This window comes from Physcomitrium patens, chromosome 18 (genome assembly GCF_059467195.1).
Source record: "Physcomitrium patens ecotype Gransden chromosome 18, ASM5946719v1, whole genome shotgun sequence".
Taxonomy (NCBI): domain Eukaryota; kingdom Viridiplantae; phylum Streptophyta; class Bryopsida; order Funariales; family Funariaceae; genus Physcomitrium; species Physcomitrium patens.
In genome coordinates, this window is record NC_143427.1 from 3380708 (window position 1) to 3452796 (window position 72089).

Sequence of the window (72089 nt, forward strand, 5' to 3'; positions counted from 1 at the left end):
CATTTGAAGCCTTGAAGACATCGTTTGTCTCTGCACCAGTCTTATATCGTGTTGACTTTTCCAAGGCATTTTTTATGGAAACAGATGCATCAGATTTTGCCTTGGGTGCAGTTTTATCACAAATGGGAATAGATGACAAACTCCATCCAATAGCTTTTCATTCAAGAAAATTCTCAGCAGCCGAGATCAATAATGAGATCCACGATAAAGAACTTCTTGCGATCGTGGATTCCTTTCAAGTATGGCGTCATTATCTAGAAGGCGCTTCTAGTCCAGTCACTGTGTATACAGATCACAAGAACCTCGAGTATTTCATGTCAGCACGTGTGTTGAATCGTCGTCAAGCTCATTGGAGTATGTCTTTGTCAAGATTCGAGTTCATTATCACTTATCGGCCAGGAAAACAACAAGGTTTATTCGATGCCCTATATAGACGTTCTTATTTTGCACCAAAAGAAGGAGATGCAGCTTTTGAGCAACAAAGAACGGTCCTCTTGAAACCGGAGCAATTTCATCTCCGAGCAATGAAATCAACATTGACTCTTGATTCAACTTTTCTCAAGCAAATCCAGTCCAGTATGTCCTCAGACCCTCTTGTTTATGATATCGAGAATAATTCTTCCAAGTCTCATGATCCTTCTAAGTTTGAGTTCAAGAATAATCTATTATATTTTGAAGGACGCCTATATGTTCCAGAAGGAGAAGCACGTTTACGTGTTCTTCAAGTACGTCATGACTTTCCAGCAGCAGGGCACTTTGGATATAATAAGACTTTGGAACTCATATCAAGAGATTTTTGGTGGCCACAAATGTGGAAGTCAGTCAAAGACTTTGTACAATCATGTGATATTTGTTCAAGATCAAAAATTCCTCGTCATCGACCTTACGGACTTCTTCAGCCATTACCTATACGAGAACAACCATGGTCTTCTGGTTTCTATGGATTTCATCACAGATCTTCCCAGCTCAAGATCTTATGATTCTATATTTGTGATAGTAGATCGTTTCACCAAGATGGCACATTTTGTGCCATGTACAAAATCTATCACAGGTGAAGAAACAGCTAAGCTTTTCATTGATAATATCTATCGCTATCATGGATTACCTAAAGATATCATATCAGATAGGGGAACTCAATTTGTGTCAAGATTTTGGAGGACCCTTTTCAAGATTTTAAAAGTGGACATAAAGCTATCTTCGGCTTTCCATCCTCAAACTGATGGACAAACAGAGCGCGTAAACCAAGTCATGGAGCAATATTTAAGGTGTACTATCAACTACCAACAAGATGATTGAACAACCCTTCTGCCATTGGCAGAGTTTGCTTATAATAATACGGTACATTCTTCTACGCAACAAACACCTTTCTTTGCCAATTATGGCTATAATCCACGACTTGATACTTTTGATTTTTCAAAAGTTGATAATCCTGCAGCAGAAGATATGGCAAATCGGTTGTCAGAGTTACATGCAATAATGAAGACACAATTGAAGGAAGCTCAAGAACGACAAAAGATAAACGCAGATCTATATCGTAAGGAGCAACCACAAATCAACGTGGGTGATAAGGTATGGCTACTTCGTCGCAATATCAAGACTACTCGACCTTGTGACAAGTTGGACTATCGTAGGCTTGGTCCCTTTTCTGTTTCTGAACAGATCAACCAAGTTGCATATCGGTTACATCTACTGGAGTCAATGAAGATCCATCCTGTATTCCACGTATCTCTTCTTGAACCATATAAGACAGTGGATATACAAGGAAGAAGACAAATGCCACCGCCTCCTATAGAAGTAGATAATAATGAAGAATTTGAGGTGGAAGAGATATTAGACTCAAGGCGGCGCCAAAATAAGCTAGAATATCTTGTTCATTGGCGCGGATATGATATTAGTGAATGCACATGGGAGCCATCCAGGAATCTAGCAAATGCATCAGCTAAAGTCAAAGTTTTTCATCAACGACATCCATCAAAACCAAGATGAAAATCTCTCTTATAAAAGAGACAAGATTGAGGCAAGATAACATTCAATTTCTTATCCTTGTTTGTAACTTCTTTACATTTCTGATGCTAATTAGATGGAGAGCCAACAACCAGCGGATTCAACTCAAGAACCTTCGTTTGCTGACCTGTCGGACGAGACATTACGATTGTCACAACCTTCAAGACGACGCAATCGAGATGAAGATCTTCAAGAACGACATGTTCTTCCTCGAACAGATGGTGAGATACAACGCGTTTGGTATCACGATTTGGGAAGGGACTCCCGATGTTTGGTGATTTTGCTAGAGGTAGGAACAACTCCTGATGGTGTTCCGAATATTCTATTCGAAGGAAGTTATGAAGGCCTCAATAATGATCAAATAACTGGGTGGTCTTTTCGCCTTGGTATGGGATACTACCGATGGTTGAGAGGCCCTATCAATCATCTTCGAAGAGAACAGAGATCAGAGTATGTGGCGAATAGAATTCGTCGCATCATAGATTTCCTCAACATATGATGACCGCTCCTCGTGGAACTCGTCTCTAGAAGGGGGGGTAATGTCACGGCCATAATCATGGAAGCTAATAATTACATATAAAAATAGGTAGAAGTAAGTAAAAGTAGATAAAAGTAAGTTAATTGTATAATATTTAATATAGAAGCTTCCTAGAAACTTCCTAGATGCTGCTTTGACTTCATAGGTGTCTTTAATTGACTTTTTGGATTAGAAACGTGGTCAACAAGTTGGCCATGTGCCACACATGTTGTTAGCTTGAAGATCAAGCTAACTATGTGGCCCACACGTAGAAAAACTTGCCTTGTAAGTCAAGGCATGTGTCCTACAAAGTCAACACATATTGGAGGTCCTATAGAACGTCGCCACGTAGCCCCTAGTTAGATAGTATATATAGAGACAAGAGTGAAGGCTTCTTCACTCTTGTCAACTCCTTTCTTGCTTCTAGTCCAGGTTCAAGAGTCTTTAGTTTCTTGTCTTGTGGCAACAGCCATTCCAGTTTCCTTTTAATATACCTACTTGTTTATATTTTGACTTATTATATCGAGATAGCCTTTTTGTGTATATTTTTCCTCATCGAATCTTTGTCCTTGACAGAAAGGAACTTAGTTGTTGTTGCGATTTTTCACTGTCCAGCCGCACGGTTCCTATTGTGACTGGGCATCCTCGTTTTCTTGAATAAATGCGCCCCTAGTCCTGACAATACGTCGATTTTGCTTCTCGGGGCAGTTTCTAACTTTGTGGCCTTCTTAACTGTAATACAAGCATAGACCTTCCTCCATAAGCCGCTTTTTTTCTTCTAGAGTAAGGGATTTGACACGTACTGCATCAATTTGCATGTCTTCTACCTCTGAATGTGAATTCACGCTGCTTGCTGACATAGTTGGGGCATGGCGAACCGTATGTTGTCTTGAACGTTGGTCTTGGCGACGTTGGAATAGGTGGTTATCGCACTTCACATCTTGACTAATAGCTTCATTGAGCGTTTGTGGATCAGGAAGATTTAACAACTAATCCTTCACATTTTCCCTTAAATCCCAATAGAATTGACTCATCAACGCTTCTTCATCCCAATTGATGTCGCATGCTAATTGCCTGAAGTCTGATGCATAGACTGATGTAGAGCGCATCCCTTGTCGTAGTGATCGGATCTTTGTTGTAGCCCATCGAACCTTGTCGTGTTCACCAAATGCTTTCGCAAACCCCTCCAAAAAGGTTTCAAAGTTGTTTAGTATGGACGATCGTTTATCAAACAAAGGAGCAAACCATGATAGAGCTTGTCTTGTAAGTAAGGTTCCAATAAGTCCAACACGTGACTCCTCCGTTAGATAGCGTTCAGGCTGTAAAACTATTATCAACCTGATTTGGTTGACAAATCCTTGAAACTTGGAACGCGTACCATTGAACTTGTTCGGAAGGCTAACTCGGGGCTCCTTATATTGTAGAACCAATAGTGCTTGTCGAACTTGAGACAAAGTTGCTTCTCCAAGTGTAGAAGTTTGAAGCTGGTGTAACCTAGATTGTGCCATCCCAGATGCTCCATCATTATGAAGCCTTGCCACAATTCCTTCAATCTTTTCAATTCTTTGCGATAACATAGCGAGGGCATTCATGATAGCATCCAACTTGGACTCCAAACTTTCCATCATACTAATGTCTTGGCCCCCGGCCATTCTAAGAGAAGGATAGAAATGACTCTACAAAAAGATAATATTGGTTTAGAGGAGGGTACTCCACAACCTCTAAAATGCCTTAAGAGCTTCAAAAAAAGGGGTAATCCACTCTCTCCAAGAAGAATAAGACTCCAATATTATAACAAAAGAAGTATCAGTTTAGAGGAGGGTAATCCGCAACCTCTAAAATGCTAGTGCACTTCCAAGAAAAGGGGTAATCCACACTCTAACAAAGAAGAAACTAGCTCTGATATCTGAGGTGAGTGCAGTCTCGACAAACTGTCATGGACATAGAAATACAGACTCGAAATCTAACAAGAAGTTTAAGAAGAACTGGCAAGAACTAGATTAATCAGATGAGAACAACACCAGAGAGGTGAGCTAGAGCTCCAAGAGATGTGTTGTCGAGACTGAAGAGCTCTTCAGCCTTGATTCCAATATATACTTCTATTTAGGAAGCTTCTCAAGTAACTTCTATCAACTAGGAAGCTTTTAGAAGGTTCCGAAGACTAGCTTCTAGAAGGTTCTAGAAACTTATCTCTAGAAGGTTCTAAGAACTATGTCTCTATTATCTTCTATGAATTAAGAAGATTCTAGAAGGTTCCAGAGACTTGCTTCTAGAAGGTTCTAGATACTTGTCTCTAGAAGGTTCTAAGGATTATATCCCTAACAATTATATCCAAAATGTCCTGCTGCTGGGAAGTAGTGATGAGGTTAAAGATCACGTAAACGTGCTTCTCCTTCTAGAACATATAGGCATCTTTCAAAATAGAGTATGTTGTTCTTGAATTCAAATTTAGAAGCATCATGAGATTTAGAAGAATTATTCTTGATATCATGAACAAGAAGGTCTGAAGACATACTTAACTGGACTTGCTTAAGAAAAGTTAAATCAAAAGTCAATGTTGATTTTATTGCTCGAAGATGAAATTGTTTTGGCTTCAAGAGAACTGTTCTTTGTTGCTCAAAAGCTGCATCTCCTTCTTTTGGTGCAAGATAAGAATGTCTAGACAAGGCATTGAACAAACCTTCTTGTTTTCTTGACCGATAAGTGATGATGAACTCGAATCTTGATAAAGACATGCTCCAATGAGCTTGACAACGATTTAATACGCTTGTTGACATAAAATATTTGAGGTTCTTGTGATCCATATATACGATGATTGGACTGGAAGCGCCTTCTAGATAACGATGCCATGCTTGAAAAGAATCCACAATTGCAAAAAGTTCTTTGTCGTGGATCTCATAATTGATTTCTGTTGCTGAGAATTTTCTTGAATGAAAGGCTACTGGATGAAGTTTGTCATCTGTTCCCATTTGTGATAAAAGTTTGATGCATCTGTTTCTATAAAGAATGCTTTGGAAAAATCAACACGATACAAGATTGGTGTAGAAACAAATGTTGTCTTCAAAGATTCAAAAGCAACTTCCGCTTCTTGATTCCATTGGAGTTTTTTTTTACGAGTCAAACGTGTAAGTGGAGTTGCAACTCGAGAAAAGTCTATGATGAAGATCCGATAGTAGTTGGCAAATCCCAAAAAACATTGGACATCTCTTACCGTTTTTGGGATCTTCCAATCTATAATAGTTTGAACTTTCTTAGGATCCATCATAAGTCCATCATTTAAAATGATGTAACCTAAGAAATTGACTTGAGTAGTGTGAAATACTAACTTTTCTATCTTGGCATAGAATCCTGCATCTCTTAATTTTTGTAACACACGAAAAACATGAAGTTCATATTCTTCTAGATTTTTAGAATAGATCAAGATGTCGTCTAGATAATAGACCACAAAATCATCCAAAAACTCTCAAAAAACATCATTCATTAGATGTTGAAAAGCTGCTGGTGCATTTGTAAGTCCAAAAGGCATGACGTATTCAAAATGTCCATATCTAATTCGAAATGCAGTCTTTCATTCATCTCCTTCTTTGATGCATACTACATTGTATGCTCCCTGAAGATCTATTTTTGTATAGATCTTAGCTTGATTCAACTGATCAAGAAGTCCAGATATTAAAGGTAGTGGATACCTATTTTTTATAGTAATCTTGTTGAGTCCTCGATAATCAATACACATCCGCAATGATCCATCTTTTTTCTTCACAAATAGAATTGGAGCTCTTGCCGGAGATTTAGAATGGCATATGAAATTCTTGGCTAGATTTTCTTCAATATACTCCTTGAGTTCAGTCAACTCAGTTTGTGATAAATTGAAGATTGGTCCAAATAAAGGTTATGCTCCTTCTTGAAGGTCAATTGAAGATCTTAATTGACCTTCAATAATTATTTAGATGTTTAGTATAGAGCTTTAAAAGAAGGTGGAAGCCTAAGGATGAAAATATAAACTACTAAAATGCTTATGGAGAGAGATGAAATCAATGCATGGTTGGATGAAGGCAAAAGATAAAGATCTTCATTCCTATTGGTCGAAGGCCATATCTAATGGACATTTAGTAGGTTGTCTATGATCATAAGAAGGATTTTGGTAACTTCAAAAGTAGTATTTGAGAAACAAAAGTAAGGATTGTAAGGGTTAGAGTTTGAGCTATAATTTTTATACAAATTTTAGAGGATTAAGAGTTAGGATAATGAAGTTATAGCCGTTTGAAGTTAAGGTGTCTTTTAAAGGCATACTTTTGCTATTTTGAGAATACAAGGAATTTTATAATATATTTTGAAGATTGAAAGGTGCGATTGCAAGAATGATTTTAAGATCTATATCTTTTGTGAAATAATTTTTACATTTGAAGTTTGTATGAAGAAGTTATAGAGCATTGAAGATAATATATGTAATTCAAAGGCAATAAGTGAATTGTTTTGTTGATAGTAATGGTTGGAGCCATATCTTGAATTTTTGAATGAATTTTCGGCTAAAAATTTTTAAAAATATGTATTATTGAATTAAAAAACTATATATTAAATTTTTATGGTATTTGAGTACTTTGTTTGTGAGATATGAAGAAATTTGTACATGAATATATATTAAGCAAGGGTTTGAAGCTACTATTAGAATTTTAGCAATTTCTCAAGATCTATAATAAATTTATACATTATATTTTATTTTTTTAGTTGTTAAAAATACATCAATACTTCATGTAAAATTTGGATTTGTTTAGACGGTCCAATTCTGAGATTTAAATTGTTGAAGTTTGAAAAGAATTTATCTTAAAGATATACAAGTTTTTAATAATATTTTTATTATATTTTTGGTGATCTTTGATACTTAAGGCTTATGTATTGATGTAATTGACTCTATAGGGATAATTTTATATATAAACTTTGCGTTTTTTTTATCTAGAGGCTTGACTGAGCATTTAGGGACATTCAGAAGCCTAATGCTTTTTTAAAGCAAATTTTTTCTACGACAATAATGTGACAGTTGCTTCTATTGTAAGCAATTGAAATGTAAACTTTTGAAGTCAAAGGTCATGTTTTTGAGGTATGTAATATCCTCCAAAGGCATGTTTAGGAAGTAGGACAAGATGAAAGTAGTAGAGGATTGGCCAACTTCCAAGGATGCTTCTGAAGTCTTCTCATTCTTAGGCCTTGCTAGATATTATTGTAGTCTTGTTTGGCAATTTGCACACATTGCTACTTGATTGAAAAGTTTGTTGGAGAAGGATGCCCCATTTGAATGGAAAGTAGAATAAAAAATGGCCTTTAAGAAGTTCAAAGAGGTACTAATTACTACTCCAATATTACAATTGTTTGAACTTGATCTTCCATGTATACTTGAAATTGATGCTTCTGACTTTGTTATTGGCACGCTTCTTCAACAGGATTTTAGTAGGGGCCTTTAATTTATAATGTATAAATTACGTAAATTCAGAAGAATAGAGTACAGTTATTCTATATGTAGTGGAGAAGAACTAACAATTGTACATGCTACAAAAATGTAGCAATACTATTTGTTAGAGAAGCTAATGATTGTTTGGACATGACTATGATTTGTATCTGAAAAATATGAAATGATGACATCATCATTGGAAAGAGGAGTTATAGCTTTTTGACATTCAATTTGAATAGAAGCAAAGGCAACAACATATTGCATCGAATATCTTATCATGTAGATCTAACTTAAAATCCAAATCAGATAACAAGGCAAAAGTTACTAGTATTAATAGTGTCATTTCAAACTTAATAAGAAGGACAAAATTGAAGGAAGTTATGTATCTTGATACTTATTTTAAGATAGTTATTGATTGATTAAAAGTAGATAATATCCAATATTAAGATTATTGTATCTAAAATGATTTATTCTATTTTAAGAAGCGAATTTATTTACATGACAATGCTATACTTTAAACACACATACTTCAAGAATGATACAACATTTCAATATTTAGATACCTAGGGTACAAGAAGACTCTAAAATAGATCTCAAGGATATGGTTTTGGATAAGTTTGGATTGAGATGTTTGAAATTTTGTGCATTCTTGTGAATTATGCTAATGTAATAGAGCATGTAATGTAGCATCTTCTGTGCTATTCCAGCCAATTCCACTACTTATGGCACGTTGGGAGTAAGTTACTATGGATCTTATTATGTGTTTGCCATTGACACCTCACAATCACACTATTGTTGCTGTCATTGAGAAAAGACTCTTAAAGCAACTTCACTTGGCTGCAATATGCTCTGATATTGATGCCCCAGCTTTTACACAAGTCTTCTTCGATACTATCTTTTGTCACCATGGATTACTTCATGTCATCATTTTCGATTGAAATTTATACTTTACAAGGAGTTTTTGACAAGTCTTGTTCAAACTACTAGACATACAACTTACTATATTTATGGTCTTTCATCTTCAGACAAATATACAAATAGAGGATGCATATTGGATCCTAAAAGATATGCTATAGACATTCGTAGCAGTTTATTATAATAATTGGGATGAATATTTGATACCCTTAGAATTTACCTTCAATAATAGTATTGAAGTAAGTATTGGTTATTCACTATTCTTGCTTAATACTAGTTACCATCCGATTATGCAAGCAATCTTTTATTGTCTCATTAAGATCAATAATCTGTCAATAGAAGAATTTATAAAATGGCTTATAAGGGCCTTGCAAGAGGCACGACACCATCTTCTTATTATACAAAATTGGCAGAAGGAATATGCAGATAACTACTAAGAATATAAGATCTTCTAAGAAGGTGACCACGTATTATTTTCCAATGCCAATCTTCCACTTATTACATCAATTCAAGTCTGTAAGCTAGCACCTTGATAGCTTGGACCTTTTCTTATTTTTGCGATAATTTTTGATATTATATATTGGTTTGAGCTTTCGTCCCATATTTAAATCCATCTAATCTTTTAAATTTTGTAGCTCAAGGAATTTCATATTAAATCATAGCATTTTCTAAACTGACACCAACTACCACGACGACCACTGGTTGTGATTAATGACTAACAAGAATATGAAGTAGATAGTATTTGGGAGCATTGCTATCTTTGCTGTGGCAATAGACGTCTGTAATTTCAGTACAGAGTTGTTTAGAAAGATTATTTTATCCATGATGTAATATAAAAACTTACACAAAACCTTACTTATTATCAAGAAACTATTTGAAAATATCATTGAGAGCGAATAGAAGACGTTTTGTATTAGCAGAGGAATATTAGTTGTAAGAAAGCATAGATAGGATATTCGTATTATTTGCACATAGAGTTATGTAATTGGAGTTGTTTTTGAAAAGTTTCTAAAATAGAGGTTAGAGTGGTGATTCATATGGGATCTACAATAGAACCTTTTAAAAAGGCTTAAGATGGTTATTATAGTGGAATCCACCATAAAATCTTTTTAAAAGGCTTAAGATAGTTATCATAGTAAAACCTATCATAGAACCTTCTAAAAGGGTGATTATCTTGGTGGAACCTACTATTAAAAAAATTCTAAAAAGTTATAAGATAATTGAATAAAGTATAAATAGAATTGACTAAAGTTTTAATAAAATTTATTAAAGTATAAATAGAATTGATATAAATATTATTATGAAATATTTAGTCAAATATGGCTTTAGAATCTTTTTTTTTATTTTATTCTTTTAGATCTATTTGATTTTATTTGATTCTATTTTTTTATACTTAGTCATGTCTTTCATGTTCTATTTTTTTTAGTTACTTTCAATTTATTTTTTTTTATGTACTTGGTCTTGTATTATATCGAGATCTTTATTGTTATGGATTTAATAAGGTTTTAGACCTTAGAGAATTTGATCCTGTTTCAGCAATGATCCTATTTTAGACATGTATTGGCTCATAATATTCACACTAAATATAAGATTCACTTTTCTAGCAACCATTGCATACATAAGTGAGCCTACTATTGCTTTATATGGAATATTTTGTATCTCACCTTTAATTTGTGCATATTCTTTATTCATAAGCTTCATAAACTTCAAGTTTGCTTCCAAAGGTGTTTCAATGGACTTACATTCTTCCATGTAGAATCCTTTCAATACTTCTTTAATGTACTTGCTTTGACTCATTATAATGGTCTTGTTATCATGATCTTTTATAAATTCTACTTCTAAGTAATATTGGAGTTTTATCAAATCACTCATTTCATATTTTTTTTTTAATACAGTCTTCATCTAATCCATTTTTTTCATATTATTAGCTAATATAATCAAATCATCGGCATAGAGGATTATAACCAGCAAGAATTCTTTAGATTTCATCACATATAGTGAATGATTAGTCTCATTCCTTACAAACCTTTTATTGATAAAAAAAATGTGTTACTATGTTGACACCATGCTCTTGGTGATTGTTTCAATCAATATAATAATTTCTTCAACTTGCACACAAGATGTTCTTTGCTTTGTTATAAAAATCCTTGAAGTTGATCCATATAGATGTCTTCTTATAATTCTTCATTCAAAAAGGCTATTTTTACATCCATTTGATACATTTCTAAGTCAATTGCTACTACAATGGTCTTAATAGTGGTAAATTTGGCAATGAATGCATAAATTTCATTAAAGTCAATACCAATAACTTGTGAATATTCTTTGGTAACTAATCTTGTCTTATGCCTCATTACCACATCTATTTCATCTCTTTTAGTCCTAAACACCTACTTACAACCAATATTAGATCAATTTACTGAAAGACGTATTAATTCCCATATACCATTGTCTATAAGAAATTAATACTTTTCTTCTATAGTCTACTTCCATTCGATTTCATCTTGAGACTTTATAGTATTAGTATAAGACAATGGATCTATAAAAAGAGTAATATTTGCATGTTCTTTACTTGCTTAAAAAAAGATATGATTCTTTGATCATTTTCAATGTGATTTTCTTCTTTACAAAAGATACCTCCTTTCATTTGAAGAAGATTCATCTTGTTGTAATTCATGCTCTTTTCTAAGCTTTTTTTTTCTATTGAAACATATCTTTTTTCACTCTAAAATTTGTACTCTTCATCATCATCATCATCATAATCTTCAACATCTTCATTATTGGTCCTAAGAATTTGTAAGACCTTTTTTTTCATCTTCTTTGTTCTTTATCTTCATTTATAACTTCACCATCTTTATTTTTGTCATCTTTTTTTGTTGGAATTGAAAATTTATCCACAAATACACCATTATTTCTACTTGGATATATCTTCAAGTTTTCACAAGTACTTTTATGCTCCAAAAATTCAACATGACAATGATCCAAAAACTTTTGATGATTTTTTTGGTGTCCAAATACATTCGCCTATATGCCTTGGTATCTTTACAATATCTCAAGAAAATACAATTTGTACCTTTTGCATCAAGTTTGAACCTCATATAATTTGGTGTCTTTGCATATCCAATACATTCAAAGGTCCTCATATATGAAATGCAAGGTTATCTCTCACTCCAAGCTTCTTGTGACATCATTGATGTAAGAGCACTTATTGGACACCTATTCCTTGTGTATATTGCATTCACCACAATTTTTGCATAAAATTCATAATTAAAATTTTGAATATAAAGCATGCTCCTTATCATCTCTACAATGGTTTGATTTATTTTTTTAGCAATACCATTTATTATGGAATATATAGAATTATTGTTTATCTAACAATTCTTACATTCTTCAAATAAACATCAAATTACTTAAATATATATTTGCTTCTATTGTTCATATCCACTACCTTCATCTTGTACTTGCTTTATTTTTTAAAAAGAACTTTAAATTCTTTGAACTTCCAAAAATACTCATTGTTAGCTTTAAGAATATAAATTCAAATATTTTTTGAAAAATCATTGATGAAAGTAAGGAAATATCTTATTCCTCCAATACTTGTGGTCTTAATAGGTCCACATACATTAAAATGGATGATTTCTAATAACTTTGTAGTATATATTCCTATACAACTTATAAATGAGGTCCTTTGTTGTTTGCTTTATATGCATCTTTCACATGTAAGTTATATTAAATTTTGGCTTTTTTTGCTAAGATTGAGGCTACTTACTATAGACTTCAGCTTTGCCATCTTCTTCACATTTAAATGGCGAAGTCTACAATGCCATATATTCAACTTTTCTTGGTTTGATGTAAACTCAATAAATGCAGCTACTTCTACTATGTTGACCTTCTTACACTTGAAATAGTACAAATTCTCTTCTCTAGAGCCTTTAGCAACTATGTTTCCACACAATGTTCTTATAAAAAATCCATTCATATTGAATTGAATCATAAAAACTTTTATTACAAGTTTATTCATTGAAAGTAGATTTTTCTTCATTTTAGGCACATCGAAGATGTTTTTGAATTTAATCTTATTAGTTTGCTTATTCACAACTACCTCTACTATAATAGAATCAATTCCAATGCCTTCATATGTGCTACTATCTGCCAAAATTACATTTGATGCTGGAATAGCCTCATAAGTATCAAATGAATACTTATAAAATATCACATGCTTAAAATAACTTGAGTCCACAATCCATCTTGACATGGCAACCATACAGGTGCTATTTTTTGCCATGAATATATAATCTTCTTCTCCAAATTCATTTTGTATACTACTTGCATTCTTACTTTTCATCTTTTTGATTTTATTGTAATTTTGAGCAAAATGTCTTACTTTAGTACAAATGAAGCAAGTTTTGACATTACTTCATTGATTTGAATAATTATTCTTACCTTGCCATGTATAGAATGCTGAATCTTCACTTTGAGGCTCTTTTTCTTTCTTCTTAATCACTTCATAGCTAAGTCTTGTTGTCACGTAGTTCATTCTGAGTTCTTTCATCTTTATAGATTCCAAAGCCATAATCAGGTAGTTGTAGGATTTGGGAAAGCTTATGAGTAGAGTCATGACAACATTTGCATCTTTTAAAGGCTTGTCTACAATTATAAGCTAGTTTGCAAGTACTTTCACCTTGTTGAAGTTTGCTATAAGGTCTTCACCTTCTTCAATCTTCCAAGTTTAGAACTTCTTCTTTGTGTAGATGACATTGAATAAGTTCTTGCTTTCATTGATGTTGTAGAGAGTCTTCCATACTTTGGTTGGACCATTGCAAGAAATAATATAAGACAAGTAGGCTTCATCAACATTGCATGCAATTAATTCAAAAGCCTTCTTTTCACAAAGTTTTATTTTTTTATTTTTTTATTTATTTATTTTTTGTTTTTTTTCTATATCAGCATGTATTCTTGGAGGCTCTTTATTGTCATCTAAAATATCCCAAAGATCCAAAAAGCCAATAAAAGCTCCATTTTTATCTTTCATTGGTAGAAATTCTCGCCTCTACACTTTTCAAATTGTTCTTAAACCTTCATCTTCATTTGAAGCCATGTCTAAAAGAGAGATGTATTTAAAAAAGATCAAGGAAAATAGTCTTAAAGCTCTCAAAATCAGCAAGGTATTGCTGCCTTATAATCTTAAAATATCCTTTTTGTGAATAAATTAGTGTTTTCACTCTCAAAATACTTAAATTTTATGACTTTTTACAAGTCCAATGAACTATATAAACATCTTAAATCTAAATTTCCATTCAAATATCATTTTTATGCTCACAAATCATTTCCAAGTATCATGAGAGGTCCTTTAAGTACCTTGAGCTTCTTCAACACATGAAACTACAAAGTTAGTCTACTAAAGATCTAACTTAGCAAAAAAAAACATAATGTAAGTATTCTATAACATCACCTTAAGGTGTAAAATATATCCTAAACCTAAAATACACTTAACAACAAATAAGAACAAACCAAGTTCAAGATTTAGATTTAGATCTGAATCTGAAAGTTAGAACATTCTAAAACCTAATATTAGCAAAGACAACATTATCTATTCCATATAAAAATAAAGACTTCAAATAACTTCAAAACTTATAAGAAAATGTGAGTGGGTCCATAATTTATTGAAGAAAAAGAAGTTAGAAGCCACAATGTTTAGTATTAGCAAGGTTACATATAAAAAGAATTATGGAGTAATATGACTCTCACTTCTAAAACTCTTTACTTATACCTAAAGTTTACATCTATTATAGATGAATTTCATTTATAATTATTTTCATCCTTCTTTGTTACATCTAATAAAATATAATTAAAAAAGACCATATGGATGGCAAAACTATATGATTATATACAATTAGGCAAGGCAAGGCTACTTAGCTAGCATTGCAAAAATGCATAACTTAAATTTTAGGGCCTTGGCAAGGATGATAATTGAGCTTCATCAATATTTGACTATGTTTGTTAAGCTATAATTGTAATTTATATGTGTTTCTATCAGAGTTATTAAAACCTATTGTTGTAAATTTTATTTATCTTCCACAACCAAGTACCCAGGGCATTTTTAAGTAAGACTTCACGTCATACAACAATATTCTTATCTTATACAAAAAAAAGATAGCTCTTGTTTAAAAATAGATAAAATAAAAATAAAAATAAAAATATTCTTTTGAAGCTAGAATAATTTTATCTTCAATGCTGATTATTGATTCAATTTTTTTAAGAAAATTCAATTAAATGTATCTTGAGATTTTTTTATTTATGATATTAAGAATAATTCTTTTAAATTTTAGGATTTTTTTAAATTTAAATTTAAAAAGATATTTATATATTCTATAAGATGAAAGAAAATTAATTGTCATGGATATACATATTTATTCTAATAATTATCTATATGATTAAATATAAATAAATAAGAGTAGATTTATTTTATAATATCTTATAAAAAAGCTTTTTAGAAGCTTCATAGATGCTGCTTTGATTTTACATGTGTTTGTAGTTAATTGGTAGGTTAAAAATTTGATCAAAAAATTAACCACAAGTTATACATATTAATAGCTTATGGAACAACTAATTATTTGGTGAACAAAGAGAAAACTTGCTTTATAAGTTAAGACATGTGTTTAATAAAGTTAACACATGTTGGAGGTTCTATAGAATATTATCACATAGCTACTAGTTAGATAGTATATATAGAAATAAGATAGAAGCCTTCTTCACTCTTATCAACACTTTTTTAGTCCTTAAACTTATTTCAAGACTTTCTAGTTTTTATTTCTTTGGCAATTGACTAAGATAGTATAATTTATACTAAATATAAAATAGTCACAAATAATTAACTATTTAATTTTTTTCATTAATATTTATTATTTTTATAGATTATTAAAGAATATTATATCATATAAATGAATTCAATATATATTAAGGTTTTAAAATAAAAATTTAAGATAGTAAAGATTATCATTGATTTTTTATTTTTAAACTAATAGATAATCAAAATAGATGAATTTAGATTTTAAAAAATATTTGAAATATATCATATACTATTATTAAGATGATTAGATACTTCTTTTGCCAAATTTTTTTTCAATAATATGACATATTCTTCTATTCAACAAACATCTTTTTATACTAATTATGGTTATTATCTACAACTTGATACTTTGACTTTACAAAGGTTGATAATCTTGTAGCAAAAAATTTGGAAAATATTTTATGAAAGCTATATGCAACAATAAAGACACAATTAAAAAAAGCTTAAGAACAATAAAAGATCAATGCAAATATCTATTGCAAGGAAAAATCATAGTTTTAGGTTGGTAATAGGATATAATTATTTTTTCATAATATGAAGATTAATCATACTTATAATAAATTATAATACCATAGATATATGCCATTTTTTATTTATTAATAGATGAATCTAATTTCTTATCAATTATATCTATTGGAATTTATGAAAATCTATTTTATATTTTATATGTCTCTTTTTAATTTATATAACATAGTGAATAAACAAAAAAGAAGACAAATACCACTTCTTTTTAAAAAAATAAAGAATAATCAAGAGTTTAATGTAAAAAAAGACTTAAATTCAAGATAGTGTTAAAATAGATTGAAATATCTTATACATTGGCATAGATGTGATATTAGTGAAGGCACATGGAAACTATTTAAGAATCTTGAAAATGCAACAAAGAATGTTGATACTTTTTATTGACAACATCCATTAAAACTAAGATAAAAAATCATGGAATTCTTTGCTATAAATCAAAATCAAGTTTTAATAAAGATTACATTCTATCTTTTAGCCTTGTTTGTAATTTTATTAGTATTTATAGTCCTATGAAGATAAAAAATCAAGAATTAATAGATTCAATTCAAGAGCCATTATTTTTTGAATTACTAAATAAGATATTAAATTTTTCATAGCCTTCAAAATAATGTAATAGATATAAAGATTTTTAAAAACATGTTATCACTCAAATAGATGGCAAGATACAATATATTTAATATCACAACCTTAGAAGAGATTTATCATGTGTACTAATATTATTAAAGGTAAGAACAATCTTTGATGGCGTTTTAAATTTTTATTTAAAAAAAATTATAAAAACCTCAATAATGATAAAATATCAAGTTGATCTTTTTATCCTAGTAAATAATTCTAAAAATAGATAAAAGAATATGTAAGGATAAAATTCACATTTCAATCCAAATTTCAAGATAGTCTCAATTAAGAGTTGTTTGTAATTTTTGATATATAGTTAAAAAAATAAATAATAAGAATAAAAGAAGAAAAAATATAAAATAAATGAAAAAGATGTAATTAATCAATTATCTACTTTAAAAATTATTTACAAATTTTTTCTTGGATTTTAATCTAATAAAGAATAAAATTAAAAAATAAATATTTTATTTTCATATTTTTAATTTTATTACCTTATTAATGACATAAAAATAAATATAAATTTAATTTACTATAAATAATTTATAAAGGTGTAAAGATAATAAATAAATAATTAAATAAATTAAATAAAAATATTTTATCTTAAGAATAACTTGCTTATTGATCAAGGATTTGAGTCTTACCAAAGCTCACACGTAATGTAAAAAGATGGCTGAGAGAGGCCTTGAGGTCTTAGTCTTATCTTCCTACCTACATCCAAAGTATTACGACCTATATGGGACTTGTGCATCTTCCTTCTACAAGAACTATATAAACTGATGGTTTTTTTATTTTCCACTAATAGTTCAATTTTTACATTTTTGACCTGATCATAGTGTTTAAAAACATCTAATTAGTCTAAAATCTTATATAGCCTTCAAATCTTGCTCTATTTCTTCATAATAGCTCCCAAGGTGGTAAAATTTAATTTTATCAAGTCTTCAAATGTTTTCTAAAAATTTCTAAAAAAAATATAATTTTTTTAAAAAAAATCTAAAAATACTTAATATGTTTTTGTAATTATAGTATATATTTATAATTAATATAAAATATATTAATTTATAATTATGAATATTAATTTAAATCAATTAAAAATATTATTTTTTATATAAATAAATACAAAAACATGAGATTCTTTCCATACTCCTTCTAACTACTAATAAATATTTATATGCTCTTTTTCAAGTAATACATACAAATAAAAGGCCAATGTAGACATTGGTCTCAGTAATTAAATATTAATATTTAATTATAAGAAAAATTACTTGACTAATTAAGATAATTACTTCTAAGACTTATTAAGACTTTATTCTTATAATTTTTCTTCTAATAATACTTTTATAATATATAATTTTTTTAAAATTTTACTAAATACTTAAATAATAAAAAATAAAAAATAAAATTATAATATAATCACTTTAAATTATATTTTTAACCAACTTGTCAATTAAAATTTATTAATAAGACTCATATGATCTATCAATTACTTTCAAAGAAAATAAAGATTTAGATATATAGTAAATATAGTTTTTTGCATCTTTGAGTTTTTCAACATGTAATCATCACTCCTTATGGAACTCATCCTTAGAAGAGAAGATAATGCCATGAATATACATCTTTATCTAAATTTAAAGGCATTGGGTAGAAGTAGATGTATGTAAATTCGATAATATCTTATAGAAAAACTTCTTAGAACCTTCATAAGTATGGATTTGACTTTGTATATGTCTATAGGTGATTGGTAGGCTGAAAATCAGGCCAATAAGTTGGCCACATGTTGCATATATTGGACACTTGTAGTAGAAGTTTACCATAAGGTGTACATATAAAACTTTTCTTGCAAATTAGCTATATATTTTCTAAATTGGACACATGTTAGAGGTCTTAAATAACTTTGATACTTACATATTACAAACATATATATTTACTTTAATAGTTATCTAAAATAAAATAAAGAAGTAGAAGTAAAAATAAATTAATTTGATAATAACTTCTAGAAAAACTTCCTAGAAGCTTCAAAAATGCAATTTCATCTTTATATGTGTCCATAGATGATTGATAGGTTGAAGATTTGGCCAACAAGTTAGCCATGTGTTGCATGTATTAGTAACTAACTATGTAATAGACATATAGGAAACTTGCTTTATAAGTTAACACATGAGTCTTGCAAATTTGACACATATTCGGAGTCCTATAGAATGTTGCCAAGTAGTTCTTAGTCAGATAGTATATATAGAGGCAAAAGTGAAGCCTTCTTCATTCTTGTCAATTCCTTTATTTCTTCTAGTTTAGTTTCAAGAAATTCTAGTTTTATTCTCTTTAAGCAATTGCAGTTCTAGTTTCTTTTGAATATACATAATTTTATATTTTCATTTTATCATCTTTTTTAAAAAAAGTCTCACTTGCTTATTTTCCTTCATTGAATTCTTATCCTTGACACTAGCTTTTAGTTAGATGGTATATATATAGAAGCAAAAATGAAGCCTTTTTCATTCTTTAAATGTCTTTCTTCTTCTTAGTCTTCTTTCAAAAATCTCTAGTTTTTTTTGTTTTTGGTATTAGCCATACTAGTTTTGGTATTATACTATCGTTAAGTGATTGTTTATTCTTTTCTAGTAATATAAGAATATTTTAACATTTTAATTCTTTATAATTTATACCTTTGACAAGTTGTCTAAAACTTGGCTTATTATACATATCAAAATTTGCATGAATATTTAGTGATGTTATTGTGATTATAATGTGTACCACAAGAATATTTTTAAATTATAATAAATAAAATATTTAAATATAAAATTCCAATTTGATATCTAAAAGATAAAAAAATAATTTATAGAATATAAATTAAAATAAAAGATATTTTTTATAAAAATAATTATATAAAAATCAAATAAATAAAAAATAGCACTTATTTACTTTATTTTCATATATATAGACAAAAATTATTTATAAATCTTTTAATTTAAATGGATTTTTTTTATTTATTTGATCAAAAAATTATATATTTTATTTTAAATATTTTAAATATTAAATTAATAATTTCAATCGTATTCAAATCAAGAAAAATCAAATGAAAGAAGGTTCTTTTTTATTTTTAAAAAATTTGACCTTTAAATCATATTAGTTTTAAAATAATTTTTTAATGTTTATAAGGCACTTGAAATGTATAAAAATTCTAATTAAGTTACTATGAAAAGCCTATAGATGTCAAAAAATAATATAATTTCTACTTTAAGATTAAATTAATAGATGTTTTAAATTTTTTTTTGTTAATGATTTTATTTTTAAAATTTTTGTTATTGAAAATTAATCAAAACAACTTATGCATGCATAAACAAAATAGTACTTAAATATATATATATATATATATATATATATATATATATGTCTTTAAACTACTATAAATCATTAATGAATTAAAAAAATTAATTGAAATATTATAGAATTAATCTACAAAATATAAAATAAAATATACAAAAAATACACATTAATAAAAAAATTTCATTATTTTTTTATTTTTTAAATGCATATATATATATATATATATATATATAGAGTAATATACTTATAAGATTTTTAATTCTTTTTTAATTTGTAGACAAGATCTACATTTTTTATTTTAAAATGTCATAGTTGCATTGATATTTTTTAAAATAGTATCAATTAAAATTTAAATCACTTTAGACATAAATTATTTATTAAGTCTTTGATTTTTTACATGCATATGTAGTATACATACATGCATATATAGCATACAATAAATATAATAAATATATATATATATATATATATATAGATATATATATTTGTTTATAGATGAACTATTTTTTGTGTGTCTATTATATTTCAATGTCTTAAATGAGAATGGCCTCTTGTGTAATATAGATATTCTTTCAAAATTAAAATTTTAAAAATACAAGAAACTTTCATTTGCTTCAAAAGTTTATTTGGATTGTTATTGATATTTTATTTTTAAATAACTAAAAAATCAATTGAAAGAATATTTTTCATATAAATTGTTCAAAGGATTATTTTTATTTTAAAACCTTTCCAAAAATAGAAATATGAAGAAATTAAAAGTGGATATTTTAGATTAAAGTACAAACTACAAACATTCTAGAACATTGGTTTGATACTTGGTATATACACAAATTAATCAAACATTCTAAAACTGACATGCTACAACTAACATTCTATATATTTTGATTTATCTTACATATCTCTTTGTACCACATTATTTAATTGTGTGCTAACTTCCAACAACTTTGGCTTTTGATACAATAATACAAACCATGATTCCAAATAATCCTTTAAATTTTAATAAAATCCTAGCACAACCAACAAAGAACTAGAGAGCAACCACAATCTACGGTGGAAACACAACAAAGAAACCACAAAGATTACGACACCGTACAATTCTCGACGAAGCCACAAGTGGAATCCCCCAGGCTAGGTATAGGATCTGAAACTGAAGCAACGCCACTCTTATTTATGGTCCACTGAGAAACACATCGCTCACATGAAGAAGAGCTAGATTGATTTCTGGTATGTGAAGTTTAAAGTTTTGCTGAAGATTTGCAGGTGGATTGTGGCTCAACGCCGCTGCAGCTGTGCAATGAAGAGAACATGGTGAAGAGTTACAAGGAGCTGAGCGATTTGGAGTCAGTTTACAAGCCTTTTGAAGCCAATGAGTGATGGAACCATGGCTCGCAGGACTAGAGAAGACTGCTTTTCCACAGTTGGTTCTCTTTGGATCTGATCGACCTGGTTTCCAGGTTGCGCAACAACCCACTCAGATGCTCACCTCGTGAGTCAATCACAAAACAATTTCATTAATCACTGCATGTACAAAGAGATACACTGCCACTCATCGGCTATGGGCACTTGGGGTGCACTGAGACCAGCCTTGGTTAGAGAGAGGTCATGGAGATGTGGAGCTTGCTTAGCGACGTCGATCGAATGTTGATTCTCTGAGAGAGAGGAGGACGTATCCCTATTCTGCTTGTTGCAATTCTTTCGTCAGCGTGAAGTGGCCACTGGGCGTTAGTTTACAGTGGCGTTCCAAAAGTTGAACAAATTTCTGTGTCAACGTTTTTGTTCGACAAAGCGGAGAATTCTTTCGGTCTACATGTTTGGGTTGATGTGGTTCGAGTAGTCGTAAGTGCCAGCGCCCTCCCAACCCATCCACTCTTCCCACTCGTCCCAGTTGCTATCTTCCACTCCCTTGAAGTCCTCCAGATTGTCCGACGCGTCATTCTCAAAGTTTCCGAAATGTGAAGTTGACTCTTGAATCAATGCCTGCCGAAGTCGCGGAAAAATCTTGTCAGTGAGGTCTTGGATGGGAAGAAATCGGAGTTGGAGGAGTAATATATTGCAGACCAGTTATATATATATATATATATATAGATATATATATACATATGCAACACTTGAAAGAGATTCGAGGGAAGGGAAGAGCTAACCTCATAAGCTCTCTTGACTTTCTGAAACCGCGTGGAGCAGTGCTCGCTCTTGCACACATCGGGGTGTAGCTCCCGTGCAAGACGACGGTAACTGGTTTTAATCTCTTGCTTTGTAGCAAACCGGGAGACTCCCAGGACGGCGTGATGATCTTCGGTAGCGTGGCTGTGGGGAAGATAAGCTCTAGTCATCAACCTCGAGCCTTCGTTTTTACGTATTAGATAACTAGTCACCCCTCGGCTCCAGATTCTTGACACCACCGTCTCTCGGCTTGAAATACCTGGAGGATTGTATATACTGTGTAGTGCTGACAGATCCATGCTCAACACCTTTCACCGTGTGCTGGAGACAAAGCTTCAATTTACTTCGCTGCAATGTGGGAAGGGGGTTGAATCAGCGAACAGTGGTGATGAAGAGCTATGCCTATTGCGCATGGACAAAAATCTCGTCAAGAACTCAGACTCCTATACCCCAGATCTTATACAGAACCAAAAACAAAATTTGCAACCCCTCTTTGATGCAGCTGGTTACTAATCACTAGCTCTAAAGGAGGCAAAAGTACTCAAACTGCTAATTTCACAGCGAATAATAGTTCTCTCAATTCAACTGAGAAACTGAATTTTCAACTTGGAAATCATTCTTGGCTGGGAAATCGATACAGATAGCTCGAAAACTTGTGAAAATTATCTCGCGGATCAGTGTACGTGAGAAAGCAGATAGACAGAGAAGCGTCCCAACGGACTAGACTACACGTCTTTGTAACGGTGCACTGCGAAATTCTGGCTTCCGGGTGAGAGTCCCACAATCACGGAACCAACCAAGTGGTCCTAGATGTATCCGGCATCGTTATGTGGTTCGCAGATGGCATGATCTCGCAACTTGCAACATCAGACTGGGAGGGATTCCTTCCCCTCAGTTCACACACAAGCATGAAGGAACCAACCGCCCCCTCCGAATTTACTTCTTATTCCGTCAGCAAGTGGAGGAGGCAAAACCTCAAGCTCACAAATGCAGGCAAAATTAAACAATTCACTCCCTCCCGCCCTCAGTTACTTGGAAGATTCCACTGAAGAGCCGTCAGCTACGCTTTGACCTGCCGAACGAGCTGTGCACACCAACTGAAACGAATCAAGGGCACGTTCTAGTTCTGGAAGTCGGCCTATGTGTTCATCGCGATACCTTTTTCGTTAAGCTATTTGCATGCACGAGATTATACTGTCTGCACGTTAACACAACACCATCACGATAAAAAATTTATGAGTAGGCAAGTGATGTCATGAGTTAACAACTCGGCCATCTGAATTTACCCGGAAACATGTCGATCTTATCCTGGGCGTGTCTGCAGTCTAAAACCACTCACTCACTCCGACCCAACGTCCAACTTTGGTTCAAACAAGGCGACGCATGACTGCTTCAAGCCAGGATTTTTGTTTTCTGTAAATTACAGCCTCGCCAAAATGGCAGGTGAGTGACTCAGAATGATAATTTCATCCAGTCATTTCAACTTACCAGATCAATATTCACCTGTTTTTCATTGAAAAGGGAAGTGGATAGCGAGTAAAGCTCTGTAGTTCGGTGGATATCTTGCCAGTTTCCGTGTATTCATGCGCTTGCCAGCCAAAACCGCCAAAGCAAGATCCCACGTTGCGAAGAATGGCATTTCTGGGACCACTTCCACGGAAATGGAAGGCAAGGAAAAGCTGGAGAGGTCCTCAGAGACAAGCCTCCAAATCCTGTTCCTTATCTTGTGATCCTGGCTTTATCCCACGCGTCGCCTCTTCTCCCGTGGGGACCACTCTCTCCCCTTCCTTTCCCTTCCCTGTTGCCTACTATTTACTTCTCTACTTGTTTGTTGGGTAGATCCCCACCTCCTTTCACATTGTTTTCTTCCCTTCCCTTCCAGATTGACTCCCTTAATTCCCCCTTTTCTTGTTTATTTTTTCTGCCACCGTGACACATCCAGATTCCCTCCCTACTCTACCTGGCATCTTCCCCTCCCATACTGGTCACAAACTGGTTGTTTTGGAAGCTTCAAAGATTCATTGTGTTTGCATTATATGGTCAAGGATTTTAGGGGTTTGACAGCAAACCTCTTCCTACCACCTTGTCATCTCTTGATATGGTTTAAGATCATTACAGATTGAAAATGGTGTTTTTGATCTTGTGAATTCATTAGATTTACTCTAATTGGATAAATTAGTGTGATTACAAGATCTTTGTAGATCTTTGTAGTCCTTAATCAATCATTGCATTAATTGGTTAGATGTGAAGAAGTATGGCATGGAGGCATTTGTCATGAAGCACTTGACGCATGTACATAAATTCTATATGCATGTTGACATTGCAGTATTTTATAAATATAGACAATAAATTGAAATGGGAGTCAAGTAAGATGAAAGCATAAACATTGATTGCCCTCAATGTTAAGTCCTTACAATTGATACAAATATGCAAATATATGTTAACAAAAGAAATGTAGGATGTTTTGGCTAGGGTCTATAAGCTATTAGGGATCATTCTTAAGATCTTTTTAATGAACAAACTCTACAATCTTTGATTTGTTAATAGAGAACTTAGAGAGAGTTTTCTTTGCAAAATCTCTTTCCTTAAGGATCAATAAATTAAGTCTAGTGGTAAAAAAGGCAAACAAAGTATGACTTTTTTTATACTTACTATGTTGTTAGAATCATAGGCTCTACTTCAATTGATTGCATTATAGAAAAAAGAAGAAATTACAAAAGAAGACGTGCAATTTGTATTTTTTGTGGATGAGATGTAAAGAAAGGAGAAAAACATCTCTCTATTTTATGCCTTAGCAATGCATCCAAGAGAGAAACAACCTTTGAAGAAGTATTATTTACAACACAAGCAAAAGCCTAAGATTGGTAAGTTTAGAAGCAATTGTAGGGCTTGTGGACATAAGGGACATTAGCAAAATGATGCAAAATGTATCAAAACAAATAGAGATGTTGTATTATATAAAGTCTTACCTAAAAATATATTAAGTAGTTGGTTGTAAAAGATAAATTTGAAACTATAAAAACAAAGTCTTGAAAATTTTAATAGAATTGTAAATAAATTTTAATTAAATATTAATAATTTTAATAGAATCTTAATAAAATCTTAAAGAAATAAAAAAATAAATATAAAAAAATCTTAAAAAATTTATAAAGAAATTCATCAAAATATTATAAAAAAAACTCCTTAAAAAACTATATATAAATATTTAAAAAATATTGAAAATAAAAAATTCAAAGAAATAATAAAAAAATCCTAAAGAAATATTAAAAACAAAATATTAAGTAAATTCTAAATAAATCTTTAGTAATTTCTAATTAAGTCTTAATCAAATCCTAATCAAATCCTAAATAAATCTTAGCCAAAAATTAAATAAATCTTAAAAAAAACCTAAAGAATTTTTAAAAAATCTTATATAAATCCTAATCAAATTCTAAAAAAATCCTAAAAAAAACCTATAAAAACTTAAATAAATCCTAATAAAATTCCTATGTTAATTTTAAAATTCTATTAATTATTAATAAAACTATAAATTTTTATTTTTAAAAAATTTACATTTCAAACTTCAAGTATATAATATCCATATAATATTTTAAAAAAATTCAAATTTATCGATTGGAAGAAAGAACTTCTAATACTCTCAAGTATTGATTGTTATCTTTGTTTAACTTAATTATTGATTTTTTAATGGCAACTATTTTCTATTAAAAGTTCAATTTTTGCTAATCTATACTCTCACAAACTTTACTTCAATTGAACTAACAAATTTCTCAAGAATATAGAAAATTTTATTGATCCTAAAATTAAAAAATCTGAGATCCTTAAATCAATGCTAAACAACATTTCTAAAGTCCGCTCTCTAACATTTCTCTCTAATTAGAATTTTTTTTTTAAAGATATCATAGATGCATAGTTTTATACCTTGAAGTTTGATTTCAATCTAAGTTCACAATAAGTCTTCTTCGAATATTAATTCTTGATTTTATAAAGTAATGTTTGCTACAAACTACTCTTAAATCTCTCTTAAAGATGTGTATATTATTAATTTTTCTTAATCTACTTTATTTTGCCTTATTTATAGCCATATAAAGTAAGTAGAAGCTTTTTTTATAAAAAAATTAGTATTATTACTAAAATATTTTACTACCTCTATCTTTTATTTTATTTTTTTTGCCTCTATATTTTTTAATTAAGCTTATTTATAATAGAACTTATATTTCATTTTTTATTATATAATTGTATTACAACACAATTGTAATAGTAAAATTGTCAAGGAAAAGAATTCAATAAATACAAATAAATAAATTAATTTTTTTTTCAAAAAAAAAATGAAAAAATGGAAATAATCAAGATAATATATTAGTAAAGAAATTAGAATGAATATTGTTAAAAGATAAGAAAATTTGAGACAATTGAAATTAGACTGAAAAAAAAAAAATGATATTATATAAATAGTGATATTCTATAGGACCTCTGATACATCTAATTTGCAAGAGATATGTCTTAACTTAGAAGGCAAATTTCTTATATATGCACCATATTGTTAACTTATATAACAAGCTACCAATACATAGGATATATGACTAATTTATTGGCCAAATTTTTAACCTACCAATTGCCTATAGACATATATAAAGAAAAAAAAATTATTTATGAAGTTTTTAAGATGTTTTTCAAGAAATTATTATAAAATTAATTTACTTCTATATATTTCTACATATTTATATTATCTAGATAACTATTAAAATAAATATATATATTTAAGATATTACTTCTTTTTTAAAAAATAAGTTCTATGAAAGGCAATAATTTCATATTGATAAAGTCTAAGATGTAATAAATTATAATTTTTACATACTCTAAACATTGTTTCCATTAAAGATAGTTGATAGGTCTTCTTAGCCATCAAAAATATCTTATTCTAAGGCAAAAATACCACTTTATTATTTGATCATTTTTGACACCTTTATAACTTTTTTCAAACAAAATATTTATTACACCATCAAGAGTCATTCCTATTTTCAATAATATCACCAAACATTGAACGTTTTTTCCAAAAATGTCATACCAAATGTATTATACCTTGTCACCTATTCAAAAAAGAATATGTGCCAAAGACACAAACTGAAAGAGGATACATAAACTCATAGAATCTGTGTCAAAAAAAAAATGACAAAATAGAAAAAAGTATGTATATTCAAGGAAGAACTAGAATGGCTATTGCCAAAGACTAGAAAACATAAGACTCTTGAAACTAGATTAAAAGCAAAAAAAGAGTTGATAAGAGTGAAGAAGGCCTCACTCTTGCCTTTATATATTCTATTTAACTAAGAACTATGTGGCGACATGCTATAGGACCTCTAATATGCGTCCAACTTGCAAGACACATATCTAATTTATAACGCAAGTTTCCTAGGTGTGCACCAAATGTCCAACTTGTACTACAAGTAGTCAACATGTTGACACGTGGCCTCCTTGTTGGCCAAGTTTTCAACCTACCAATCACCTATAGACATATATAAAGACAAAGCAGCATCTATAAAGCTTCTAAGAAGCTTTCTACAAGATATTATTATATTTATCTACTTTGATTTATTTCTAACTATTCTTATTATCTAGATAATTATTAGGATAAATATATATGTTTGTGACATTACTCCCCTTTCTATGAACAATTTCCACAAGGAGCGGTGATTACATGTTGATGAAGTCCAATATGCGTTGAACTATATTTGTCATGTACTTTGATCTTTATTCCCTTTGAAGGTAAATGATAGGTTTCTTCAATCATTGATAATGTTTCATACCAGTGCGAGAAGACCATCCTGATATTTGATCATTATTGAGGACTTTATAACTTCTTTCAAACAAAACATTAGTAATACTATCAAGAGTGGTTCTTACTTCCAAAAGTATCACTGAACACCAAGAATTCCTTCCAAGGTCGTGGTACCAAACGTACTATATCTTACCATCTATTCAAGGAAGAAAATATCATTTTTGAGGATTTTTATCTCGATTTTGCCATCTCAAAGGTTGAAATAGTTGCAATGTCTCGTTTGATAGCTCAGCAAATGATAATTCTTGAATTGAATTTGCTAGTTTTTGATTATCTATCTTTTAAGTACTAAAAAATCCAAAGAAATAATGATACAAGATAGAATGAAATCTCTATTGGACTTGCTTTGCTTTATAGCAAAGATTTTTTTGACTCTTCATCTTAGTTTCGATGGATATTATTGATGAAAAGCTTTAATTTTGGCTAATGCATTTGCAAGATTCTTGGATGGCTCCCATGTGTATTCATCAATGTCATATCTACACCAATATACTAGATATTCTAAACTATTTTAGTGTCGCCTTGAATCTAAGACTTCTTCCACCTCAAATTTTTCATTATTGTCCACTTCTACAAGAGGTGGTGGAATTTGTTTTCTTCCTAGTATATCCATTGTCTTATATGGCTTAAGTAAAGACACATAGAATACAAAATGGATTTTTATAGACTTTGGTAGGTGTAATCGATAAGCAATTGGATTGATTTTTTCACAAATAAAAAATGGTTCAAGCCTATGATAATCCACATTGTCATAAAGACGAATAATTTTAATATTATGACAAAATAACCATATCTTATCTTCTACATAGAATTCAGGTTGTTTCTTGTAATATACATCTATGTTGGTTTCTTGCCGTTCTTGAGCTTCTTTTAATTGTGCCTTCATTGTTGCAAGTAGCTCTGACAATCCATTTGCAACAGCTTTGGTTGCAGGATTATCAACTTTTGAACAATCAAAAGTGTCAAATCATGAATGATAACCGTAATTGGCAAGGAAAGGTGTTTATTGAATAGAAGAATGTATTGAATTATTATAAGCAAACTCTGCCAATGGAAAAAGAGTTGTCCAATCATCTTATTGATAGTTGATGGTATACCTCAAATACTGCTCTAAAACTTGATTTACTTATTTTCTTTGTTTATGAATTTGAAGGTGGAAAGTGAAAGATACTTTTATATCCACCTTCAATATCTTGAAAAGAATTCTCTAAAATCTCAATAAAAATTATGTTCTTTTATCTGATATAATATCCTTTGATAATCTATGATAGCAATAGATATTGTCAAAAAAGAGTTTAGTTGTTCCTTCACTTGTAATAGATTTTGTACATGATACAAAATGTGCCATCTTACTGTAAGGAAATTGTGATAAGCTTCAAGAGTATGTAATTGTGCTTCTCCTTTTAGAACATGTAAGCGTCCTTCAAAATAAAGTAGGTTCTTCTTAAAGTCAAACTTAGAAGTATCTTGAGACTTAGAAGAATTTTTTTTAATATCATAAACAAGAAGGTTTGAGGACATACTTGCTTGGATCTACTTGAGAAATATCAAATCAACAGTTAATGTTGATTTCATTGCTCGGAGATGAAATTATTTTGGCTTCAATATAATTATCTTTTGTTAGTCAAAAGTTGCTTTTCCTTCTTTGAATATAAGATAAGAACATCTAGAAAGAGCATTAGATAAATCTTGTTGTTTTTTTGGCTAATAAGTCATTAAACTTGAATTTTGACAAAAACATGTTCTAACAAGCCTCATGATAATTTAAAATACGTGCTAATATGAAATACTCGAGGTTCTTATGATCCATATATACAATGACTGGACTTGTAGTGCCTTCTAAATAATGATGCCATTCTTGAAAAGAATCCATGATTACAAGAAATTCCTTGTCATAGATTTTATAATTAATCTTAACTACTGAAAATCTTCTTGAATGAAAAGCTACTAGATGAAGTGTGTTATCTCCTCCTATTTGTGATAAGATTGTATCTAAGGCAAAATTAGATTCATCTATCTCTATAAAAAATACTTTGAAAAAGTCAACGTAATGTAAGATTGATATAGAAGTAAAAGCTTTCTTCAAAGCTTCAAATGATGTTTCTGCTTCTTTACTCAACTTGAGCTTATCTTTATATGTTAAGCATGTAAATAGTCCTCTAACTTGAGAAAAGTTCTTGATGAAGATCCAACATTAATTAACAAACTCCAAAAAGCATTGTACATCTCTTATTGTTTTTGAAATCTTCTAGTTCATCATTATGTAAACTTTTTTAGGATCCATCATTAGACCATTCTTTGAAATGATGTATCCTAAGAAGTCAACTTGAATAGTATAGAATACATACTTTTTTATATTGGTGTACAATGCCACATCTCTAAGTTTTTTTAATACATGATAAATATGAACTTTATATTCTTTTGCATTCTTAGAAGAGATTAAAATATCATCTAAGTAACACACAATAAAATAATTTAGAAACTCACAAAAAACATCATTCCTAAGATGTTGAAAAGTAACTCGTATATTTGTGAGTCCAAAAGGTATGACATTATATTCAAAGTATCTATACCTTATTTGAAACCTAGTCTTCTATTCATCTCCTTCTTCAATGCAAACCAAATTGTATGCTCTTCATAGATCTATTTTGTATAGATCTTAGCTTAATTTAATTAATCAAGAAGTCCAGATATCAAAGGTAGAGGATATCTATTATTCATGGTAATCTTATTGAATCTTTGATAATCCATATACATTTGCAATGATCTATCACTTTTCTTCACAAATAAGATAGGAGCTCTTGCAAGCCATTTCAAATGGCGTATGAAATTCTTGGCCAAGTTTTCATCAATGTATTTCTTGAATTTAACCAACTCATTTTGTGATAAACTATAAATTGGACCAAATGACAGTTGAGTTCTTTCTTTAAGATCAATTGAGCAATCATATGAATGATGTCTCAAGAAAATATTTATATTCTTCTTTTTAATAACATCTTAAAAATCTTGATATTAACTTAGAATTTTACTTGAAATTTTTTTTTACCATTTAAAATGGCTGTGGCATAAATAATAAAAGACAATCTTTCTTATGCAACATGCAAAAAAGCTTTTGCACTTACAAGTATAAGTTTGGCTACACTAGAATCGCTATCTATTGGATTAGAAAAATTCTTAATGATATTTGAAAAAAAATTAAGTTCATAAGAAATCCAATCTTTCACAAGATTATACTTTTCGAGCCATGATAAATCTAAAATGATTGGATTAAAGGGAGATCTAATTATATCAAAAATTACTCGACTATTATGACCATTTATTACTTCATCTATAGGAAGTGTTTCATGAGTAATATCTTCAGAAGATAATGGATAACCGTCTATGACTTCTATGTGAATGGGTTTAATTTTTTATACTAACTATATATTATGACTTTTTAACAACTTCTTCATCTAAAAAATAAGCTGAGGCTACTGAATCTATTAATGCAGAGGCTTTGTGATTATTAGATTCTAAATGCACATCTATTATAAAATAAGAAGAGGATTTTGAAGAAAATATAAGACTTTTATTAGGAATTGTACAAGATTCCAGCTGCATAGTCCCTATTATAGTTGGACAAATTCATTTTTCAACATATTTTCATCTTTGATAGCAATTATGAGTATAAAGTTTCACTCCTCAATCCAAGTTACAAGATGGTCTCAATTATGAGTTTCTTGTAATTGGTGGTGTGAAGTGAAGTAAGCAAATAATAAGAACAAAAGAAGAACAATCACAAAGCAATTGAAATAAATGACATGAAGCAATTACAACATCCAAAACTAAGTCGTAGTCTATTTGCTATGTTTTTATCTAATAAAAGTAAAAGTAAAAAAATATAAAGTATATTTTTAGATATTTTCTTTTCTTTTCTTTTCAATGATGAAAAAAACATGTAAATCCGAATTAATATGAGTAAGTTATGAAGTTTTAAAGATATGAAGTAAATAATTGAAAAGTGAAGAGAAAATATTTTACCTCAAAGGTAACTTGCTTATAGATCAAGGATTCGAGCCTCACTAAGGCTCACATGTAGTATATAAGGGTTTTTTAGAGAGGCTTTAAAGCCTTAGTCTTATCCTCGTAACTACCTTGAAGGTGCTATAGCTCATATGAGACTTGTGCATTCCCCTTCCTATAAGGACTACACTAGCTGCTGGTCCTCCTATTTTTTACTAGAAGGACCAATATTTTTGCAATTTTGACCTCACCATGGTATTAAAAAATATCCAATTAGCCCAAAAACCTTGCATAGCCTTCAAATCTTGCTCCATTTCTTCATATAGGCTCCCAAAGAGGTAAAACTCATTTTTACCAAGATCTTAAAAATTGTCCTAAAAATTCCTAAAAAATTCTAAATAAATTCTGAAAATTTCTATAATATTCTATAATACTAATATCTATATAAGGCTATATTTTTCTACCTTAATAATTTTTTATAATAATAAAAATCAATTTAAATACACTATAATTTTTTTTTATACCAATAACTAAAATGACATGAGGTTCTTTCTCATGCTTCTTCTAACTATTAACATTTCTAGTTTTTATAAGTAGTACATATAGATGGAAGACTAGTATAAATATTGGTCTTAATAAATAATTTTTATTATTCAACAATGAATAAAAATACTAAATTAACATAGATAATTACCTCCAAGCCTTACTAAGACTCCATTTCTACCACTAACATTCTAATTTTCTATTTTTCTAAGGATTTCTACACTACTTACTATATATTATAATTTAAAGCATTCTAAATGCATATTTTTATCCTAAAATAATAAGTAAGTTAATTTGATGACTTACAGCAAAACTCATCATTTTATAATTGCGTCGTTTCTTTGCACAATATTGAGTAGTATGCTTAGCTTCTCCATAATATAAACATAGTTCTCCTTGGCAATGACGAGTCTTTTCTTATTTGGTAAGAAGTTTAAAACATACTGTATCAATTTATATGTCTTCTACTTCTAAATCTTTAGATTGAAAAATTGTTGGTATCGTCATTGAATTGAAATAATGTTGAGGTTTCCTTGTACAATTCTCAGATCAAAATTTAAAAGCCAATTATCACATTTCATAGCAAAGTCAATTGCTTGACTCAATGTTTGAGGATCAGATAAATTGAGCATTAATTTCTTTATTTCATATTGTAATCCATAGAGAAATTGGCTAATGAGTGTTATATCATCCCACTTGATATTTATTCCTAACTATCAAAATTGTGAAACATATAATGTCACTAATTGATTGTCTTCTCATAAGATATAAATCTTGTTGGTTGCAACACAGATTGCATCATGTTCTTCATACAAAGATCAAAACTCAACTAAGAATGCTTTCAAATTATATTCTGTTGGATCACATCATTCAAGAAATGATGAAAATAATGATAAAGTAGAACCAAAAAATAGTGTTTCAATAAACCTAACTTATAATCCTTAAGTTGGATAACTTTGAGGTTGTAGTTCAATCATCAATTGTATGAGATTGATGAATCTTCAAAACTTAGATCTTATACCATCAAACTTCTCAAGCAATCCAATTTTTGGTTCTTTGAAACTTGAACAATGTTCCATTATAGGAGTAGTAATATAGCTTGGTATAGATATTGAAGTAACTGCAATCATCTCTATATCTTCATTGCTTGATAATCTTGTTGCTTCTTATGGTAGTAAACCGAGTTGATGCATTGCAAGCATTAACTCTCTTATTTGCTCCTACATTTGAGCCATTGCACTCTTCACTTCAGCAAGCTCTGCCATGCTATTAAAATATATATATATATATATATATATATATATATATATATATATATATATATATATATATATATATATTCACAGAATATAATATTCAAGAATCAAAAAAAAAAAAAAAAAAAAAAAAAAAAAAAATCTAGAAACAATATCAGTTTAAAAGAGGATAATCCGTAACTTGTAATATACTTATATCATATCTAGAAAAAAGAGTAATCCACTCTTAATCAAAAAAGGACAAAGCTTTGATATTATATGTACACTACTGTCAATTTGTTAAGGACACAAACTGAAAGAAGATATATAAATTCACGGAATCTGTGTCAAAAAAAAAAAATGATAAAATAGAAGAAAGTATGTATATTCTAGGAAGAATTATCATGGCTATTACCAAAGGCTAAAAAATATAAGACTTTTGAAACTAGATTAAAAGCGAGAAAGGAGTTGACAAGAGTGAAGAAGGCCTCACTCTTGCCTTTATATATATTACTTAACTAAGAACTATGTGGCGACATGCTATAGGACCTCTAATATGCGTCCAACTTATAGCACACATATCTAATTTGTAAGGCAAGTTTCTTAGGTGTGCACCATATGTCCAATTTATACTACAAGTGGTCAACATATCAACAAGTGGCCTCCTTGTTGGCCAAGTTTTCAACCTACCAACCACCTATAGATATATATAAAAGCAAAGTAGTATCTATGAAGCTTCTAGGAAACTTTTCACAAGATATTATTATATTTATCTACTTTGACTTACTTCTACCTAATCTTATTTTTTAGATAATTATTAAGATGAATATGTATGTCTGTGATAATATGTCGATTTCATCTTCATTATGTTGTTTTAAAGGCTGTGATAATTATATTTTCTTATCTAATAAATTAACAAATGATGGCTCTTGAATTGAATTTACTAATTTTAGATTTTTATTTTATCAACATCACAAAATACAAAAAATTCACAATAAAAAATAGAAGATAAAATACAATCTTTACTAAACATATTTTCTTTTATAGCAAAGCTTTACTTAACTGATTATCTTGATTTTGATGGATGTTTGTCACGGATACAAAATACAGACAAGAAAACTAGACAAGAAGTTCAAGAAGAACTGGATTAATCAAATGAGTACAAGAACAACACCAGAAAGGTGAGCTAGAACTCCAAGAGATGTGTTGTCGAGACTGAAGAACCCTTCAGCCTCGACTCCTATATATACTACTGAATAGGAAGCTTCTCGAGCTACTTCCGCTAACTAGGACGCTTCTCCAACAACTTCTACTAATTAGGAAACTTCTCGAGCAACTTCCTAGAATCTATCAGAATATTCAAGAACCTTCTAAGAATATTCTAGAACCTTCTAAGAATATTCTAGAACCTTCTAAGAGAATCTTTAGGGAATATTCTAAGAATCTTCTAGAAACTTCTAAAGGAATCTTTAGAGAATCTTTAGAGAATATTCTAGAAGAATATTCGAAGAATCTTCCAATGTATGTCCATGACATCACCTCCTCTTCTAGCTTCGAGGTCTCCGAGAAGTAATGTTGTTATCAGTCAATACCAACGCAAGAAAATGAAAATCTGTCGCATCACATCCGCTATGAATTCCAATTGTTGTTCGTGAGGCAAATGATTCATCGGCCCTTGGAGCCAACGGTAGTGACCAACACCTTCAACCTCTGACCAAGCGTGGACTTCTGTGTCTTCATTGTGAAACTGTCCTCCAAACACACCTTCTGGCTGACCGTCGTAGGCAGGCTCGACCTCAAATACAATTACTAGCGATCTGTTGCTCGGTATCCTCCGACGTCGTCGTGGTGCACGCGGTTCTTCATCTCGCGGTCGTCTTCGTGAGCTAGTCGCTTGAGATGACATAACAAGTGTAGTATCTTGACTATCCATGTCTAAAGGCTAAAATGATGAGAGCAAACTATAGTTGCTAACAAAGTTCTACACTATCGAACTATGGGTTTTGGAGGTGCCCCTCCTCCCTTTTTATGCTACTTGATGAGCAAGCTTCAGCAAGAAGCTATTGTTGAATCGGCTTAGGTTTATGAGGATATCGTTGATGAAATTCTTGTACCTTTTTTGGCGCATTGGCAAGATTTTCGGCACGCTCCCACGTTTGTTCATTGATGTCGTATCCACTCCAATGCACTAAATACTCCAATTTTCTTCTATTACGCCGTGAATCTAGTACCTTTTCCACCTCGTATTCCTCATGGTTTTCAATTTCGATACTTGGTGGCGGACTTTGTATTCTTTGGGGAAAAGCTGACTCTCGATAAGGTTCCAACAAAGACACGTGAAAGACTGGATGTACCTTCATAGTAGCTGGTAACTCCAGACAATATGCCACCGGATTGATCTGCTTCCCGATAACAAATGGCCCTAATCTCCGATAGTCCAATTTGTCACATGGCCACTTGGTCTTGATATTCCGTCGAAGAAGCCATACTTTACTTCCAACTTTAAAAGTAGGCGCCTCATTTTGATATTTATCTGCAGATGCCTTGTAACTCTCTTGGGCAGATTGCAATTGAAGCTTCAACGTCGCTTGAAGCTCCGATAGTTGCTTCACAAATCGTTCAGCTGCTGGGTTATTATTTGTTGAAGAACTCAATAAATCGAGCTTGGGGTGGTATCCGTAGTTGGAGAAGAATGGTGTTTGTTGAGTTGACGCATGAAGAGTGTTGTTGTATGCGAACTCAGCAAGCGGTAGATATGCAATCCAATCATCTTGTTGATAGTTGATGGTGCATCGTAAATATTGCTCCAAAACTTGATTCACCCGTTCCGTTTGACCGTCAGTTTGAGGATGAAAAGCCGAAGAGAGCTTAATATCCACCTTCAATATCTCAAAGAGGGACCTCCAAAACTTGGATACAAACTGAGTACCTCGATCCGACACGATATCATCTGGTAGGCCATGATAACGATATATGTTATCAAGAAAGAGTCTTGCGGTGTCTTCACTTGACGATGTTTTCTTGCAAGGCACGAAATGCACCATCTTTGTAAATCGATCCACCACAACAAAGATGCTGTCAAATGAATTCGATGGCGGTAGGTCCGTAATGAAGTCCATAGAAACTGAAGACCATGGTCGGTGCGGAATAGGCAATGGCTGGAGAAGTCCATATGGACGATGTCGAGGGATCTTGGATCTTGAACAAATATCACAAGAAAGGACAAATTCCTTCACATCCTTCCACATTTGGGGCCACCAAAAATCTCGTGAAATGAGCTCCAAAGTCTTGTTGAATCCAAAATGTCCCGCAGCTGGAAAGTCGTGGCAAGATTGAAGTACTCGGAGTCGAGTTGATCCTTTTGGGATATACAACCGCTCCTCAAAATACAGAAGATCTCCCTCTACCTTAAACTTGTCATTATCGACACGTTGTTTGATGTCAAGAGCTATAGAATCCTCAATGGTCGCAGTACGTACTTCGCTGAGGAAGCCGTCATCGATAGTTGCAACAGTAGCAAAAATCCTGAATTTTTCTGGTTTCAACAATGTTGTACATTGTTGATCAAATGCTGCTTCTCCAGCCTTTGGCGCAAGATGCGATCTCCTCGATAATGCGTCAGATAATCCTTGCTGTTTTCCAAGACGGTAGGTGATAATAAAGTCAAATCGTGATAGAGACATATTCCATCAAGCTTGACGATGATTCAAAATTCGAGCTGCTATGAAGTACTCCAAATTCTTGTGGTCCGTATAAACAGTCACTGGATGTGCAGCTCCTTCGAGGAAGTGACGCCACTCTTGGAAGGCATCCACTATAGCAAGCAGCTCTTTGTCGTGGATCTCGTAGTTGATCTCAGCAGCAGAGAACTTTCGAGAATAGAACGCAACTGGGTGAAGCTTCTTGTCTATGCCCATCTGTGAAAGCACAGCTCCCAAAGCAAAATCTGAAGCATCGGTCTCTAAATAGAAAGCCTTTGCAAAGTCAGGGTGTACCAAGATTGGAGCCATAGTGAATGCCGTCTTGAGATCTTGAAATGCTTTTGCTGCTTGTGATCCCCATTCGAGCTTGTCTTTGCTTGTTAGACGCGTGAGTGGTGCAGCAACTTGAGAATAATTCTTGATGAAGATCCGATAGAAGTTAGCAAATCCAAGAAAACACTGAACATCTCTAACCGTCTTCGGAACTTTCCAAGATATAATTGCTTCTACCTTTTTTGGATCCATCTTCAAGCCCTCTGTAGTCGCAATGAAGCCCAAAAATTCCATTTCATTCTGGTGAAATTGACACTTCTCCAACTTGGCGTAGAGTCCTCGTTCGCGTAGTTTTTCAAGAACCAAATAAACGTGCTTCTCATGTTCTTCTTCATTGTTGGAAAATATCAAAATATCATTCAGATAGATGACAACAAAGTCATCGAGGTACTCCCGAAAGATGTCGTTCATCATATGCTGAAAGATCGCTGGAGCATTGGTAAGACCAAAAGGCATGACATTGTACTCAAAATGGCCATACCTTGTACGAAAGGCTGTCTTCCATTCATCTCCTTCTTTGATTCGCACAAGGTTGTAGGCTCTTCTTAAATCAATCTTTGTAAAAATTCTTGCACGTCCAAGTTGATCTAAGAGGCCGGAGATCAAAGGTAAGGGATAGCGATTTTTCTTGGTCACCTTGTTGAGTCCTCGGTAGTCCACGCACATCCGCAGTGAGCCATCCTTTTTCTTCACGAATAGGATTGGTGCTCCAGCTGGCGACTTTGAATGTCGAATAAAATTCTTGGCTAGATTCTCATCGATGTACTTCCGTAATTCTGCCAACTCTGTCTGTGATAGGTTGTATATTGGACCAAAAGGTGGTTGCGCTCCTTCCTCTAAGTCTATGGCGCAATCATATGGTCGATGTTCCGACAGTATATCGGCGTTCTTCTTCTGAAACACGTCTTCAAAATCCCTATATTGCTCTAGTATATTCGATGTTGAGATATTCTCGCCGCTAGTTGGAGCTGCATAAATGACAAATGGTGTGCCTTCCTTGGACGATCTTAGGAACGCTCTCGCTCCAATAAACATGGATTTCTTCATGTAGGTTCTACCAACAGGTTTATTATTATTTTTTTCAGGAAATGTTATCCTTCGTAGCCTCCAATCAATGGACGGATTATGATCTTCTAACCAAGAAAGACCAAGGATAACAGGGCTTGATGGAGTTCTAATAATATTAAAAATAACGTGACTACTATGGTCCTTAAACACCACTTCTATAGGTTCTGATTCATGGGTAACGTTGCCTGACAATAAGGGTCGTCCATCTATCACCTCTACGTGAACAGGTTTGGACTTCTGTACTAAACGGATCTTGTGGCGTTTAGCAAACTCTTCATCTAAAAAATAAGTAGATGCCCCCGAATCCAATAAAGCTAAAGTTTTTTGTTTTTGAGGGCCTAAAAACAAAGGAATTGTAAAACAACGGGCAAGTTGGACAGAGAAGGAGGAACCTGATTGTTGTCGTGATATTAGATTGTCCAGCCGCACGGTTCCTACTGTGGCTGGGTGTCGTCGTTTTCCGGAATCATCGCACTTCTAGTCTTGACAGGGTGCCAATTTTGCTTCTTTGGGCAATTTCCAACCTTGTGACCTTCTTCTCTACAGTACAAACATAACCCTTCCTCCATACGCCGTTTCTTCTCTGTTGGAGTAAGAGATCGGACACGCGCCGTGTCGATTTGCATGTCTGTTGCCTCCGAATGTGAGTTTAAGCTATTTGCAGACATAGTCACGTCGTAACGAGTCATTTGGTGTCTTGGACGTTGGTCTTGGCGACGCTGGAATAGGCGGTTGTCACACTTTACAGCTTGGCTAATAGCTTCGTTGAGCGTTTGAGGATCAGGAAGAGATAACAGCAAGTCCTTCACATCATCCTTCAAGCCCCAATAAAACTGACTCACCAACGCCTCTTCACCCCAATTAATGTCACTTGCCAATTGTCTGAAATCCGAGGCATAGACTGATGCAGAGCGTGTTCCTTGTCTTAGCGATCGGATCTTTGTTGTAGCCCATCGAACTTTATCATGCTCGCCAAATACTTCTGCAAACGCCTCCAAGAACGTTTCAAAGTTGCTCAGGATTGGCGATCGCTTCTCAAACAAGGGAGTAAACCAAGACAGAGCTTGTGCTGTAAGCAAGGTTCTAACAAGCCCAACACGCGCTTCCTCCGTCGGATAACGTTCGGGCTGTAAAATTGTTATCAACCTGATTTGGTTGACAAAACCTCGAAACTTTGAACGAGTTCCATCAAACTTATCCGGAAGACTAACTCGAGGCTCCTTTCGTTGTAGGACTACTCGATCTTGTTGAAATGGAGGTAGAACTGCTTCTTTTGGCGCAGAAGTTTGAGGCTGATATGCTTTAGATGGCGCTATCCAAGATGCTCCATTGTTATAGAGTCCTACCATGACTCCTTCGATCTCTGTTGTCCTATGTGACAACGAGGCAAGAGCATTTATGATGGCGTCTAGTTTGGATTCCAAACTTTCAGCCATTTTAACGTCTTAACCTTCGGCTAACCTTCAGAAAGAAGAAAAAAGAGTTTTGACAAGAGGACAATATTGGTTCACAGGAGAGTACTCCGCAACCTCTAAAACGCCTTAAGACTCCAAGATGAGGGGTAATCCACTCTCTCCAAGAAGAATAAGGCTCTAATATTGAGAAAGAAGAGATATCAGTTTAGAGGAGGGTAATCCGCAACCTCTAAAAACACTAGCATACCTTCAAGAAGAGGGGTAATCCACTCTCTAACAAGAAGGAACTAGCTCTGATACCAGTGAATACAAAATACAGACAAGAAAACTAGACAAGAAGTTCAAGAAGAACTGGATTAATCAGATGAGTACAAGAACAACACTAGAAAGGTGAGCTAGAACTCCAAGAGATGTGTTGTCGAGACTGAAGAACCCTTCAGCCTCGACTCCTATATATACTACTGAATAGGAAGCTTCTCGAGCTACTTCCGCTAACTAAGACGCTTCTCCAACAACTTCTACTAATTAGAAAACTTCTCGAGCAACTTCCTAGAATCTATCAGAATATTCTAGAACCTTCTAAGAATATTATAGAACCTTCTAAGAGAATCTTTAGGGAATATTCTAAGAATCTTCTAGAACCTTCTAAAGGAATCTTTAGAGAATCTTTAGAGAATATTCTAGAAGAATATTCGAAGAATCTTCTAATGTATGTCCATGACAATGTTATTAATAAAAAGCTTTTACATTCTTTGTTGTATTTGTAAGATTCTTTGTTGGCTCTAATATGTATTTATTATTATTATATCTACACAAAAAATAGAGCTATGATAAGAGAGATCCAAAAAATTTGTAGGAAAGAAGTCACTAAAATTTTTAGGCAATAAGTTTCAAGATTGATATAGAATTTTTTATATTTTTTATTATATTTTTTTTTTTGTATTAAAATTTAGAAGAAAATAATATCTTATTGTTAAATTTTCAACAAGCCTAAGCATATAAGAAATAAAGCTATGATATAGGAGATCTAAATTAATTTAAAGAGAAGGATATTAAAGGTTGTAGCTATAGCAAGCTGCCAACTTTTTCATTTGTTTGGCTCTCAATTTCTTTAAAATTTATTTATTGACTTTGATATTTTAAAATTTATAGCTTAAAATAAGCTTAATGAATTAAGCTTTATTTAGATTGAATTAATAATAATTAATTTATAGATATTTTAATGAAAAGAGGTTTAGATTTGAAATTAGAACTAGATTTTAGATACATTTTGGCATAAGAAATATATTAATTTAAAATTTATACTCAATTTTTGGGCTACCTTTTTTATTTGAATTCATTTGGATAATATTGTACTTCTTACAATCCCAATACTATCAAGGACCTTGTATTCTCCTAAGAAAGCTTGTCTTCTTGATAGAATTGCTTGAAATCTAAGACTTTATCTATCTTAAATTCTTAATTATCACCCACTTTTATAGGATGTGATGACATTTGTCTTCTTAAAATATCCACTGTATTATATGGTTCAAGAAGAAATATATAAAATATAGAATGGATCTTTATAAACTTTGATAGATGTAATTAATAAGCAATTAGATTGACTTGTTTACATATAAAAAATGGTTCAAATCTATAATAATCCAACTTATCTCAAAGACAAATAACCTTTATGTTATGATAAAATAATCATATTATATTACGAATGTTGAATTGAGATTTTTCCTTATAATAGATATTTGTATTGATCTTTTTTTATTTTTTAACTTTTTTAAATGCACCTTCATTGTTACATATAGCACTAACAAATAATTTACCAAATCTTTTGTCATAGGATTATCAACTTTTAAAAAGTCAAAAGTATTAAATTATAGATAATAATCATAATTAGTAAAAAAATATATTTGATGAATAGAAGAATATATCATATTATTATAAAAAAAACTATACCAATGGCAAAAGAATTTTCCAATCATCTTGTTGAAAATTGATAATATATCTCAAATATTTCTCTAAAATTTAATTTACATGCTTTGTTTTTCTATCAATTTAAAGATATAAAGCCAAGATAGTTTTATATCTACTTTAAAAATCTTGAAAAGAATCTTTTAAAATCTTGATACAAATTGAATCCTTCTATTTGATATAATATTCTTAGGCAATTCATAGTAACAATAGATGTTGGCAAAGCAAAGATTAGTTGTATCTTTACCTGTAATAGATTTTATACATAATACAAAATATGTCATTTTGAACAAATATCACATGACTATACAAAAACTTTGACTGCCTTTTATATTTGAGACCACTAAAAATCTTCAGATATTAGCTCCAAAATCTTGTTGTATCTAAAATTTTCTATTATTGAGAATAATAAAAATTTTGAAAAATACATAATCGTGCTTTATCTTCTATAATAAATAAGTGATCCTTAAAATAAAATAGATTATTTTTGAATTCAAACTTAGAAGTATCATGAAATTTTGAAGATTTTTTTTTAATATCATAAACAAAAATATTAGAAGATATACTTGATTGAATTTGCTTTAAAAAAATTCATTAAAAATTAATGTTAATTTCATTGCTTAAAGTTGAAATTGATGTAATTTTAAGAAAATTATCCATTGTTGATGAAAAGCCACATCTCCTTCTTTTTATGTAAGATAAGAATATCTAGAAGGAGCATCTAACAAATCTTATTGTTTTTTTAGCCAATAATAATCTTGAATTTGAATCTTTAAAAAGACATGCTTCAATAAGCTTAGCAAAAATTCAAAATACATGGTGACATCAGATACTAAAGGTTTTTGTGATCCATATACATAGTAACTAGATTAGAAGTGTCTTTTGATAATAGTGTCATTCTTGAATTGAATCTGCAATTACAAGAAGTTCTTTGTTATGGATCTTATAGTTGATCTTAGGTCCTAAAGTATTTCTTAAATGAAAAACTATTAGGTGAATTTTATCATCTATTTTTATTTGTGATGATATGGCACCTAAAACAAAATCCAATATCTTTGTTTGTATAAAAAATGGCTTAGAAAAAGTGACACAATACAAAATTGGTGCAAAAACAAAGGTTATCTTTAAAACTTTAAATACTAATTTTACTTGATTCTACTAATTTCTATCATTACAAGTCAAACTTATAAATAGAGCTATAACTTGAGAAAATTTCTTAATGAAGATTTGATAGTAGTTGATAAATTATAAAAAATATTAGATATTTCTTATCATTTTTGAGATTTTCTAATCTATAATGGTTTGAATTTTTTTAGAATTTATCATAAGTCCATTAGTTGAAATGATGTATCATAAGAAGATAACTTAGGTAGTGTAAAATACATACTTTCTTATCTTGGCATAAGGTCATAAATCTCTTAGTTTTGTAATACACAAGAAACATAAAATTTAAAATATTCTAATAGAAGATTCTAAAAATACTTCTAAAATATTCTTGAAGATCAATTGAGTAATCATAGAGATAATATTTTTAAAAAATATCTTTAAAATCTTGATATTGACTTAAAATGATATTTGAAGTCTTTTTACCATTAGAAATAGGTGTAGCATAAATAATATATGATAATTAACTTACATCTATAAATAAGAATTTTATTTCTTTAGGATTATGACTTTTTATTTAATTAACAATACTCTTAGTTTTATTTTCAAAAAAATCAAAACTACAAGAAATATAATTAATTTATAGATTATATTTTTTAGCCATAATAAACTTAAAGTGACTAGATTAGAAGAAGATCTAATTATATTAAATATTATAAAGCTGCTATAATTATTAATAGTTATTTCTATAAGAAGGATATTATGAATAATATTTCTAAAAGATAATAAATAATATAATTTTATAGATTGATTGCCTTATTAAAAAATACAAATCTTATTTATTGCAATACAAATTACATCATGTTTTCTATATATAGATCAAAGTTCTACTAAAAAGGCCTCTAAATTATCTAATATTGGATTATATTGCTTAAAAAAAGATAAAAACTATGATAATGCAAAACTTTAAGGTAGTATTATAATAACCATGACTTGTGATCTTGAAGTTGAATGGCTTTGAGATTAAAGTTCAATTGTCAATTGTACTCGATTAATAAATCCTTGAAACTTCAAATTCATGTCATTAAACTTCTCAAGCAAAGTAATTCTTGGTTTTCTAGTGTTTGAATAGCGTTCAATAATAGGAGGGATAATATAATTTAGTGTAGATATTGAAGCAGCTCCAATCATCTCAATATCTTCACTTTTTGCCAATCTTATTGCTCTTTCTAGTAGTAAATTGACTTGATGCATTGCAAGCATTAACTCCTTCAATTTTTCTTACATTTGGGCCATTACATTCTTTATTTAAATAAGCTTTGCTATGATTATATAGTAGAAAAGAAAATATCTAATATTTCTTAAAATAAATAGAAAAGAGGATTAGGTAACAAAAAAAATCTAAAAATAATATCAATTTAAAAGAAGATAATTTTTAACTTCTAATACTCTTATGTCTTATCAAGAAAAAAAAAATAACTCTTAATCAAAAAAAAATAAAGCTTTGATATTATAAGTATATTCTTATTAATTTTTCAAGAATAAGAACTCAATGAATGTAAATAAACAAGTGAGAATTTTTTCAAATGAAAATGATAAAATAAAAAATTAAAAATATATATATATATATCTTAAAAAAAATTAAATGGCTATTGCCAAAAGAAAAAAAAACTTGAAAATTTTGAAATTAGAAAAGAAACAATAAAGAAAGAGGCAAGAGTGAAGAAGGCTTTACTCTTGTTTCTATATATACTATCTACTTAGAAGCTACATGGCAATGTTCTATAAGATCTTTGATACATTTTTGTTTTAAATAAAGTCTACTTCAAAATGCATTAAACACTTGGCTGTTGAAAGAAAAACAGAACTTCTAAGAAGATGATCCTATAAATTCTAATAAAATCTTAAATAAATTCTAATTAAATTATAATAATTTTAATAAATCTTTAATGAATAAAAAAAATCTTAAAAACTTATAAAAAAGATAAATAAATAATAAATTAATTTTAATAAAAATAAACATATAATATAGAAATATTTTTAAAATATCAAAAATAAATATTTTAATTGAATCCTAATCAAATCCTAATGTAATTGGAAAACAATTCTAATAAAATTCTAAACCAATCTTAATCAAATCTTATACCAAATCTTAATGAAATCTTAATGAAATCCTATCCAAATCCTAATCAAATCCTAAAAAAATTCTAAATAAATCTTAATTAAATTCCAATCAAATCTTAAATCCTAAACAAACTATAAATCAAATCATAATGAATTATCAATAAAATCTTATTTAAATTATAAACAAATCTTAGTCAAATTTTAAATCTTAAACAAACCTTAAACAAATTGCAAATCAAATCCTAATAAAATCTTAATAAAATCTTATTCAAAATATAAATAAATTGTAGTCAAATAATAAATTCAAATCAAATCTTTAAATAAATCTTAAGAAAATTTTAATTAAATCTTAGATAAATCTTAATTAAATTCTAATCAAATTCTAAATCTTAATAAAACTCTAAACCAAATCTTAAAAAAATCCTAATAAACTCTTAAATCCTAACTAAATCTTAAATCTTAAACCAAATTTGATCAAATTCTAGAAAAATCTTAAATCTTAATCAAATCTTAATTAAATCATAATCTTTTATCTTTGACCAAATTCTAAATCAAATTCTAACCAAATCCTAACCAAATTCTAACCAAATCTTAGACTCTAAATTAAATTTAATCAATTCTTAATCAAATCCAAATTCTTAAACAAACTCTTATCAAATCCTATAGCAGATTGATTCAAAATTTTCAAACTTTGTAGCAACTAAGTAAGAAAAAAGTACAAAAAAATTGAAAAAGATTGCATATACCAATTGTAAGAAAACCTTCCAAAACCTCTTGGTTGTTGGCCACTTTTTTTCTCTGATTTAAATGTTAATCTTTCAACAACAATTTCTTCTTGCTAAATTGTTTGATTACTCCAAAATTTGGATTTTTTTTTAAATATTCAAGTCTAAATTTCTCTCATCAATTTTTTCTTCAATTAAACTAATAGATATTGCCAAATCATGAAATCTCTCATTGATCCTAAATCTCAATTATCTAAGACCATAATCCACAAAAATTTTTGTACTCTTCAATCTAACTGCTTAATTGACTTCAAATTTCTTACACATATTTATAATAATCACAAAAATAAACTCTCAAATTTTTATCTATTTATTTATTATAAAACTCAATAAATCCTAAAATTTATAAACATATTATTATTTTTTAAAATCTAAACCTACTAAATACATGATTAATTTTGAAAATCTCTCAAAACCTCAATATTAATTCAAATGATATGAAACCAATTGTCAAAAATCTTTTCTTTAATTGATTCTCAAATCTCTTTTTTTATTTGACAAAAGAACTCCAAAAATAACATAGGTGCTTGGTTTTTTGCCTTAAGATCTGATTTCAATCCTAATTGACAACTAATCCTCTTCAAGTACCAATTCTTATTTTTTTTAAGTATTATTTGCTAAAATAAATTTCTATCTTCTTCTTAAACATATGCTTATATTCTTTATTTTTCTAATGTATCTTATTTTGCCTTATTTATAGCCCTAAAAAGTAAATAAAAATCAATTTTATAAAAAATAATTCTAATACTATAAATTTTATTATTTTTTTATCTTTTATCTATATTTTTTTACTATATCTTTTAATTAGGCTCTTCTATAATAAAATAATTTCTTTCTTCTTTCATCTAATAGCCATTTTATTAGATGATAATGTGTTCAATTTGCAAGATAAGTGTTTTAATTTATATGGTAAGTTTCTTATATGTATACCACATTTTTAGCTTGTAATAAAATCCATTAATATGTGTAACATGTGGCTAACTTGTTGGCTAATTTTTTTAGCCTATCAATTATCTATAGACATATATAAAGATGAAACCACATTTATAAAATCTCTAAATAGCTTTTCTAGATGATATTATGAAATTAATTTATTTCTATTTACTTCACTTTATTCATAATATCTAGAATAGATATGTATATCCATAATAGTAATAAGTGTTGGTGATTTTATTGTTCTTTCAATCCAAGAGGTATCATATGAAGTATAAATAATGATTATATTATTATTTTGATTATTTTATTTTATTTGCATTGATAATATAATGATTAAACACATCTAATGAAATATAAGTAAGCTTCTCAAGTTCAATGAAAAACAAATATCCAACTCTAAGGCTATATTAGTGGCATTAGCAAATTACAAGGTTCATTTGAGATATACTTTGTAATTTTGAATCTTGAAAGCAAATACAATCTTGTGGCTATGAAGGATGTATAGTATATTCTTCAAGCATATAATATATTCTTATCAGTCACAATATTATGCAAAAAAAATCATAAATTTAGCTTGAATAATAATGGAGTTGATTGCATTCTACTTTTAAATGACTTATTTATATAAGGCACACTTAACAATAAAGCTTATCTTATGTCTTTTAAAATTAAATAATTTTTTGTAATTTCTAATTTATTTATCCTAAATTATATATTCATTAAATTACATCAAATATTAGCATATTTTTTTATGCATACAATATAAGATATAAAATTAAAAGAATAGTATCAAAGAATTGAAGATTAAGGATGAAAAGGATAAGGTATCTAAATGTGAGTTATATATTATTGGTAAGGCCTCTAAAAAACCTTTTTTATACAATCATAAATCCTAAACCCTAAATCCTAAATCCTAAATACTTATAAATACATATAAAGTCAAATCTACGTTTATGAACCTTATGAAAAGTATTTTTATAAGATATTATCAAATTTATTTACTTTTATTTATTCCTACCTAATTAATCTTATTTAAGTGATTACAAGTATCAATTATGTCCATGATAAATCATCCCACTTAATATGAGTTGTAAGTTGTTTAAATTTTGAAGCATGTAGTAACATTAAATCATTGCCTTGAAATAAAATATAAATAATGTTACTTGTAATAAAAATTAGTTTATATTTTATTATCATGCATATATATATAATAAATATTATCTAAATAATATAAATAAATAGAAGTAGATAAAAATAAATAAAAGTAGATTAATTTCATAATACCTTCTAAAAAAGCTTTTTTGATGTTGTTTTGACTTTACATGTATTTATAGTTGATTAGTAGGTTAAAAACTTAGTCAACAAGCTAACCACATGCCATATGTATTGATAGCTTGTGGAACAAGATAACTATATGGGACCCATATAGAAAACTTCCCTTGCAAATTAAGATATGTATCCTATAAAGTCAACACATTTTTGGAGGTCCTATAGAACATCGCCACATAGATCCTAAGTAATTAGTATATATAGAGATAAGATTGAAGCCTTCTTCACTCTTACCAATTCTTTTCTTGTTTCTAGACTAGTTTCAAGAGTCTCTAATTTCCTTGTCTTTTGGCAACAGCCATTCTTGTTTCTTTTTTTAATACACATACTTCTCTATTTTTATTTTGTCTTATTTCTTTGAGAGAGTCTGACTTATTTATTTACTTTCATCAAATTCTTTTTTTTGATAAATTGATAAGAGTACACTTACTATATCAAAGCTTTGTCTTTTTTTAATTAAGAATAAATAACTCTTTTCTCTTGATAAGACTTAAGTGTATTAAGAATTACAAATTATCCTCTTTTAAATTAAAATTATCTTCAATATATTTTTTGATTTTTTTCAAGACTTTTGCTCTATTTATCTTGAAAAATATATTATATCTTTCATACTTTAAATGTTATCATGGCAAAACTTCTTAAAATTAAAAAAGCAATGGCACAAATATGAGAACAATTGAAGAAATTAATGCTTGCAATATATCGACTCAACTTACTGCCACTAGAAGCAACAAGAATAACAAGGAATAAAGATATAGAGATGATTGAAGCTACTTCAACATCTCCACTCAATCATATCCCTTCTCCTATGGTAGAATATTCTTGTAGTATTAGAAAACCAAGGGTTGCATTACTTGAGAAATTTGATAGTACAAGATCTAAGTTTTGAAAATTTATTAATCAAGTACAATTTGTGATTGAACTTCAATCTCAAAGTTATGCAACTCCAAGATCGTAAGATAAATTCATTGGTACACTCCTTTGAAGTTCAACATTATCATGGTTTTTATCTTTTTTTTAATGACAAGATCCAATATCACATAATCTAAAGGCTTTTTTGGCAAAGTTTTGATCCATGTATTAGAAAACATGATACAACTCTTGTTGCAACTAATAAGATCCATATTTTACAACAAGACAATTAATTAGTAACATTATATGCTTCAAAATTTTGATAACTTTCAATTGATTTAAGTGGTATGATGCTGCACTTGTTAGCTAATTTCTCTAAAAATTATAATATGAGGTAAAAAAATTAATGTTCAACTTACTTAATCCTCAAATATTAAATCAAGCAATTGTCTTTGTTGTGAGGTGTAATAATTCACTTTTTAAATTTTGATTTGAGTGTCATATAAGTGCACCTTAACATTACTATAATTCAATGACAACGCCAATATTTTTTCAATATACATATTCAAAAGTACAGAATACGCAAATTGATGCTATATGTTTCAAACCTCTTATTGAGCAAGAAATGACTCATCATCATCAAAAAGAATTATGCTTATATTGCAAAGAACCTAAGCACATTATTCAACATTATCCAAAGAAGCGACACAACTACAAAATGATGAATACTGCCATCAAAGAAGATAGTATGTTAAAAAATAAATTTGTCTAACTACAATAGGAACTATGCAATTGGAACCTTATATAACACCTAGTAAAGGTTTTATTCTCTTTTCAAAATTCTCTCTTTGTTTTATAATAAATATTATTTTAGGATCTAAATATTACAAAGCCTCTATCTTATTAGATTTAAGAGTCTTAACATGTTTCTTAGATAAAAGATTAATTAAAAGACTTAACATACTTTTAGTGAAGAAAACTAAACCTATTGACATAGAATTCATAAATGGTCATTTATTGTCTTTAAAAAATGTTACTTATGAAATCCTTCTTATAGAAGTAATAATTAATGGTCATAGTAGCTTTATAATCTTTAATATCATTAGATCTCCTTCTAATTCAATCATTTTAAGTTTATTATAGCCAAAAAAATATTATCCAAAAATAGATTTAATTTCTTGTAGTCTTGACTTTTTTAAAATATAACTAAGTATTTAATTAATCAAGTAGAAAGTCATAAGTCTAGTACAATTAAACCTATATTTGTAGGTACAAGAGCTTTTTTGTATACTATAAAAGAAGGATTATCTTATGTCATCTATATTGCACTTGTTTCTAATGAAAAAAATACTTCAAGTGGAAATCTAAGCTAATATCAAGATTTTCAAGATTTATTTGAGAAGAATGTGGATATTCTACCAAAACATCATTCCTATGACTATTAAATTGACCTTCAAGAAGGAGCTCAGTTGCCATTTGGACCAATTTACAATTTATCAGAAAATAAGCTAATTGAACTCAAAGAATATATTTACAAAAATCTACCCAAGAACTTCATACACCATTCTAAATTTCCAATAGGAGTTTTAATTTTATTTCTAAAGAAGAAAGATGGATTATTGTCTAACTAAATATGTGTTGATTATTGAAGGCTCAATAAAATCACCATCAAGAATAGTTATCCATTATCTTTAATATCTATATTTTTTTAATTAATTGAATCAAGTTAAGATCTATATAAAAATAGATCCACGAGGAACATACAATTTAGTATGCATAAAAAAAAATGAAGTCAACCTTTATTTTTGCACCAAACTTATATTGTATCAACTTTTTTAAGCTATTTTTTTATAGAAATAGATGCATTAGACTTTGCATTAAATATTTTATTATCACAAATGTAAATAGATAATAAACTTCACCTAATAGCTTTTCATTTAAGAAAATTTTTAATACTTGAGATCAATTATGAGATTTATAACAAAGAACTTATAAATATGGATTTATTTCAAAAATGGTACCATAATCTAAAAAGCACTTTTAATCTAATCATTGTTTACATTGATCATAAGAATCTTAAATACTTTGTGTTAGTATCTATTTTGAATTTTGTCAGACTCTTTGGAGTATGTCTTTGTTAAGTTTTCATTTTAAGATCACTTATTGATCTAAAAAATAACAAGATTTGTCAAATGCCCTTTCTAGACATTCTTATCTTGCACCAAAAGAAAAAGATTCATCCTTTGATTAATAAAGAAGAATTCTCTTGAAGCCAAAGTATTTTCATCTTTGACCAATAAAATCAACATTGACTATTGATTCAATCCTTGCCAAAAAAATTTAATCAAATATGTCCTCTGATCCTCTTGTTTATGATATCAAGAATCCTTCTTCTAAGTTTCATGATGCTTCAAAGTTTAAGTTTAAAAACAATCTACTCTATTTCAAAGGATGCCTATGTATTCTAAAAAGAGAAATATATTTATATATTCTTCAAGCATATCATAACTTTTCAACGTCTAGACATTTTGGATACAATAAGTTTTTAGAACTTATTCAAGAGATTTTTGGTGGCCACAAATGTAGAAGGCAGTGAAAAACTTTGTCCACTTATATGACATTTTTTCAAAGTCAAAAACTCTTTGTCATTAATCCTATAGACTTTTCCAATCATAACCCATTCTAGGACAACCATAGTCTTTTGTTTCAATGGATTTTATTACAAATCTTTTAGTCTCAGGTTCTTATGACTTTATATTCATAATTGTAAATTATTTCACCAAGATGGCATATTTTTTACTATATATAAAAACTATCATAAGTGAAAAAATAGCCAAGCTTTTCATTGACAACATCTATCACTATTATAGATTATCTAAAGATATTATATCAAATAGAAAAATTCAATTTATATCGAGTTTTTAGAAAATGCTTTTTAAGATTCTAAAAGTAGACATAAAACTATCTTTGGCTCTCCATTCTCAAATTGATGGACAAACAGAACATATAAATCAAATTTTGGAGTAGTATTTGAGGTGCATCATCAACTATCTACAAGATGATTGAACAATTCTTTTGCCATTGGTAGAATTTGTTTATAATAACACAATACATTCTTCTATACAACAAACACCTTTCTTTGTTAATTATGCTTATCATCCATGACTTGATGCTTTTGACTTTTCAAAAGTTGATAATCCTATAATGAAAGATTTGGCAAAGCATTTATTTGAGCTATATATAACAATGAAGATATGACTAAAAGAGGCTCAAGAATAACAAAAGAATAATGCAGATGCCTATTATAAAGAAAAACTTCATTTCTACATTAATAATAAGGTATGATAGCTTTATCATAATATTAAAACTATTTACTCTTGTAAAAAGTTGGTTTATTATAAACTTGGACTATTTTTTATTTGTAAATAAGTGAATTTAGTTGCTTATTAATTATATTTATTGAAGTCTATGAAAATCCATTCCATATTTCACATGTCTCTTTTAGAGCCATATAAGATAGTAAATATCTTGAAAGAAGACACATACCATCACTTCTTATAGAAGTGGATAATAATTAAAAAAATTCAATGTAGAGGAGGTTTTAAACTGAAGGCAACGTTGACATAGGCTTGAATATCTTATTCATTGGCGTGGATACAATATTAGTGAATACACATGAGAACTAACAAAATATCTTATAAATGCAACAGAGAAGGTCAAAGCTTTTCATCAACAACATCCATCAAAATCAAGATGAAGGATAACAAATCTTTACTATAAAAAAACACAATTTAAAAAAGATTGCATTCTACCTTCTACTCTTGTTTGTAATTTTTGTATAATTATGGCATTAAGAAAATAGAAAATCAACGGCCAATGAATTCAACTCCAAAGCCATCATTTGTTGACTTATTGGATGAAACATTGCGATAATCATAGCCTTCAAGATGACATAATAGAAATGAAGACTTTCAAGAATGACATGTTCTTTTTTGAATAAATGGCAAGATACAATGCGTTTGGTATCACAACCTACGAAGAGACTCTTTATGTTTGGTGATTTCATTGGAGATAGGTACAATTCTTGATAGTGTTACAAATGTTTTGTTTGAAGGAAGTTACAAAGATTTCAACAATGATGAAATAATAGGATAGTCTTTTGTCCTAGAATAGGATATTATTAATGGCTAAGAGGACCTACCAACTACCTTGAAAAATAACAAAGATCAAAGACTATGGCAAATACAATTTGTCACATTTTAAACTTCCTCAAAATGTGATCACTGCTCCTCATGGAACTAATCTCTAGAATGGGAGGTAATCTCATAGATCTATATATATATATATATATATATATATATTCAATAACTATTATCTAAATAATATGAATAAATAGATGTAGATAAAAGTATGTATAAGTAAATTAATTTCATAATACTTTCTAGAAAAGCTTCTTAGAAGCTTCTTAGATGATGTTTTGACTTTACATGTATTTATAATTGATTTATAGGTTAAAAACTTGATCAACAAGCTAACCACATGCCATATGTATTGATAGCTTGTGGAACAAATTAACTATGTGGCATCCATATAAAAACTTGTCTTGCAAGTTAAGATATGTGTCTTACAAAGTCAACACATTTTTGGAGGTTCTATAGAATGTCGCCACATAGATCCTAGGTAGTTAGTTTGTATAGAGGTAAGAGTGAAGTCTTCTTCACTCTTATCAATTCCTTTCTTGTTTCTACTCTAATTGCAAGAGTCTCTAGTTTCTTTGTCTTTTAGCAATAGCCATTCTTGTTTCCCTTTTTAATACATATACTTCTCTATTTTTATTTTATCATATTTTTTTGAGAGAGTCTTACTTATTTATTTACTTTCATCAAGAGCTATCCAATTCCATGATTAAAAATAATCATGAAAGTATGAGATAACTTTGTTTTATCATTATAATATAATAAAAAAGAAGATGTCTACTATCACTTAAGACAACTTAAAGAGAGAATTGAAGAACAAAGAAAATTCAAAAAACAATATCAATTTAAAAGCAAGTTTTCAATATGTGTGCCATATGGCCAATAAGTGCAACATGTTACCAACTTGTAAAACAAGTTGTTAACTTTTTGGCCAAGTTTTCAACCTATCAATCACTTACAAATACCTCTAAAGGCAAATTTGCATCTATGAAGCTTTTGAGAAGCTTCTCCATAAGATATTATCAAATTTATATACTTTTATTGAACTCATCTTATTTAAGTAAATACTAGTATTAATATGTATATCCATAACAACACCTTCATTTATATTCTACTCATAATCTTTGATTTAAGTTTTATAAAAACTTTAAAATAAAATATTTTATACTATTTGATTTAAATAAAGACTTCATATAATAATTTGAAGTTAATTATTGGAAATAGCTTATCTAATAAATATATTTTTTAATCAAAAAAAAGTTAATATTTCTAGAAAATTTTAAAAGTCATATTTATCAATTCAAGCATATTTTATTGAAAATAAATCACATATATAGGTATTGACATTATAAATATTGATTTATAAATATATAAAAAGAAATATATATATATATATATATATTTGATTACATCACTAAATTTAAAATATAAAAATTCATAAAATAAATAAGATTTAAGATTCTTATTACTAAAAATAACATAACTATAATAACATTAATTTTTTTAAAATAAATAAAAATTAATCTTGATGGTATAATTATGATGAATTAGGGATAAAATGCCACACGCACCACCAGAGGCCAAGTGAAATGACCAAACATTCTGTTCTTTTTCAACCGTTATCACTGTAAGGGGTGTCAACAACGAACGGGGTGATCCAATACGAACCCCATTCTCCACCTGGACCCGCGATGTCAGATCCCGCTGAAACCCTAAACCCTAAATGAGGCCCTCGCTCAGCTTAACTCTCCCACACGATCTGTGATGTGATGCGATGCGGTGAGGCATTAGTTGTTGTAGATGCGACAACGGCATCGCCCGGACGTCAGTGCGCAACTTGTCTGCGGCACTTGATGGTACTTCATCAATCAATGCAAGAGAGCAGCAGCCAAGCGAGATGGCTAGTTGAATCCTGGAATGAGATAAGATTTTGGTCCCGGCTGATCCCAGTCGTCTCCAAGCGTGCTTGCTGCCGCTGCCTTTCTGGGATGCAGCCTCCATGGATTGATCACTACAGAGATTCTGTGCATGCACCTGAAGAAGCGCACCAGATTTGCTTGCCCTGTCAGTCACTGTAGAGCTTGGAACTGTGCTTTCAATGTGAAGGTAACTTTGGGTGCGGCGACGGAGGGTGGCGTTTGCAGGCCATCTATAGCCTTTTCTCGTAAAGATCGTGGTTCGGAGTGTACAGTAATGGTGGTTGCAGTCATGTGATCGTTACCCAATTTCAGCTTTCTTGCAGGTGGCTTCACTTTCCGGAAGAGCGGCTTGCGATTATACGATTAGTGAAGTGTTTCAAGATCTCGAACGCGGAACCTGTGATCGGTTGGTTGCCGGATTGTTTTGGAGTCTAGTGCAGGAATTGGGTGTTCTATAAATTCTTGCGCGGCAATTTGTTTTTGAAATTGGGGTACGTTATGAGGAAGCTTTTGCGAGGAGGCCACCTGAGCATCACCCGAGTCTTTACCGACAGCAATGTGGAAAGGGTAATCCTTCAGAGTTCCCTGCACGCCGACTCCGTCACTCATAGCATGAGCTCTGTCAGCCCGCCGAGGACATTGCTGCCGGAAGAGAGGCTTAAGAAAGCGGGACGATGGGGCTCGTCAATTCGTGCTTTGAACGGGGCGGGCGGCTATGGCGAGCATTTTGCAACTCTAGGCCTCAGCGCTGCTGCCTCCAGACCAGATATCAAGAAAGCATACCGTGAACTGGCTCGCCAGGTGCTCCCTCTCTCTCCTCCTACAACTCTTTGTCTGTTGGAGGCTGTTTCCTGCAATGGCTACAATCAATTGCTTTGACGCGCTAGGTTTATTCATGCCTGAATCGCAGCAGGACATAGTCTATGCTTAGTCAGATTTGGTCAGCACGAACACTTCCCTGCGACCACGTGTAAGAATTGCGAAGAATTCGAGATTGTCTGTTATAAAGAATTTGTACGAATGTTAACCTCGATAATTTGAAGCACTGCAAGGTTGTGGGGCATTTGCTACATTTTCATCACTCGTGCTTTGGATCTGTTGAGTCTGATGTTCTGGAGTTGTTGTCAATTGACCTCGTCAACCGATTCGTCTGAACACTGCGGGGCCTGGCTGGGTGTCTATTTACAGTACCACCCTGATGTGTGTGAGGGAGAACACTGCGATCTCGTGTTCAAACAAGTTAACAATGCTTATAAGGTATAGTATGGCTCTATCTTCTCTGCCAAATCTCGATTTCAGATTTTTTTTCACTGCCATTTCCTTCGATCATGTACAGCCTGCGATTGGTGAATGACATTGCACCAAGGGTTTGGAACGATTTTGAATTGTTTGATGCCGCAGGTTGCGTTGGAAGCGGAAGAGCAAGGAGTCGCTAATCAGGCCGATGACTGTCTGGATGGTTTCATGGGCGCAAATGATGATTCTTGGGACGACTGGGAAGAGTGGATGGGCTGGGAGGGTGCCGGAGTTTCTGATTATGCTCTCAAAATCAACTCGGTTTACAGCTTCTGAAGCATCCGGATATATCACATGTAAGTAAACCAATTTGCCGAAATCTTTTAGACAGAAGGATACTGTCGTGGATGTCTATCTGATACTCTTGTACAGCAGACTTATTGCTTTGGCATTATTTGTGGATTATGATATTGTAACATAAGTGTACTGGTGACGAATTGCAACTAGTTATCAACATGATATGGCTCACTCCAAGTAGTTGCAAATTTATCCAGAGAGGTTATTTTCCTACAAGAAACTATTTGAGATAGATGAACAATTTTGTTGGAGTGAACATATGCCTTCGGGCAAAAATTGTGAAAGGAGAGCTTGTTGTAAAGTTAAATGTATCCCTGCTGTCTAATTGCAGTTGGTTCATAAAAATTGCCACCTCAGAAAATATTTTCTCTACAATTTGATAGTGTAACTGCCGGGCACAGGGTAAATATATGAATGAAATATGAATTTCTTGCGTTACTGAAACTGTCTTTCTTCATTAGAAACATGAAAGTAAACAAAATGTTACATTGGTTTATGATTGTGGTTATGGGACAAGGTAGGTAAAAAAATCAACTGAATTTCCCTCTGATTATTGCCTGGTAAAAGTGAAAATTGGACATGGTACGACGCGATACAGCAGTAAGAAACTTCTTCATTGAAAATGGCGTATTTTGCAAATGTTGTCCAGTTGTGATATTGAACAGTTGCCAGATCAGATCAATATGAGTATCTCGCTGAGAGCAGTGGACAAACCCAGCTCCGCATTACAATCTTAACAGATATTCTGTCAGGGTGAAAAATGTTCAAGTTCTGCAGATTTTTCCAAGAAGAATTTGATCGCACACTCTGCCAAATGATCTATACAACATACAGCATCATTGCCATTGTGACAGATCCTTGCGGATAATGGCAAGTAATTGTACTTGACAGAGTTGACGTGCGCATTGATGGAATTGAATTATTCCAACACCCCAGGATTCCGTTAGTGAGACTACCTGCCCGCTGGACAACGATTTGCATACTTGGAGCACACGCTTGGCTAATTGATGATGTCAACATTTTCGATAGCAAACTAATCGCTGTGAGACGACCACACTTTGTTCACAAGTTTTCATGCATAAAGTAAAAATATTCGATACAGTAGGGTACATGCACCTTATAATTAGTTGAATTAGAAAAAGCTTCAAGTAAATGCCTCTAAGAAAAAAGTTGCTGCTGCAAGATGGCCGACATGAGGTAATGGATCCGCAGCCTCCGGAGCAGAGTTCCGTTAGTTCCACTACAAGCCTCCTTCGGAAGAACGGATTGCTGTCTACTCTCATCCCTCAAGTGAAGCTCCGAAAAGCTAGAAAAGAGACGGCCGGCAGTTTTCCATTGCTCGCTAAAAAACAGAATCTTAAAAGCGATAGGTATTACGTGATTACCATTAATCTAATGTCACAGAGGGGTAGGAAGGCAAGTTTCAATTTCAATGCATTCAATCTCTCTTTGTGGCATAGTCACTCGGAAGAGAGAACGCCTGAATAAGTCAGCTGTCAGCTGATCACCAACGCTTCGGCAGGTGGTCGTTGCCCACCAGAGTACACGTCTGTATCGTGCCAGTTCACAGCTGCAACACCGGGGTATCATCCCATCAAAAGCAGTGATCACACTCAATTTCAAATTCAAGAGTATTTCTTCTATCCAATGCTGTCACAAGGAACAGCAAGCTTCAAAAGGCTGATAAAGAGATTGCTAACCATTCATTTGCTGAGGTGACTTGTCCACTTAGACGGTACTATCTAAGAAGGCCAACAACTTCACACCACCAAATTTACTTTGAGCAGATACTAAGAGATAGAGGTTCGCGACTTACATGAAGGGATTCCTTCCTGTTCATCTGCGAAGAGCTTAATCATCTCGTACGCGTCTGCACCATCTCGGTAATATGCCGTTTCGAAAATCTTGACTCTAGCCAACATCCAAAGCAATGAAGATGGTTGGGAATATGTAATTTCGGCGGTCTTAAACTCGCCGCAAACGACCCCCAGCACAATAAGGAACATTTGAAACGATGCAAATACTCTTACTTGTAGCCGAGCGTCTTGGAGTAGAGACAAAATGCAGCATTGTTCATCTTGCGCACATGCAAAGATACACTTCCAGCACCATACACATCTCGCATTGCTTGCTCTGGCATGCCGAACACATCAGGGTCACTCACAACATGCCACAGAAATGTCCTCCTACCTAAGCTAGTGAGAAGTTTCATCGCGATTGTTCTACCATTAGTTCAGCAGAAATGAACTGTAGAGTAAATGATGCCTCACCTGCAGCCCTCATGAGCTTGGTCGCATACCCACGATTGCGGTGCGTTCGAAGGACAGCCAAGGATGCGATCTGGCCGTGGCAGTAACTCAATTCCTCGTCCCTGAAAGAGTACCAAATGACCACCAGCGAATCTGATGTCCATCTTGTCCTAACCCTACCTCGGAGACGGCTCTCACGACAAAGATTCGTTTCACAGAAAGAAGACGAAAAAATATAAAAATAACAACAAAAATAAAACTCATGAGTGACTTACAAGCTTCCCAACACGTAGCCTACGATCTTTCTGTTATCTTCTGCGACATGGAGGAGTCGTGGCCAAGTGAGAATGTGGTTTATATAGAACTACACCAACCAGCCCACCCGTTGCGAATTAGTCTTTCCATTTCGAGCAATTTCAATCAACAGAAGCCCCAAGACATCCATAACTTCCTCAAGCTCAAGCCAACCATTCTCCACACACCCGCAACCAAGATCCTTTGTAATTGAAGAAATAGCGAGCGAAGGCATATCAAACTTGTACATGCAAGGAAGGCAGGCTTCGATGTGGAGGTACAGGATGAGTAAGGTGATCAGACTCTCAAGGCAATTGACGCTCAAAAAACAGTCGGAAGAACTAATGGATCGTGATACCTACATTCAATCGGTAATTCTCCGGCAGGCAAACAGCGTTGATATTTTGAATATCTAACAAATCGTCGAACTGCCATTCCAACCATGAACCGTTAGCTCCCTCAAAGCACCACATCAGAATAAACAACAACCCAGCAAGAATTGAATCCAAAGGGAGATCGGCATCACGTGAGATTACCGTAGCTTGGCGCACGCACACCATCGATGAGAGACTTCGTTGGCTGCTACTTATCACAAAAACAATGCAGATGTGCCGGCTTTTAGGTACCCAGTAAACCTTTTTCCTCCCGTTGTATTCAATGCCCTACACCCAAACATACTTCTCACTATCTGGTACTTTTGCACTGTACCTCAGACACCCCTTGCAGAGTTTCTGCCACTGCCACTGCTCCTCCTGCCTCGAGTAGCGCGCTTGCTTCAGTGTTCCAGGAGGAACGAGGGGGAGGTAGGGAATGGCCCAGGCGGGACCCAAAATAGTACGACCTAAGTCGTTTCCTCCTCCTCAATCAAGCAGCGCCCACATGCCTCCCTTCACAAGCGTAACAGCGCAACCCCCCATATCCAGTTTACAGTGGTTTTATTCCAGATCCTGGCATACGCAACCCTGTCAGCTAGCCAAATCTAAATTTCAAATGGGCAGTCTAACGTAGCTCTGTTGCTGTTTAATGCGTTGATACGCAAATGAGATCAGATTGCGTGCGCAGTCCAAACAATATCCAGCTCCAGATGATTCTCCCTATATTATATTCTGCCAGTGTGGAGTGCAACTCCAGAGACGCCGATGGCGTGAACCCTACTCAAGCTTTCCCACCAACAGTCCTCATTGTCGATGTCCTTTTGGACCAGCCATGCTTTTTCATTCAAACCTTGAGATTATGGGGTGAGGGGATCACAAGCACACTTCTAATCGAAACTCGTTTGCGAATCCATCCTACACTGGAACACTCCCCCTGTCACGCTACGAGCAAGGCACAGATTCCTTGCTGGTCATTTCTGTGGAGAGGAATATGCTCTAGAAGCACTGCGAAGTGGGCGATATGGATCATGTGACCCCATGTCCTAAATTTCTGAGCGGCGGATGATGCGCCGTGCTGCTTTGAGTAAACTCTTCACGGTCACAGGAAAATTGCGAGCTTGGTGGAAATCTCGTTAGGGTGGTAGAAACTTCCATTGCGACGTTGGAGGGAGATTATTGACAAGATTTGCACGAGTTTTCTACAGTCAAGAGTGATGAACGCTTGAAAGCACGGTGCCAGAGTCAGCTTCATTTGTGATATAATGAATAGTACAAGTGTACACACTTGTCATCAAGCTTTGTCAGTAGAAACCAGGAAGAAGCAACAGTAAAAAAAAATTCTTAGGATGAGAACTTTTCACTTAGTACTTGAGACAGGCAGGATACATTGGGCAAGTCCAAGTCAAACCTTAGTGCAGTGTAGCACCACAAAGGGGTCAACTTTCACAATGGAAATCATCAATGTATTGTAAGTGTACTGCCTCAGAGGATTTTGAGTGACCAAGATTCGAAGTATTGCCTGCAATCGGGACTTCATCTTGCGCTAGCGTTCAAGACCGTCGAAAGGTGTAAAAAAAAGATCTGGAGATAAACCTTCTTTTTTCCAACGGATAACATAAACAAATGGAAGAAGATATGGCATGAACGATTGCCAACGGAGAATCACAAATACGGCAGAAATCCCTCGCATCCAAATATTCTTTGAAAGGAAATGATCAAAAACAAAAGTAAGGGTGTAAAAACACGCCAAGTTCTGCGACCAGTAGTATGGTTCCGAAGATGGATGATATTTTCTCCATGACACGCACAGTAGAAGTTAAACAGTTGGTAAGAAGGTCAATAAGACTATCGCATATCAAAGCGCAATCCTTGCTGGAAGTACTGTTTAGATACTGCCTATCTTGCGGATGACAAACCCGCAAATGCGCCTTGAATTTCGACACAAAAATTGGTAGTCATTCAAGCATCTGATGCTGGGAATAACCTCGAAGCACAAAACATGACTTCTTGAAGCCCCAGGACTGGTCTGACTGTGTCATCAAGCGAGACCTAAAGTGCGAAGTAGCTCCACAAACACACTAAAAATGACTCTATATCATGATTTAAGGCACAATTGACTCAAGCTGTCGCCAGCGATGGCTGTACAATCTAATACGAATAAGGAAACCACAACCCAACTTGGCTTAAGAATCGTGTGACTCTAGTTGACACGACAATACTAATCAAACCAAGGAATATGATGTCGACGACTAAGCTCTAACTAAAAACACTGGAATGCTAACGCCAAAAATGGATTTTACCAACTTCAACGCATGGTTTCAACGCTACCAAAAGCATTTCAGCATCAGCATCTAGGGAAAACTAGGTAACCTCTACACTGAAGCCCCGAAGAGCAACAATTTTTTGATCTAGTTTCTCGTACCCACCATCGATATATAAGTAACCCACTATATGAGTATGGTCCCGCCCGCTGACATTCCCCCGGACAAGATTGTCTTGCACTCAAGTCGGTTGCCAATACAAGTGTTCCACACAGTGAGCTGAAATGGCGTGAATTATGAAAATGAGAACAGGGCGGATGAATTTTTCATGTAGATCTTTTTGACATTGTTACGACCCGATCCAAATGATAGTAGTTATAGAATGCTAGTCCAAGACTTCCTGGAGGCTGAACACATAATCTGCATGTTAATGCTGGTGCTTTAAAGACGAACGGTTCATGTTGAAGCTTGGAGCCTCAGACCTTGCATATGCAGTCTATACATGGTGGCTACTTGGGATGAAATAGGCTGACTGAAAAACTTGGTAAATTTACACACGGTGTTTAGAGAACTTTTAAAAGACACACATAAATGTTATCGACGAACCCAACATTCAAACTTACTAAGGTGCCCATTCTTCAACCGTTCCTGGGGTTGAAACGCCACACGGCAGCCTCGAATAACCAGTTACTACATTCCATGCAGTTCTCTTGATCCCGTGATATTCAAAGTGTTAGTTCCAGCAACTTGTGTACATTGCCCCACATAATTAATCAAAAAAGATTGCGAGATCTGCTTCTGGTTCCTGCACATACAAATGATGCCAAGTTGGAGTATAGGAATTATCAAACTTCTCCACAGCAAATTCTGAATCCTGAAGGCTCTTACCTGTCACAGGTGCGGACGAATATGGCACATTGCTTAATTTCTTGTTCAGAGCAACAAGAAATGAACCGAGCGGTTACTTGAAGCCATTTGATAATTTCTAAAACTCAAAAACTGACTAGAAAGAATAGGAACACCACATTCCAATATCACTTGTTGATTGTTCCACCGAATGTTGGATCTACCTATCTCCAATTGTGTCTTCCTTATTAGTGAAGACACTCTAGGAGAGAAACTACGAAGCTACCTTTGGTAGCAACTACCAGTAGCTTAATCCATGTTGTCATCTGCCCCACCTGAAAAAGTTGGAACATGAGGTTCATAAACGAGATGCAGCTCGAACATGATAAGAGATAAAGACTCACGTAAACTTCCTATCATATTCTTTTTCTTCTGTTTAATCTAGAACTGATTCTAACAACTGAATATTTGTGTACATGTACACACACACATGTGTGTATATATATATATATATATATATATATATATACATATGGTAGCAGGATCTATCACGGTGTGCATAGGTTCTTTGGCGATCACATAAAATGTCGAAACTTTCCAGATCCTCACATCACCAGCTCAACAGATTACTGCACTGCACTGACTTGAGATGGAATGTGCAGTACCTCAAGAATGGACTTCGTGTTAAAAAACCGAGAAAATCCATGATATCATGTATTCAATCAGAACTTCAAGACGCAAACAAATGAAGTGTTTGGATTACAAAAGCACCAGAGCGAATTTGGACATGGTACGCCTGTCTCGCTGATCAAACCTGGTACTCTACGCCTATCAATATAAAAATTATAAGACGTCCGCATTTAATAGACGGTATTGAAACAAAGTGAGATGTATCTGATTTTTAACCATGGCATCCAGAACATACAGAACATGTGTATATATATATATATATATATATAGATAAATATATATATTTATATATATATAAAGAACGAGAAGATCAATAAGACGAGCCCCAATGCCACATATTCCTGGTAATGGCACAACGGCCACTCCATTTTTACCCAAGAGGGAACTAATCGCAATGGAAGTTGCCCGAAGCTCGAGCATAACCTGTAAACAATGTGTTAAACCCCTCGCATTGATCATAAACCCACTCGAAGTCCTACAGACTGTAAAAATTTGGACCATGCGGCGAATACCGAGTGCAACCAGAGCTGAACTTTTGGACCCTGATATTTACACTTCACCAGAAAAAACTTCTTCATCAATCAGCTCCAACACATACGACCAGGTTTCCCGGCTTCAATGGAGCCACCTCAGTGTGTTCTTGCGAATCGGGAATATTTTCTTCTAAGTAGTAAGCAAATGGATTCTGTTGCCATTTCTAGTCTGGGTCAATCCTACGAAAAATTCAGCTTACATACCCCAGAAATAATGGTTCCAGGGTTCTGCGCCGGAATGCCATAATCTCCGAAATTTTCCGTCATTTCCGTTCGGGACAACGATAGCGTCAGAGAAGGGACGATCTTCGTCGTCAACATACGCAAGGGCACGTGAGAGATTCGTTCGTCCATATAGCGCGAGTCAACTGGGGTGTAGGAAGGAAAGGTACTTCTCACCGTGGGTTCTGTCCCCGTGTTACTATTGCTTTAAAAGTGCCCTACCACCGCATCTATGAGGAAGCGACTTGGAAATTTCGCATCTCTGCTGGATATAACTTCTTCTTCGTCGTCGTCTAGTCCACGTCATTAAATCTATTATTTATTATTTATCTGTACATCAATAAATAATTAATTGTTTCATCATTGAAACAAAAAAGAATAAAACAATAAATTGAATATTATTATTATTATTATTATTTATAATAAATGTATTTTAAAAAGAAATCAATAATAATAAGAATTATAACATAAATAAATCAAAAACAAATTACAACCAAAGTTTATACAGTATATACTTAGATCAATATATTGTAATTTTCAGATGATAAAAAATATTTTTAGTGGATAGATGTGCAACAAGTTCTTTAAAGAAATACAGAAATATATCAACAATAAAAACACACAAAAAATGATAATAATGGTGAGAGTTAGAGCTATGTACTTTTTAAAATACAAATTTTTAATTTAGCTAGTTTTAAATTTTACAATTTGATAGAAATTACCAATATGGCCAATAAATGCCTACAAATCTGCTAATAATTTTTAATATATATCCATTTACTTGGTAAATTCATAGTGTGTTTATAAACACTGTAGCATCATAACTGTATATATATATATATATATATATATATATATATTGAGATAGAATTTTATTATGTGTTTCTATAATTAATATTACAAATAAAATCTCTACTTTAAAAAAAAATCATCGAAACTTAATTAGTTGTAAAAATATGAAAAATAAGAATTAGAAAATATGTCTATAATTTTGCCAATATTTAATAATATTTATCTTTTTACAATATATCTATAAAGTTTGGGGCTACCATATTTTGATTTTGAAATTTCTAAAATGTGTATTAAGACACTTTAGTTTTTATAAAAAGATAAAAGTATGTAGAAAATTTAAATACAAAATGATAATATTGTTGATAAAACAGTTTGTGTGAAAGTGTGCTCTGCAACACAGCTGGCATCATTTAATAATCTTGAGAGTTTAAAATTTCAAGGCAACTCAAGAAAATGTCCATGATCTCTTACTTATTCTGTATTAGAGAAAATGTTTATTTGTACTATTGTTTTATTTATTTCATATGTAGGCATGTGCTCATATGCAACATACATTAATATATGTTGAATTAAATGGTTTATTGCATTAAATAACACTGAAATAATAAGTAATGTATCAGTCCATATTTACACAATTCTTACCCACACTAGTTAATGAAAATTCGACATCTTCAATCCCTTAATTAATATATACAATTACAATTATATATATATATAATGAAAGATTGGAATATATGTCCAAAACTTATAACATTAAGTATCCAACACTTCTTAGAATGTGTTTTTACACTATGTCACAACTTCATCTTCGTTCTTCATATCTCCTCCTCTACCTTCCATTGTATTTAAACCCATTTCTAGGAAGAAAATGAAAGCTTTTTTTATTCTTGCATGAGGCCGGTGTTAATACATTAATGGTTTTTTTGAACATAGCGGACAGATCTGACTCAGCCCCTATTGTTGTACCTGAACGATACCTTGCTTTGCAGAACATACTTTGTTGTCATTCATATTTGCTTTGGTGAACATATTTGAACACAATGCACCGTTCACTGAAATTTTTATAATTAAAGAAGTGGTGAAGAACTGGAAGACTTTTTCTCTAACAATAACAGCCATTTTCATGTATAATATAATTTCTTTTTCAGTATTTTTAACACAAGCTACAGTGTGCATTTGGAATCACAACACGTCCTTGTAATTTAAACAGACTCACATATGCAATTGGGGGTGAGGGAAGTATGTAACAGTACAAGATGAATGAAGAAGATTCTATTTTTATATCTATTTTTATATACAGGTAGGGTTGTGTTCACCATATCTGGTTCCCATGTTGCAATCATTCTGATATCATGTAATCATCCTAAAAGGACCCTAAAAAGCGGGTGTATGTCAGATGGTGTAGGCGTACAACAAGTAATACAGGTGGGCATCTCTGAAAACACATGCATGAGCTTCTTTCAAGCAATTGTTCTTCCTTGTCAAGAAAATCACGACCATGCAAGTGATGCATGATCCAATCTTCCAATCCCACGAACAAGCCCACGATGAAAGGTTGGAAACAAACTCAGTTTGGACCGACTGTTTCCACTGAGTCAGCTGTTCGGATCGTCTTTCTAGGAATCAGACTCTCATCGTCAGCAACCTCCCATTCATTGCTGCTCTTCTCGGCCCGGACATTAAGGTTGTATGGGGAGCATTCGGGTTCAAGTTACAACTACATCAAATCATAACCTCTGCGTTCAACCTCTGTACATCAAGAGCAAGTGTTTTTATTCCAGCTCTAAGTTCAGTAGCATGACTTTGTAAAGCGTCGTATGAAACAAAATCAACGAGTTCGCAAAAGGCATGCACAAGGATACAAATCAGAATCAGTGCACCTGTATTTGCAAAGAATGGATCGGTCAAAGTGTTCCTGTAGAAGCTCAAACTTGAAGTTACTGTGTCATCATGCCAGGTCGAGCATAAGTTCTACGTGTCTCACCCGTACACGCCAATGGGTATCAATAGCTTCCAGCGTTACAAAGAAACTAGATAATCTATAAATATATCAAGATTAATTACAAGAATAAGGTTACAGATTTATAAAGACAGCAAGCTCGGCTGGAAGAGAAAGGATTGAGCGTATGACTTCTCACATGGACATGGCTTAAGTTTTCTCCACGAGTTCTGATCCTTCAAGTACAGTAAAATTAGCGAGGTGTATCTGGGTGATTTGGCACTGCCTACAACAAATAACCTGTTGCCACTTGCGATGCAATTCTGGATCTTTTCGAATTCTCCTAAAAGTCTACGTGGCATTTCAAACCTAAGGTTCCAGTCCTTGGTGACCAGATCCAGCTCACAGAACCGACCATCCAGCGTTGTCAACAGAAACAGAGACTCGTCCCATTCGAAGATGCGGTTGTTCTCAGAGTAACCGCGATTGTTAAGATGATAACCCACCTCAACTGCCCGCTCGTAATCGAAGGTAGTGAGCCATACATTCTTCTCCGGATTGTAAGTTGCAAGATCACTCTTTCCTCGCATGGTAGGAGCCACAAAAAACAAAAGATTTTTGCATTGAACACCTCTGTTGGCACTTGCGAGGCATCCAACAGCATCTATGCTACCCTCATCCCACACCCCAGAAGTAGACGAGTAGCATGCCCAGTGTTCTTGGTCCCCCATCACAAACTTGTAAGTGTCAGCTTGAGTGTCCACGATAGGATGCGAGAAGGCCCCCACGACCCATTCTCTACGAAACACAGGCAACTCCCTCGAGCGTTTCGTCAACGGGTTGTACACCAGGCATTTCGTCTCAGTGTAGTTGTGGTAACTGGATAGCATGAAGAACAAAAGTCCACCCGCAGAGCAGTAATCTATCTTCTCACCCGATGAAGCAGCTTCTAAAACAATGTCGGGAAAAGGTGGCATGATGGACCACTGGTTAGATTCACAGTTGTAGGTCGCCCATTCCAACGATTCTTTACCATCGTAACCCATAGCCAGCATCGGTTCTGCCATGAGGGGCGTTATCGATGACCGCGAGAAAGCCAGGGTGTTTTCATCGGTCGCGAAAGATAGCCACTCTTTACTCACGCAGCGGGAGCTAACTAATTGCCGCAGAGGCAGCTTGGCCAATGTGAAGACCTGCAAATCTGAGGGCAGCTGCTTCCAAGACGCCAATTCCATGCTCACGGTCATGGATGCTCGCTACGACTCCTTCACTTCCGATACTACTATTCAATCAAAGATGGGCATGAGCAGATTCTCATTAGAGCATCGGACAACTCACGGAGAAGAGACAGGAAAAAAACATGCAATTAGCAAACATACAAGCAGCTTTAAAACGTGTCGGGACAAACAAACTCCCTTAAAGCCATACTGAAGACGAAAGCAATGATAGACCACACACAAAAACAAGGCAGCAGGAAACAGACTTCTTAAAGCACTTGCAAGAAGCACTCAAAAAATCGGAACAACATTACCAAAAAAAACATCACATCAAAGAATCACACCATAGAAATAAGTGCACACGAGCCAGATTTCAAAGCATTCATTAAACACAGAAGATCTCAAAACTGGGTATATATTTTACTCTCAGTCACCGATTATGAACACCAAAGAACTTAACATCCTCCTCACACAAGCTACTCCTCTCTCGCAAAGAACTTAGCATCCTCCTCACACTAGCTACTCCTCTCTCGTTAACATACTATGAAGTCCCACGTGGCGAAGAGCAAACACTCTACACTCCCACTATCGAAATAAAACTTTCTACACTCTATTCTCAAACCGTAGCCCGCAGCGACGTTCTACAACTGCTCAGAATTCACACTCCAAACTCCCACACTGATGAAAATTCGAACCCAAAAACGGTAAAGGCTCAACACCAAAATATTAAAAATAAACCAAAATGAACCAAAAACAAAAAAATACACAAAAGATCAACAGCGCTTAAAATCTTCCAGGTCCTGTCTACAAACTCCTCTCAAGAACGAGAAATTCCGCTCCTAATTTTTTTCCCCACACACGAAACTAACTCACTAACTAACTTACCACCTAACACCAGAAAACAGACTCAGTTCGAGAAACGGAACCACCACCTCCAAGCGGAAACAACACCGACACTTCTCTCACCCACGAAGCAAAAACTCTACCCCACCCACACTGCTATCGCTACCCTTCTACTCCAATTCTCACTGCTACCGTCTCGCTCTCGCTCAATTGCGATCCCGCACTCTCAATTTACACTTCTTCCTTCCTCTCCTTCCCTCCTCTCTCAGTGAGCTTCCTTCCCACTACAAGTCATCACCCTCCTCAAGGCTATCGCTCAAACTCAAAACATCAACTGCAGTGCAACATGTATATATGCACACAATGTGAGGTAATGGGGACGCGAATGATTCCCCCCTTTTCTCTCTCACACCGTCCCTCTCTTTCTGAGGCTCTGCCAGGCAGCGGGCATGCAACTCCACGGAGACTGCATCATCAGCCGCATCATCACCTGGCCTCTGATTCACTCGCCGTGCCGCGCCTTCTCGGCAGGGCTGGCTGGATTCACAACGCCGCAACTGGTGACTGAACGACACCCTTTAGAAACTGGACGACGCGGTGACCAGAGCCTTAACTTGCTTGGACCTACCTACAAAACCTCGGTCTCATGCTCTATTTACCCTAAGACCGCCCCATACCTCCCTCCGTTTACTAGTACCGCGTCATAGGGTGGAGCTATCTTCGTCCCTCGTGGCGAGGGTTGACTGTACCGACCCTCGCCCTACTGTCACGGGACCCCTCACCCGTGATTTTTGGCCCGGGCTCGACCCGCGCTGCTTTAGGGTTTAGATTCGTCTGTTCTCTGATCTTACTGTCGGTCCCCTCACGTAGGGCTAATATCTCATGATCCATCGCTCTCTTGGCCTGTTGGAGTGAGAATCCACTGCTAAATTTATAAAATAGGAATTTTCCCCCTTAAATTAATGCTTTTTTTTGTTTTTTTGTTTCTTTATTTTTTGGAATTTCCGATGTTGTTTCTGGCGTTACTTAAGGATGTGGATGTGGATGCGGGTTAAATTTTTCCATGGTTTTTGAATGGGTGTAGATTGTGTCTCTGGATTTTGTTACATGAATTGTCGATGATGTGTGTGTGCATTTGTATAATATTTGCAACCACATTCTGACATATATATATATATATATATATATTTATTGGTTTTTAGAAGTGTAAGGTGGTAAAACTGGGAATATTTTTTTGACATGACCACATTCCTTGTAGCGAAGTTATTCATTCATTTATTTGTTCATTGAAATGTGAAGTGGTGACGAGTAGTAGTAGTAGTAGTAGAGCTTACTGACATGTAGTAGAAATTTAATCATGCGAATTACAAGAAAGGTCGAGACATTATTTTATTTATTTTAAGGATGAGTACAAGTGTTTTGTAGTAATATAAATGTTCTTAATTAGATTACACTAGTGACTCACGTAGCCAAACAAAAGTTTTGTCAGTCTATTCATGCTTGTATTGATAGACCCATGCAATAGCTTGTTCTCAATAGCTAGAATGAAATAACCACGTAAACCAAGAAAGATCTTGATAGTTGTTGAGCAATCTAGATGGGAATAACTTAGACAACCATAAATCAAGTCACAAAATAATCTATATTCATTATTATACAGCTTTAAGAGAGAAATAAAAAAAAGAAAAAGAAAAAGAAAAACGTTATTTGAATTCTCATTCCAACAAAGCCATTGAATAACGAATTGCACTAACTTAATTTATTATATTCAACATCAAATGAATCAAACAAAACGAACGGAATCCGATGGTTTCACATTCAACTGCGCAGTAAGCATGAGATTAAAGTTACGAGTCACGCTAGGGAAACCCTAACCCTAATTGTGTGTTTCACCGCCATCCGTCGTCGGAGCGACTGAAAACCAAGGCGCAAAACCAAAATTTACACGGGCTAGCGCAAGATCCACCCACACGAGAGAAGAAGCGAGCAAGACAGAAACGAGAGAGAGGGGGAATGAGAGAATGGGAGATTGTGGCCAAGGAACGAAGCATTGATAAAAGCGGTGCGACAAGACCCTACCACCAAATCTTCGCCCGACGAATGGCTGGGAAGGTGGTTTTTCTGTGGTGGTGAAAAGACCTAAAGCTCCGGCCACGACGAGGAACGGCGACCGAAGCGAATAAGTTGAGAGCATATGAATGGACCTGGTTTCTACGACCGAGAGGACTGAAAAAGTGGAGTTCGGAGGGGGAGGCCGGCAAGCAGGCAAGCAAGCAAGCAGGCCCTAAAATTTTGCATGAAGGCTGGCATATAGGTTGAGAATCGAATTCTAGAATCTCAATCAGTCGCGCCTCAATCTCTTATCTCCACGTGTGGGGACCACAGCTCCAACTCTGTACTAGAGCGATCGATTGTGCGGCCACAATTCCACAGCAATGAAAAAAAAAAACGCCACTAAAAAACAAACAAAACCAAAAAAAACCCTAAAAAGCAAAACATTGAAAAACAAAAAGAAGTCGGACAAAAAGAAGAGTCCTCCAGTCTTGTCCTTT

General features: G+C 32.5%; 4 protein-coding genes across 5 annotated transcripts; 1 reads left to right on the plus strand and 3 right to left on the minus strand.

Moving 5' to 3' along the window:
• Positions 1 to 21668: 21668 nt before the first annotated feature.
• Positions 21669 to 23239, minus strand: LOC112295144 (uncharacterized). Its single transcript, XM_024546363.3, has 2 exons — positions 22323 to 23239; positions 21669 to 22158 (listed from the first exon to the last, which is right to left on the minus strand). Exons 1-2 carry the CDS (start codon positions 22638 to 22640, stop codon positions 21985 to 21987), a joined length of 492 nt encoding a protein of 163 aa, XP_024402131.1. The 5' UTR covers positions 22641 to 23239; the 3' UTR covers positions 21669 to 21984.
• A 32275-nt stretch (positions 23240 to 55514) lies between these two features.
• LOC112295345 (uncharacterized) lies at positions 55515 to 57652 on the plus strand. Its single transcript, XM_024546790.2, has 3 exons — positions 55515 to 56485; positions 56873 to 56941; positions 57086 to 57652. Exons 1-3 carry the CDS (start codon positions 56183 to 56185, stop codon positions 57254 to 57256), a joined length of 543 nt encoding a protein of 180 aa, XP_024402558.1. The 5' UTR covers positions 55515 to 56182; the 3' UTR covers positions 57257 to 57652.
• Positions 57653 to 58334: 682 nt separating this feature from the next.
• Positions 58335 to 61414, minus strand: LOC112295344 (N-terminal acetyltransferase A complex catalytic subunit NAA10). The gene is made up of 7 exons (XM_024546789.3): positions 60357 to 61414; positions 60183 to 60248; positions 59802 to 59890; positions 59548 to 59648; positions 59308 to 59410; positions 59094 to 59188; positions 58335 to 58847 (listed from the first exon to the last, which is right to left on the minus strand). Exons 1-7 carry the CDS (start codon positions 60378 to 60380, stop codon positions 58774 to 58776), a joined length of 552 nt encoding a protein of 183 aa, XP_024402557.1. The 5' UTR covers positions 60381 to 61414; the 3' UTR covers positions 58335 to 58773.
• A 5381-nt stretch (positions 61415 to 66795) lies between these two features.
• LOC112295389 (uncharacterized) lies at positions 66796 to 70045 on the minus strand. Of its 2 annotated transcripts, none has more exons than XM_024546905.2 (3): positions 70028 to 70045; positions 67677 to 68759; positions 66796 to 67478 (listed from the first exon to the last, which is right to left on the minus strand). In XM_024546905.2, exons 2-3 carry the CDS (start codon positions 68722 to 68724, stop codon positions 67261 to 67263), a joined length of 1266 nt encoding a protein of 421 aa, XP_024402673.1. In that variant the 5' UTR covers positions 68725 to 68759; positions 70028 to 70045; the 3' UTR covers positions 66796 to 67260. The 2 variants fall into 2 exon arrangements, with proteins under 2 accessions (XP_024402673.1, XP_024402674.1); XM_024546906.3 differs by lacking the exon at positions 70028 to 70045 and having other exon boundaries at positions 66796 to 67287; positions 67419 to 67478; positions 67677 to 70013.
• Between the last annotated feature and the right edge of the window lie 2044 nt (positions 70046 to 72089).

What these genes read in the sequence shown, in the direction of transcription:
- LOC112295144 (XM_024546363.3), bottom strand. Translation starts at nt 22,640, where the DNA reads ATGGATCTGTCAGCACTACACAGTATATACAATCCTCCAGGTATTTCA. An exon ending in AAGTCAAGAGAGCTTATGAG is followed by an intron (nt 22,159 to 22,322) that starts GTTAGCTCTTCC and finishes CGACTTCGGCAG; the next exon opens with GCATTGATTCAAGAGTCAAC.
- LOC112295345 (XM_024546790.2), top strand. Translation starts at nt 56,183, where the DNA reads ATGAGGAAGCTTTTGCGAGGAGGCCACCTGAGCATCACCCGAGTCTTT. An exon ending in ACCGTGAACTGGCTCGCCAG is followed by an intron (nt 56,486 to 56,872) that starts GTGCTCCCTCTC and finishes GTCTATTTACAG; the next exon opens with TACCACCCTGATGTGTGTGA. An exon ending in AAGTTAACAATGCTTATAAG is followed by an intron (nt 56,942 to 57,085) that starts GTATAGTATGGC and finishes TTGATGCCGCAG; the next exon opens with GTTGCGTTGGAAGCGGAAGA.
- LOC112295344 (XM_024546789.3), bottom strand. Translation starts at nt 60,380, where the DNA reads ATGGTGTGCGTGCGCCAAGCTACG. An exon ending in TGTGCGTGCGCCAAGCTACG is followed by an intron (nt 60,249 to 60,356) that starts GTAATCTCACGT and finishes TTGGAATGGCAG; the next exon opens with TTCGACGATTTGTTAGATAT. An exon ending in ACAGGAAGGAATCCCTTCAT is followed by an intron (nt 58,848 to 59,093) that starts GTAAGTCGCGAA and finishes CCGGTGTTGCAG; the next exon opens with CTGTGAACTGGCACGATACA.
- LOC112295389 (XM_024546905.2), bottom strand. Translation starts at nt 68,724, where the DNA reads ATGACCGTGAGCATGGAATTGGCGTCTTGGAAGCAGCTGCCCTCAGAT. An exon ending in AAAACTTAAGCCATGTCCAT is followed by an intron (nt 67,479 to 67,676) that starts GTGAGAAGTCAT and finishes ATGATGACACAG; the next exon opens with TAACTTCAAGTTTGAGCTTC.